Consider the following 72,089-nt stretch of genomic DNA (forward strand, 5'->3'; position numbering starts at 1 on the left):
AATGCTACAAGTCAAATATCTAAGCTCTAGGGCTTCTGCTTTTTGAGAAGAAGATTTTTTAAGATTTTCCTATGTAAAATCAAGTGACCCCTGGGGCGGGGTCAATTTTGACCCCGGGGTCATGATTTGAACAAACTTGGTAGAGGTCAACTAGGCAATGCTTCACACCAAATATCTAAGCTCTAGGGCTTCTGGTTTTTGAGAAGAAGATTTTTAAAGTTTTTCCTTTCGGTTGCCATGGCAACCAGAGTTCTCTATGGAATTCAGTTCTTTGAACAATTTTGAAAGGGGGCCACCCAAGGATCATTCCTGTGAAGTTTGGTGTAATTCTGCCCAGTGGTTTTCAAGAAGAAGATTTTTTTAGAAATTGTTGACGCACGACGGACAACGCACGACGGACATCTAGCGGTCACAATAGCTCACCTTGTCACTTTGTGACAGGTGAGCTAAAAATGCTTTGATTAGAATTTTGTAAGAATCTTAAAATAGATATGCTAATTAATACATGAAAGGTTATGTGAAGTATATTTTATAATTTATGACATAGAGTAAAGATACGATCTTAACACCTGGGATGACCCATCAAAGTAAAACTAATCACTTATTTCCAATGGGGTCCCATAATGGGGTGGGCCTTGTCATATCTTCATAATCTGAAATAAAGTTTTAATAAGGTATACCTTTTTTGCAAAGAGAAGGCCATTATTTACAGGACAAATGCCAAGTCTGGTTCAAATCCGGCTGGTTTGGGTCCGAGTTGGTCTCGGGTAATATTATAAAAATATAAACTTTTCTGACCAGTCATAGTTGTCGTAGGGATTAAAGAACTATCTCCGCTGAGTCAAATGACACCGTTGGAGCAATCTTCACTGCTCCCTGGGCCATGCCTGGTTCATCTGGAACAGCACAATACCGCATATGACAAGTTTTATCACCATTAGAGACCTATGCTGAGCTCTGATGGCACTAAAAGGACTCCTAAGTAGTCCAGATAAGCTAAGACTTCTACCTACACATCCATATTATAGTATAACTTATGCAGCTGTACACTATATTTATATAATGTGTCACATTTTGCAAAACATAAGCATAAAATTTAATGCATGTATGCAAAAACAGAAATATACATAATCATAGGCCTACATTTTTTTCACAAATACTTAGGTCGTCATAGAAAAGCTTCATGATGAAAAGTTTGACAGGGTCACTTGCATGCATTATATTGTAGGCAGTGCAGTGAAGGTAGGCTAAGCCTCCATTATTTAAAAAATATCAGAACTTTTAATATTTGTTATTCATGTATTAGTATCAGGCAGTTTGCTGACAATATTGGAAATAAACTATTTCATAAAATATTTGCGACATTGTCGTTATCAGCCCGCCTCATTAGATGGACCACACATTTGGCCACCACCAGATATCTTTAATTTGGTTAATATAGAATAAAGCCGGAACCATGCATACATGAAAAAACACTAACAAGGCTATAAAAATGGTTGATACCCGCAGTCAGTCTGTTACTTACCGATTACAACTAGATACTGGGACATGGGATGTCACCTCAGTTACCAGTACTGAACTAGCTGTCACACTTCCTGACAAAGAAACAATTCAATTCATTTCCGCCTTCTCGAATAAACTCGCAACAAAATACACTCTGAAGGTTGATGGACAAGGCACTATACTGAAAACAGTCAAGGGAGAAAACATTTTTAGAAGTCCAAGTTGGATCAAAACTATTAGTGGTTTAGTATATGTATCTGATTTGGACAAGAAAACAGTAACACGGTTAAACAGGCAGGGTGAGGTGGTTGGTAGCTTTGGTGTTCTTGGTAGGCCTTATGGTATAGCTCTGTCAGAGATGGAATCATCTTTGTGTGGGGTGGGGGGCAGAGTAATGTTATAACAGAGATATTAGGTGATTGTTCTAAAGAAAAGGTTGTTTTGGAGTACCTGAAGAGTCCAGTTGCTGTCTGTTGGTGTGCTGAAACAAGGAAACTATACTACACCTGTAATACTGTATATGCAAATTATGGCAACTACATTCATGTCTTTAAACTGTCATAATTATCACAGAATCATTTGTTTGGCGATGAACCACTTCACATTTGAATTTCTTACAAATATGGCACACACTATAATAAAACCGATATTGATCTCAAGTACAAAAAAACTGACATGGTGTTCATGTAGAGAAATGTGAGCCTGGATCATTTTTATCTGATCACTGTGTAGTTAAGCTTCTCTTACATGTTAAAAAAGAGACTATTACTAGTAGGAGTGTGTCACTTAGAAACTTTAAAAATTTGAACAAATCAGAATTTTAGTGACCTAAGTGCAATAAACGTTGATTCACAAAATATAGACAAGTTTGTGAAAGAGTTTGAATCGGAAATAGAGGATGTCCTGAATACGCACGCTCCCCTAAAAGAATAAACTATAATTCAGAGAGCACCCAAACCGTGGTTCAATAAAAAATTGCAACATCTAATGCAACAAGTTATCAAGTCCGAGCGTACATGGTTGCCCTATGGTAAAACAGACCATTTCGAGGGCTTGGCACAAAACTATTGTATCTTGTTCTTTATTTATATACACTTACAATAGTTTTGCACCAAGCCCTCGATTTTGAGTCGTATAAACAAGAAATGAATACAATTTTGAAATCAAACGTCAAAAGAGAAACATACTCAGTGAAAAGATAGAGAACGACTAAGGTGATTCCAAAATTCTGTATAGACTGGTATCTGGACTAACTGGTACCAAATCTGAAAACCCACTGCTTTAAGGAGAAGCTAATAATTCATTGGCCGAAAAAATTGCTGACATTTTTTTGATGGCAATAATCTTAAAAATACGTCAATCCCTAAGTGAATACCAAAACTTTTAACCTCAAGTAAAGGATATACAAAATTTAAACAAATTTACTGAATTTACTCAAGATGAAGTGTAAAATCTCATCAATGAATTGAATACTATGTCTTCAGAGTTAGATGTTTTGCCAACAAGTATTCTGAAATCACATGTAGATGAACTTCTCTCTAGTATCACTAAATTGGTGAATCTCTCATTACAAGAAAGTGTTTTCCCTGTGAAATACAAACAAGCAGTTGTTAGATTGCTGCTAAAAAAGCAGGTTTTGAACTAGAGCTTTCCAATTATCATCCTGTGAGTAATTTATCATTTCTATCAAAACTTATTGAGAAAGCTGTTCTTTACAGATTAAACAACCATGTAAATCAAAACAGTCTTTTGCCTAAGAATCAGTCTGCATATAGGAAATACCACTCTTGTGAATCTGCGCTACTTCGGTTGGTCAATGATCTTCTTAGTGGTATGGAGAAAAAGGAAGTCACGGCCCTTATTGCGATTGACTTACCAGTAAGTGCGGCATTTGACACTGTTATCTGTTTCCGTAGAATCACACGGGATGGGAGACCTTGAAAGGTGCGCAGTTATAATCAATGACTGGATGAATAGAAACAAACTGAAAATGAACACTTCCAAAACTGAATTTATTATGTTTGGTAGCAGACCTCAATTGAACAAATGTTTTAGAAATTCCATTAACATTGCTGGTGATGATGTCAAACGTGAAAGCACAATAAGATATCTCGGTGCATTTCTTGACGAAACCTTGAACTTTAAAGATCATGTAAATCGCAAGTGTCGTACAGCAATCTTGAATTACCTACGAATTAAGAACATCCGAAAATACTTAACAAAAGCAGCCATTGAAATTTTAGTTTTGTCTCTAGTTATTACACATCTGGATTATTGCAATGTCATACTGTATGGTGTAGCTAACTGAGATGCGTAAGATGCAACATATTTAAAACATGTGCGCAAAACTTGTCCTTAACAGGAGGAAATTTGACAGTTCTAAACAAGCATTGTTTCTCTTACATTGGTTGCAGGTGAAAGCAAGAACTGAGTTCAAGATACTTTCTTTCATAAAGAGCTGTCACACTGGCAGAGCACCTCTGTGTTTAACAGAATTGTTTACAGAGTATATTCCTAGTAAACAAGGTTTGAGATCGTCTGAAAATTCTGAATGTCGTTATGTTGTTCCATACAACAAGTGAAAATCATTCAATGGTAGAAGTTTCTGTTCTATTGGTCCAAAACTTTGGAATGAACTGCCTTAGAACTACGCAAAAAAAATCTTAAAACACTGTATTTCAGATTTCGTGACATTGTTTTAAATGTTTTGATAACTGTTTACTATGCGAAAACAGCATGTGATAGTTCTTAAATTTTTGCAAAAGGTTTTACATTTCAACATTTATATTTCCAAGGTTTGTTTAACTAAACACACTTGTTCGTTGGCTCTATGGGTAGAGTAGTGTGTAGTATTTTAGTATTTCTTAAATAGTATAATAGTATATGATGGCACCATTAACCGGGGGGTGGGGGTGTGGGGGGATATTGAACCTCTATATGCAGCTCGTCTGGGCATACCATGTGATGCACTGGTATACGCAATAGGGGTAAAATGACCTCAAGGGGAGGGATGCGGTCATGACTGTTTGTTACAATAAGGCTGTTATTATTATTATTGTCATTATTAATATTGTTATAATTATTATTATGTACAGCGCCATTGAATATATCATTGTATAAAAATAGGCATTTAATCAAACTATTCAGTTTCAGTTTATTAGAGAGTCAATCAATGATCTATAATCTGTACTTATGGTAACCGGATCTGTGAAGTCATTTTATGATATTGATTGAAAGCATTTGATTATACAGATGCCAAGAAACTAGCTTACAGCTCAAAAATGTTTTCCAATTTGTGATTTTCAAAACTTGACACTTATTTTTGTGTAACTGAGATGTACTTGGGAACATTAAGTTTCCAAGATTTAGGCTTTCAAGGTTGCTCTGTTGTTATTTGAAGAAAATTTTTTTTTTTGGTTGGGTTTAACATCGCACCGACACATTTTAGGTCATACGGCGACTTTCCAGCTTTGATGGTGGAGGAAGACCCCAGGAGCCCCTCCGTGCATTATTTCATCACGAGCGGGCACCTGGGTAGAACCACCAACCTTCCGTAAGCCAGCTGGATGGCTTCCTCACATGAAGAATTCAATGCCCCGAGTGAGGCTCGAACCCACATCGATGAGGGGCAAGTGATTTGAAGTCAGCGACCTTAACCACTCGGCCACGGAGGCCCCTTGAAAGAAATATAGACTGTTTGGAAGACAGTAGCAAATCTTTTTAACTTCATGTTACATATATAGAATAGACAAGAAATTACCACTGTATCAATTATATTATACTGTTATAATCATTCATAGTAAAACTATCATAAAGTAAATTAAAGGCTCATACTGCCTTTGTTTAAAATGTGGCTGCCACATTTTCCAATATGAACATAAAATACATCAATTTTTTGTGAAATCCTGTTTCTGATAAATTTCATTTGTCAAAGGTTTGAATATTGCTGAATATACTACAATGTTTCATAGAATCTATTGTTTTTATTTCCTCCCTTTATGGCTCTTAACTATAACAGTTTATGTGCAATATTAAAAGTAGTGCTTTTTAACCATGTAATTATTGTTATTTATTCTATACCTATTTTATCTATCCAATCGCGAACGTTCATTTGCAACACGTGACCATACAATATATTACGGTATTTGGATGCACGTGCGTGCAAAAATCCTGTATTTTCTGTATTTGGACGCACGCACGTACAAAAAATCCTGTATTTTCTGTATTTGGACGGTTCAACAGTCCCATGTTAAACATATGATAAAGCCCGAAACGTGTGAAAATGTTCCAAATGTAAATCGGATGAAGTAGGCGCTATATGTACAGAGTTTGATTATGCGTCTTGAAATCTGGATTTAATTTGAGTTTTTTTTGTTTACAACACACAAAAACAATTCAAGGGATAACAATGCTATCTGATTTAGATATAAAAACATTCGTTAATAATCAAAAACTTAAAAATACAGTAAAAAGGATCATCAGATATTGGAATATTTGAAAAGTCGCTTAAAGAAGCCATTCCGGACGAAACCTAGAAATTGGTATCAGCCCTGACTGTCTGAATAGCTACCTCAGCAGTTTTTATTTAACGGTTAAGAAACAAAATGGAGAAGATTATGACAGGCAACGGACGGGCGGTCAGCATCCAAAACATGTCTGCTCTATAATTCAGTTTTCGTCAGATCTTCACCAAACTTGCTGACAATGTTTGTGGGCATTACATCTCGGCCAATTTCGATAACCAGCCGAATTGTACCAGGCACTCTTTGATTATAGTCATTGAATTACTCGAAAAACGGGGAATTTAGCCTTGTCCGCTCTTTTAAGTCGAACAGTTTTCATCCGATCTTCACCAAACTTGCTGACAATGTTTGTGGGCATAATATCTCAGCCAAGTATTATTACCACCCAAATCGCCAAATGGCTGTAGTAGGTAGGTTGCACCATATACTTTTTTTAATGATGATACACAGAAAAAACAACATTCAATGAATTACGTATATTACGTATGAAGTGAAATAAATATAGAATAAAAAGGTTATTTAAGGCCTAACATAGTTCTGTATAATATATATTTGCACTCATACCAAGCTGGGAAAAACTAGAAAAGGCAGGAATACAATATTCAGTGAAACGTTTTTAATTTAAACTATTATTATGGTAAGATAAAATAGATATAGAATAAAAAGGTTATTTAACATTGTACTGTACAATACAAGATATATTTGGACGAGTACCCAGCTAAGAAAACCATATTGGACGAGCCGCTAGGTGAGTTCAATATGGTTTTCTCATCTGGGTACTAATAGTACAATGCCACTGAATATATCATTGTATAAAAATAGGCATTTAATCAAACTATTCAGTTTCAGTTTATTAGAAAGTCAATCAATGATCTATAATCTGTACACCTAAAATTTGAAAGTAACATCTATGTTGTATCACAGAAAAGTGGTCTTGGTTTTTCCCTGCGGTCAATTATAAAAAAAAAAAAGACAATATAAGTTATTTATAGTAACAACTAAGGAAAGTTAATCTTTAAAAAAAAAAATAAAAAAATTGCAAGTACACACAAAAATCCTTACCAGGTAGAGATAGGGCAAAATACACCTCAAAATTGGATGCTACATGCATGTTGTACAACCATTAGTAATGAAAAAGTTACAATAAAAGCTATATATGGTAACAACAAAGGGAAGTAATTCTAAAGAAGAGACCTGCACATGACACTCCGTCTGATGATGGTGTACAGTTGTGCAAAGTTACATCAAAATCGATCCACGCATAAAGAAGAAATGCTCCGGACAAAGTCATTCTTGTATCTGACCTTTGGCCTCTAAGTGTGACCTTAACCTTAGTCCTAGGGAGGACCTAGTTCTTGCGCATGACACTCGGTCTCATGATGGTGAACATTTGTGCCAAGTTATATCAAAATCCCTCCATGCATGAAGAAGAAATGCTCGGACAAAGTCATTCTTGAAATTGACGTTTGACCTCTAAGTGTGACCTTGACCTTAGACCTAGGGATCTGGTTCTTGCGCATGAAACTCTGTCTAATGATGGTGAACAATTGTGCCAAGTTTCATCAAAATCCATCTGTGCATGAAGAAGATATGCTCCGGACAAAGTTTTCATTCTTGTATCCTTTGACCTCTTAAGTGTGACCTTGACCTCAGACCTAGGAACCTGGTTCTTTTGCATGACATTCCGTCTCATGATGGTGAACAATTGTGCAAAGTAACATCAAAATCCCTCCATGCATGAAGAAGATATGCTCGGACAAAGGCATTCTTGAATTTGACCTTTGACCTCTAAGTGTGACCTTGACCTTAGACCTAGGGATCTGGTTCTTGCGCATGAAACTCTGTCTAATGATGGTGAACAATTGTGCCAAGTTTCATCAAAATCCATCTGTGCATGAAGAAGATATGCTCCGGACAAAGTTTTCATTCTTGTATCCTTTGACCTCTTAAGTGTGACCTTGACCTCAGACCTAGGAACCTGGTTCTTTTGCATGACATTCTGTCTCATGATGGTGAACAATTGTGCAAAGTAACATCAAAATCCCTCCATGCATGAAGAAGATATGCTCGGACAAAGGCATTCTTGAATTTGACCTTTGACCTCTAAGTGTGACCTTGACCTTTGACCTAGGGACCTGGTTCTTGCGCATGACACTCCATCTCGTGATGCTAAACAATTGTGAACAGTTTCATCAAAATCCCTCCATGCATGAAGAAGATATGCTCCGGACAAAGTCTGTGGACGCCCACCAGGGGCATTCCCATAATACGTCGCGTTTTTCGAATGGGCGTATAAAAACTAACCATGTCACCAGCAGCCATGCTTTTTTACATATTAAAATAATCCGAACAATCTTTGTAGCCAAGGAACATTTCCTCACCTCACCTGACCAAATAAGGGTATAATTTGTAAAAGTAAATTTATATATCTCTGTGATGTTGTCAAGATGCATAAACCTCTACTGGAGTGAATGTATTTTGATCAAAAGTTGCAGAGAAACCTTCTTGCATAAAAAACTTTTCTGATGCAGACTCATAAAAATGTTGTTGTTTTTTTCTGTCCTGTATCACACTGACAAAATTTATGTCAAATAGTTACTATTTCCAGCATTTGATGAACTGTTTCAGGCATGGTCACGCATCCCAAGTATAACCAACAACCTTCCATAAGCCAGCTAGATGGCTTCCTTACATGAAAACTTTTACACCCAAAGCACAACTTTTTACTCGCATCACTGAGGGGCAAGTGATTCAAGGCAAGTGATATGAAACACTTGGCCTCAGAGGCCACACAGAAAGGGTTACAACAACAGGTATTCTATTTGAATATCATTTTATTTTATAATACATCATGAATGTAATCATAGCAGAACATTTTCAAAATAAAGGTATCGTGACATTTATATCACTGAAAATGTATCGTTTTGATTTTCAGCTAATGTCAAAACAAGAGGACCATGATGGTCCTGAATCACTCACCGGTCCCCACATGACCCAGTTTTGAACTGTGTATGACGTTGTTTTTTCTATTATTTGACATAGTGTCCTAGTTTTTGAGCTCATGTGACCCTGTTTTGAACCTGACCTAGATATCATCAAGATAAAAATTCTGAACAATTTTCATGAAGATCCATTGAAAAATACGGCCTCTAGAGAGGTCACAAGGTTTTTTATTATTTGACCTACTGACCTAGTTATTGACGGCACGTGACCGAGTTTCAAACCTGACCTAAATATCAACAAGGTGAACATTCTGACCAATTTTCATGAAGATCCATTCAAAAGTATGGCCTCTAGAGAGGTCACAAGGTTTTTCTATTTTTAGACATACTGACCTAGTTTTTGACCACAGTTGACCCAGTTCGAACTTGACCTAGATATCACCAAGATGAACATTCAGATCCCATGAAAAATTCGGCCTCTAGAGAGGTCACAAGGTTTTTTTATTATTTGACCTACTGACCTAGTTATTAAGGGCATGTGACCCAGTTTCAAACTTGACCTAGATATCATAAAGGTGAACATGCTGACCAATTTTCATGAAGATCCATTCAAAAGTATGGCCTCTAGAGAGGTCACAAGGTTTTTCTATTTTTAGACATACTGACCTAGATTTTGATCGCAGTTGACCCAGTTTCGAACTTGACCTAGATATCATCAAGATAAACAATCAGATCAACTTTCATACAGATCCCATGAAAAATATGGCCTCTAGAGAGGTCACAAGGTTTTTTTATTATTTGACCTACTGACCTAGTTATTGAAGGAACGTGACCCACTTTTGAACTTGATCTAGATATCATCAAGGTGAACATTCTGACCAATTTTCATGAAGATCCATTCACAAGTATGGCCTCTAGAGAGGTCACAAGGTTTTTCTACTTTTAGACTTACTGACCTAGTTTTTGACTGCACATGACCCAGTTTGAAACTTGACCTAGATATCATCAAGATGAACATTCAGACCAACTTTCATACAGATCCCATGAAAAATATGGCCTCTAGAGAGGTCACAAGGGTTTTCTATTATTTGACCTACTGACCTAGTTTTTGAGGGCATGTGACCCAGTTTCAAACTTGATCTAGATATCATCAAGATAAACACTCTGATCAATTTTCATGAAGATCTTGTGAAAAATATGGCCTCTAGAGAGGTCACAAGGTTTTTCTATTTTTAGGCCTACTGACCTAGTTTTTGACCGCACGTGACCCAGTTTCGAACTTGACCTAGGTATCATCAAGGTGAACATTCTGACTAATTTTCATAAAGACCCCATGAAAAATGTGACCTCTAGAATGGTCACAAGCAAAAGTTTACAGACAGACTAACGGACGGACGACGGACGCTGCGCGATCACAAAAGCTCACCTTGTCACTTTGTGACAGGTGAGCTAAAAACAAAAAAATTGCAACCTAACCTAAATCTCTTTGGAAACCTTATGTTCCAAGTTTGGTCAACTTCATTGCTAACTTAAGTTATTGTCAGTGAAAACTTATTTTTTAAAGCACAGACATTAACCTGAGCAATTAAAATGCAAATGAATCTTGATTTCCATGTAAGGTATCTATATACCAAGTTTGCCCACAACATCTCCTTCCTAAGTGAGGTTATTTAACAGAAATCATATTTTTAGTAAAAGCAGCCTTGATCTTGAGCAGACAAGACTTGCAAAGTTAAGCCCAAAATAGTAAATAACAAGGCAGTCTGAAAGACAGTTAAATCCCCCGCCACTGCTATAGATAGTGAAAGGGTAAACCTTTGATTTTAGCTGTGACCTTGACCTTGAACTGACATGGCTGACTCATGAATTCTGCACAACATCTTGATGAGGTGATCATTTGACCAAAGTTTCATGAAAATCCTTCAAGGGGTTTAGGAGATACAGAGCTGAAACCTTTGACCTTCAGTTGTGACCTTGACCTTGAGTTGACATGACTGACTCATGAGTTCTTGATGAGGTGATCATTTGACCCAAGTTTGATGAAAATCCTTCAAGGGGTTAAGGAGATACAGAGTGGACACCAAATGGAAGGCTCAAACCTTCGACCCTTAGTTGTGACCTTGACCTTGAGCTGGCATGGTTGACTCATACTTTCTGCACATCGTTCTGATGAGGTAATCATTTGACCCAAGTTTTATAAAATTCCTTCAAGGGGTTTAGGAGATATAGAGCGGACACGAAATGGAAGGCTCAAACCTTTGACCTTCAGTTGTGACCTCGACCTTGAGCTGACATGGCTGACTCATAAGTTCTGCAAATCGTCTTGATGAGGTGATCATTTGACCCAAGTTTTATAAAATTCCTTCAAGGGGTTTAAGAGATATAGAGCGGACACATCATGGAAGGCTCAAACCTTTGACCTTGAGTTGTGACCTTGACCTTGAGCCGGCATGGCTGACTCATGGGTTCTGCACATCGTCTTGATGAGGTGATCATTTGACCCAAGTTTTATAAAATTCCTTCAAGGGGTTTAGGAGATATAGAGCGGACACAAAATGGCAGGCTCAAACCTTTGACCTTGAGTTGTGACCTTGACCTTGAACCGACAAGGCTGACTCATGGGTTCTGCACATCGTCTTGATGAGGTGATCATTTGACCCAAGTTTCATGAAAATCCTTCAAGGGGTTTAGGAGATATGGACCGGACACGATTTTGTTACGGACGGAAGGACGGACGCAGACCATTCCTATAATCCCTCCGCCACGGCGGGGGATTAATAAACACTAAATAGGGTCATAACTCCTGTATTCCTCTGGCAATTTTGCTGAGGGCCACATTTCACTATAAAGTGAATATTTCTGCAGTTATATTTAAATAGTCTATACGGCGTTTTAGAGATATGGCTCAATAGGGCAAAAAGGAACGTGAAAAAAGTGACAGACATAGCCAAAATGTATCACTTTGCCTTAGTAAGTGTAAAAAGCAGGATTTAATTAACCGGAAGATCAATGAACCCCAGACCTAATCACACTGGATTCTGAATGGAATCCTTTTACCTTTTTAACTTGAGAGGTATTAACTGTGAAAAACCATATATTCTTTTGTTTCTACTGACAAAGTCAGGTCTTCCAATTTTGTTAATGTAACAAGTGAATGAAGTATTGCCATGCAATACAAAGTCCCCTACTGGAAGGCACCTAATTTTCTCTTCTGCAGTATAACATAATGAACTGATATCTGTCAATGATGTAAAATAAAATATAACAAAGCACTTGGATTAAAATTTGCATATATAAAAACGTACAGTTGTTTTCATTTGGATTTTTTTTTTTGGCCGATTATACAAAAAAGTTATCATAAAAGATATTTATAGTAACAACAAAGTGAAATAAACCCTAAAAAAAAAAAAAAAAATCTATAAAATATAAGTCCACAAGAAACTCTTTACCAGTAGAGATAGATCAAAAATACACCTAAAATTTGGATGTACCGTGCATGTTGTACTACAGAAAAGTGGTCTCAATTTTTCCCTATGGCCAGTAATAAAAAAGTTACAATATAATCTATTTATAGTAACAACAAAGGGACATAATTCTAAAAAAAGTGTGCCTCATAGTGGTGAACATTTCTGCCAAGTTACATCAAAATCCCTCCATGCATGAAGAAGAAATGCTCGGACGAAGTCATTCTTGAATTTGACCTTTAACCTCCAAGTATGACCTTGACCTTAGACCTAGAGCCGGGGCTTTGTGCACAACATCTTGTCTCATCCAGGGAAATGTTTGTGCCAACTGATATTCAAATCCTGTTTTGCATGACAAAGTTATACACCGGACAGGAAAAAAAATCCTATTGACCTTTGATCTCAAAGTGTGACCTTGACCTTTAAGCTAGGGTTCTAGGTGTTGCGCATGACACGTCGTCTCATCATGGGGAACATTTATGCCAAGTAATATTGTAATCCCTTGATGGATGACAAAGTTCTGGACCGGACAGGAAAAAAACCCTACTGACCTTTGGCCTCCAATTGTGACCTTGACCTTTGAGCTAGGGGTCCGGATTTTGCACATGACATGTTGCCTCATCATTAGGCACATTTGTGCTAAGTAATATCAAAATCCCTTCATGGATGGCAGAGTTATGGACCGGACAGGAAAAAAGCCCTATTGACATTTGTCCCCCAATGGTGACCTTGACCTTTGAGCAAGGGCTCCGGCATTTGCGCAGGACATGTTGTCTCATCATGGGGAACATCTGTGCTAAGTAATATTGAAATCCCTTAATGAATGACAGAGTTATGGACCAGACAGGAAACAGACCCTGTTCAATGCCATGTTAACATTTGACTGCTAAGTGTGACCTTGACCTTTGAGCTAGGGGTCTGAAAGTTGTGCACGACACATCGTCTTATTATGAGGTACAATTGTGCCAATTGATATTAAAATCCCTTCATAGATGGGAGAATTATGGACCAGACAGGAAAAAAGCCCTGTTGACCTTTGACCTCAAATTGTGACCTTGACCTTTGAGCTAGGGGTGCAGGTTTTGCGCACGACACATCGTCTCATCATGGGGAACATTTGTGACAAGTAACATTAAAATCCCTTCATGGATGAAAGAGTTATGGACCGGACACGAAACAGACCCTGTTCATGCCATGTTAACATTTGACTGCTAAGTGTGACCTTGACCTTTGAGCTAGGGGTCTCAAAGTTGTGCATGACACATCATCTTATTATGAGGTACAATTGTGCCAAGTGATATTAAAATCCCTTCATGGATGGGAGAGTTATGGACCGGACAGGAAAAAAGCCCTGTTGACCTTTGACCTCCAATTGTGACCTTGACCTTTAAGCTAGGGGTCTGGGTTTTGCGCATGACACTTCGTCTCATCATGGGGAACATTTGTGCCAAGTAATATTAAAATCCCTTCATGGATAAAAGAGTTATGGACCGGACATGAAATTGCGGACGGACGGAATGACAGAATGACGGAATGACGGAAAAGCTCATTCCTATAGTCCCCGAAACTGGTTTTCAACCAGTAGGGGACTAATAAAGCACTAATAATGACACAATGAACTTCTGAGTAAACAAACCAAACAATATCTAGGTTGATACAGACACAAGGTGTCCATCTAGGCATTATTTCACGCAATGGCAGTCACCTGGGTGGAACCACTGGCCTTTCCTAAGCCAGCTGATTGCTTCCTCACATGAAAGAATTCTATATCCAAATCGAGGTTTAGAACCCACTGCAGTAAAGGGCAAGTGTTTCAAAGTCAGCAACCTTAACCACTCACCCTTGAAGACCCCTTATTGGTACTGGTTAAAGGTGCAAATTTTTACTTAACATGACCCAATACCATTTTGTTTCAATTAAAAGTCTTTATTGAATGCTTCACACTTCTCTCAACTCTTTTCTTTAACAAGATCCAATAAGGCTCAAATAAAATTGAATCCATGCATAAGGATTTCATGACAGGTTTGAAGTAAACTATTTCGAAAAAAGCAACCAGTTACTTAAATACTCTATGTACCTGAAGAATTTATAAGACTGCTAACTGTTACATAATGTCATGTGACTCTCAATGGTGTATTTCAACTGGATACCCATTTTTATTTAATGTATCTGGAACTCTTCCAGGCTGTACTGAGAGTATTCATTCTCTTCCCACTACTAACAATTATAAATGCAAGGAAATCTTTGTTTCCATTAATGACAGTTCCACATCACCAGAACAGAAACTATCCTCATGTAGCATCCATTGAAGAGTCAGAACTTCCTTCAGAATCTGTCAAAATTTCACCTTTATTTTCTTTAACGATATTTTCTAGTTCATCTTCTGATTCTTCTAGTTCGTTTTCAGATTCTGCCTCCATTATATTATCCTCAGAGTCTGGTTCTTCTTGGTCATCACTGGCTGGTTCCTTCTTTTGGCTATTCTGTTCACTGGTACAGTCTTTATCCATATGTTTTCTCTTTGCTTTAGACAATGCAATAATATATTGCAGGCTGTATTTGTTGTGGTCACATCTGAAAATATTAAGTTGAACTTTACTAATATATTTTTACATAATTATATGTGCAAGGGATGCACCTGGAAGAATATTTTTATTTAAGCCTTCCTGTAACTTTGGAATACTGAGAGAATTAAGAGTGGTGTTGTGCACAAGTAACTGCTTCAAACTGTGCAACTGTTTTTGTCACTTACAGTTCCATGGGTGTGTCCCACTATGTTCCTTCATTGTTTTGTTTTGTCCTCATTTAACTGTTTTACTTTCTCTATATATTTTGTGTACAATATCAATCAAGTACATATCCATATGTACATCACTGTAGGGAGTTCATATTTTAGGGGCTGCTTCCTTTGACTGTATGTACTCCTACTGGTCTTTGTCCTTGTTTTGATACAACTATTTTAAAAACATACGTTACATGTAACCTTTATCTGCAAATATTTTCAAATACCTACAAATTGTGTGAATTAATTATACTCACATTTTGCCCAACTCTTCAGATTTGCGTGTAACATTTTTCTGCATAGATCTCAATGTAGCCATTATCTGCTGTGACCTCTGTTTTAACCTTGGTCCATGCTGCATGAGAAGTTTACTTGCCCAGGTCAGGTAGAACTCTATATGAGCTGTAGATTCTATCATACCCGCCACAAATGACATCAGTTTATCCACATATATGTCAGGCAAATTGTCTACAATCACCTCCACTGAAATTGTACAAAAAAAAAATCAAAATGGGAATGGTGATCTAGCAGATAAGGTCTTGGCCTTAACTAACAGACTGTGGGTTTGATCTCCACATAGGGCATGACTGCAACCACTACTGGTTTCTCCAGGATGTGCACTCATGGAGATTCAAATAAGTTTCATAACAATTGTGCTAAAGTTACTTAGTATAACCTAAATGTGAATTAATATGGCAAAATGGCAGACATTTTCCAGGTATAAAGTGTTGCCTGCAGAAAATTAAAGTTGGCAGTGTGGCACTGATGTAAGCTTTTAAAGGCTTTCATGCAAGATCATTTCTATCCCATATGATATATTTGTGCTTTTTCATACATTTAAATATCACAAGTACAAATTATGAAAAGCTGGGTTGGGTTTTCAGTTATACTTATACAATTTGGGAAATACTGGGAAATGAAAGCTATCACATTTGTGGAAGACCCCAGGTGCCCGTCGGGGCATAATTTCAAGCATGGGTAAGCATCTGGGTAGAACCAATAAGCCAAATGGATGACTTCCTCACATGAAATTTCTACTTCTCATGCAGGGATTCAAACCCAAAGCAGAGAGAGGTAAGATATTCGAAGTTGGCAAACCTACCATACCAGACCACAGTCATCACTACTTACGCAATAATGCAATTAATTAGCTGAATTATAAATAAATATCAGATTCTTTTACACTTATCTAAAAGAATACTTTTAAGCAACTGATTAACATTATAGACAGATGTAGGGAATACAGTGCTTTTCATAATAAATAATAAGGTACTTTTAATAACATACTGGTAAAAGCTGTCTTACCATCAGAGACTGGTATATGTTCTAAAACTTCCTGTATCAGACTGTGCTCATTCAAGCGGAAACTCAGCATCATTGCAGTAGAGTACTCTCCCTTTGTCAGTGTCTTCTTCACATTGGAGGGAGTTATATCAATGTCAAGGTCAAATGGATCAAATACAAGATTACTGTCCAGTGAGTATATCAGAAGTCCTTCTGTTGTTGTGGCAGCCCAGGCTCTTCCTAAAATAGCAAAATTATATGTCTCATCAAGTGGGTTACTGCAAATTTAGTAACTGTTTTGAAACAAGCACCTTAAATGCTGGGATCATAAGAAAGACTGTTCCATGGTATGAAGATAAAGTATTTAAACTTCCCTGAGGACAGTCAAGTAATTTAATCTGAAGGATTTAACAGCCATATCCAAGGTCTGATATACTTTTTGAGAAATTTGCTTTAAAAACATTCACTTTTATTTTGTGAGTACTGCATTTGCAAATTTCTCTGTTTGTGAATACTAATGAATACAAAACCAGATATAGCTTTTAGTAAAAGCACATGTCTCCCCATATTGCTTTCTTTAAATGGAAAGATGACATAATATGCAATATTCAGCCATAGCATAGATATGATCCCTATTGACCACTGGCAATCAACAAATAAAATTTGGCAATCAGTAAGTAAACATAAACCATCTACAGCCTTAAAGTCAATGTGACTTCCACCTTTGACCTAGTAACCCCTAAAGCAATACTAGTCAACTACTGACCAAAGTAACCATTCTATAAAGTTTGATAGCAGTAGGCCCAATAGTTATTCAGTTATGGAGCAAAACCCATTTCTAGTCTCAAGATCACTAAGAACTTGACCTCTGACCCCCAAAACTACTTAAAATCTTCGTCTGACCATAGATAATCCTTCTACAAAGATTAACAATTTAATAAAATCCTGGTAGGGTTGCCTGGAATAAGCTTTGTTTTCTTCAGGCCAAAGCAAATGTGGTGCTTAAGAAACCCATATTCTGTAAGTATATGGGTCTCTAGTTACCAACTAGTTACCAACATGCTTTCAAATGCTTTCCGAAGATATTTAAGTGACCACTACTCCATTTAACCCTTTACTCCATAGATACGCTTTTTACCACCTCTATCCATTCCCTGATAGATACCATTTTTACCACCTCTATCCATTCCCTGATAGATACTCTTTTTGACGCCTTCAAGTTTAAAAGCAAATTATGAATAAAGTACAACATCAAGGAATCCCACAAAAGCATTTTTGTAAAGTTTAAACCATGTACAAATGATATCTGTCAAAAAAATATATGGTTTATATTTGATTTTTAATGGTAATTTAAACCTGAAATGAGGTAGTGTATTTATGGAAAATTACTGTGAGGAAAGTTTCATCTTGAGCTAAAATTAGCCTGATCAAGGCTAATTATACCCTCAAGTTTATCTTTACAAATTCTGAATTTGTGTAGTACTTATTTGTACGAATTGTGAATTTGTGCAAGCTAAAAATAGTACTGTAATTTTTTTTTAGGTTTCTGCATTTCCCAGGTGATTTAGAAAGCGGAACTTTTTTTTTTTCAATGGATTTATATAAAAAATATACACTTGATGATGGATTAAAAAAGTAACTGTTGCAAATACATATTGGTCTGATTTACCCTGAAGACAAATTAACAGCTAATTACCTGCTGCACTAAGGAATTTTATGACATATGTCTGTATATTACCTATCAGTGTGGGGTATGGTTGATTGGGGTGATCTTTGGATAATTGGCGTGTGCTATGGATAATTGTAGGCAACTTTGATGTTAATCCAATTAAGAAATTTTACTGATAAGTGTTTTTATAAGCTGATAAAATTGCTTTTGATCAATTTTTCTTATAAAAACATTATGTAACTAATATACCAGGGGAAAAATGCAGAAATAAATAAGTACCATCAACAGAAAAGTAGCTAAAATTATTATAGAAAAGTAAACTAATGGGTTTAAAGCTTTGTATGTCAAGAAATATTTATCACACTTTTATGTAAAATGTACCATTAGAAAGAAAATTTAATTGTGAAAAAACTTTATGTTGGTTACTAAGTGTTTAAAACAATATTAAATATAGTAATATTGAATTGAATAACACAGGTATAAATTCTGCATTTTTTCCCCAATATCCTGTATGGAGATAGTGTACTGATTATCAGTAAAGCTGTATGGATATGATAAGCCTAATTAGGCTAAATGTATATGGAGTAAAGGGTTAAAATAAACAACTGGCAAAATGCTTATAATATGAAAATGTAGCCTTGATACTACAAACTTCTTTAAAGTTTAGTTGAAATCCTACTGGTTGTTTCAGACAAGCATCTGTGACAGACCGACAAAGAAATCACAAAATCAATGTACCGTAGATACCCATGTATAATGCGCACCCGTGTATAATGCGTACCCCCGATCTTAGTCCAAAATCCTGGGGAAAAAAAAAAATTAAAAAAATTTTGCTCAATTTTGAGGTGGATGGAAAACGAAAGTAGAGTTTACATCGTCACCGGTAATAAATTTTATCTCCGCGGCGGAGAGCTACATCGGTCTCACGGTACTATCGATTTTGTTTTCTCGAAAATAAAACCAGTAAGTTATTGTTATATTTGTTGTTTTACCTTTTTTAATTCACTATTTTGAATAAATAAATAACAGCTGATTCAATATTTCGGAATGGTATCTTTCAAAATGACATGAGCTTCTCAATTCAAACTGATAACAAAAGGTGTGATAGTCTTTTTGTCACGATCATAAAGCCAGTAATTACCGGCAATTTACGTGTCACCTCGTGTCAGTTATGTTGTTCACAGTTTGATCTCGGTTAAAGATAATTCTCGATCTTTAATTAGTATCATAATTTTTGTGATTTATAAACATTTCTTTCGTCAAAATACTTTTAAATTTATATGAAATTAATTCTGTTTGAAAGAAAAATAAACAATTCGATCTTTTACGGAATGTAACGGCAATCTTAGATTTTTGCGGAGACAGTAAGCGCGGGGAGTAGTTTCCCTTTACCAAAATGGCGAACATCGGTAACAAACTTGTTTTGAAGTTGGAAAATTGTCTATACCTGTGTATTATGCGCACCCACGATTCGGGGGTGGTCCCGGGGGTCAAAAAACTGCGCATTATACATGGGTATCTACGGTATCTCCCCATATATGGAGACTTAATTATCCATTCTATAGCAGTTAATTTAATGGTTAATACATTCCAAGAACACACTAATTTATCAGAGCTTATACAGAACATCCCAGGAAAAATTCAAGTACATACTTTTCAAGAACTTTTCAAGCACATTTTATTTTTTGTCTTGAACCCAGGTCTTCAAATCTTATGCAAAACAACTTGTATCAACTTTTTGAACAAGAGCTCATAGAACACGAAATGCCCCTCTTGATGCATTCAGTAATTGCACAAGGAACAGAAATTATTTGGTCACTGTACACAAAAGTTCTACTGTTCTAGGTCAATGTGACCTTGACCTTTGACGTATTGACCTCAAAATCAATAGGGGTCATCTGCTGTTCATGATCAACCTCCCTATTAAGTTTCGTGATCTTAGGCCCAAGCGTTCTCAAGTTATCGTCTGGAAACGGTTTAACTGTTCCATGTCAATGTGACCTTCGACTCTGGCCTACTGACCTCAAAATCAATTGGGGTCATCTGCAGGTCATGACCAACCTCCCTATTAACTTTCATGATCCTAGGACTAAGTGTTCTTGAGTTATCATCCAGAAACAGTTTAAATATTCTGGATCACTGTGACCTTGACCTTTGACCTACTGACCTTAAAATCTATAGGGGTCATCTGCTGGTCATGATCAACCTCCTTATCAAGTTTTGTGATCATTGTCCCAAGCGTTCTCAAGTTACCATCCCGAAAATGTTTAACTGTTCCGGGTCACTTTGACCTCGACCTTTGACCTACTGACCTCAAAATCAATAGGGGTCATCTGCTGGTCATAATTAACTTCCCTATCAACTTTCATAATCCTAGGCCTAAGCGTTCTTGAGTTACCTTCCGGAAACAGTCTGTTCCAATTCACTGTGACCTTGACCTTTGACCTACTAAGTCAAAATCAATAGGGGTCATCTGTCAGTCATCACCAAGCTCCCTATCAACTTTCATGATCCTAGGACCAACCATTTTTGAGTTATCATCCGGAAACCGTTTAACTGTTCCAGGTCACTGTGACATTGACCTTTAACCTACTGACCTCAAAATATATAAGGGTCATCTGCTGGTCATGACCAACCTCCCTGTCAACTTTCATGATCCTAGGCCAAAGGTTTCTTGAGTTACCATCCGGAAATCGTTTAACTGTTCTGGGTCACTGTGACCTTGCTCTTTGACCTACTGATCTCAAATCAATAAGGGTCATTTGCTTCTTCTGACCAACCTCCATATCAAATTTCATGATCCTAGGCCCAAGCGTTCTTGAGTTATCATCCAGAAACAGACTGGTCTACATACCGACAGATATCTGCAAAACAATATACCCCTTCTTCTTCAAAAGCACCGCCTTGCGGGTGCTGACGCTCATCTGATTTTTTTGTATAATAGAAAAATTGTCGTATCCATGATTTTCTACGTCCAAAAAGGGTCATAATTCTTGCAAAAGCAGGATGGAGTTATGTTTCTTAATGTACAGAGTCAGCTTATGATGGTGAACAACAGTTGCAAGTTTCAAAGCAATAGCTTTGATAGTTTAGGAGAAAAGTTGATCTAAACATAAAACTTAACCAGGAAATCTGATATTTTCAAAGTCCAAAAGGGGCCATAATTCTTGCAAAAAGCAGGATGGAGTTCTGTTTCTTGCTGTACAGGGTCAGCTATTGATGGTGAACAAGAGTTGCAAGTTTCAAAGCAATACCTTTGATAGTTTAGGAGAAAAGTTGATCTAAACATAATACTTAACCAAGAAATCTGATATTTTCTAAGTCCAAAAGGGGCCATAATTCTTGCAAAAAGCAGGATGGAGTTCTGTATCTTGCTGTACTGGGTCAGCTATTGATGGAGAACAAGTGTTGCAAGTTTCAAAGCAATACCTTTGATAGTTTAGGAGAAAAGTTGACCTAAACATAAAACTTAACCAAGAAATCTGATCTTTTCTAAGTCCAAAAGGGGCCATAATTCTTGCAAAAAGCAGGATGGAGTTCTGTTTCTTGCTGTACTAGGTCAGCTATTGATGGTGAACAAGTGTTGCAAGTTGACCTAAAGATAAAACTTAACCAGACAATGCTGATGCCGACGCCGATCAAGTGATTTGTTTGTTTGTTTGTTTGTTTTGGGTTTAACGCCGTTTTTCAACAGTATTTCAGTCATATAACGGCGGGCAGTTAACCTAACCAGTGTTCCTGGATTCTGTACCAGTACAAACCTGTTCTCCGCAAGTAACTGCCAACTTCCTAACATGAATCAGAGGTGGAGGACTAATGATTTCAGACACAATGTCGTTTATCAAATTGTCACGGAGAACATACGCCCCGCCCGAGGATCGAACTCACGACCCCGCGATCCGTAGACCGACGCTCTACCTACTGAGCTAAGCGGGCGGGCTCCAATCAAGTGAAGACAATAACTCATTTTTTTTTTTCAAAAAAATCAGATGAGCTAAAAATGGTGTTTTAGTAGAAATTGCATTCTGGGAATCTGTGCTAAAATTTGTTATAGACCAATACTTACAACTGCATACCAGGAGAGATTACTTGACAAAATATCTTCTGTATGATCATATCATATTCATTTTTTTTTCTATTTCTTTTTAAATTTTATTCCCTGTACAAAGCAACTTGCTTAGAAAATACTGTCTAGGTGAAACTTAGTGCTTTTTCTCCAAAATTCAAGTTCTTCATCTGTTTTTAATTGGGCTTTAGCCATTTTCACGGACTAGCAACAAATTCAAAGCCTTTCACTGTCTGTGAAAACCATGTCTATGCTCTTAAAACATCGCTATTAAACAAGTAATTAGCAAGGAGAATTCTGTCTACATGGAACTTGGTAGCTGAAATTATTCAAACCATGTGCTGTTTCCTTCAAATATTTTACCTGTTGGTGAAAACTTCACAGAAGAGACTCTGACTTCTGGTTTCCAGTGTCTTGATGACATATCACCTTTTTTTACACCTGTATAGGACAAAAATATTGACAAAGTGAGTTTGCAAATACATGACATTTTCTTACTTTTACAAAAGTACATTTGTATACATTGAAACAACAACACCCTTTTAAAAAAGTGCATTTGTATACATTGAAACAACAACACCCTTAGCATGGAAAACTTAAAACAACAATTACATAACAATTACATAAATTATTGTTGCACAATCTTAAACAGATTTTTCAATTGGTTTCAAGATCTTTTTCTTTGTCTGGGCAATGAAGCCATTTCCTTCCCAGAAGTAAAATTCATTTTAACAGAGAAATGAATGATTCCTCTGTTAATTGAAAATTGACACTAAATTTACCCCAGTGGCAACATGTGGCAGCAACTAAATCTAGTATGTGTGTATGACTGTGAATGTACTATCCTCACAAGAAATATTTTTAAGATATTCAATGGTTACAAATTATGTCTAATATTGCAAATAATCTGCACAACTGAAATTATTAAGAACTGTGGCATTTGTTAAAGAGCTCAAAACTTATTTCAAATAACTTGTGTAGAAAAATTTACCAGGTAGACTAATGTCTCTGTCCTCATCTGTATCAACAAGAGATAAGCTGCCAAACTCTGTCATCTTCCTTTTGTCTAAAAACTCCTGTAATGTAGAAACTAAACTTGTTAACACAGCTGCAAATATGCTGCCACTCCCTAACTATGATAGCCTTTCAGAAGGTACTGGGTGTGTGCAAATATGCTGCCACTCCCTACCTATGATAGCCTTTCAGAAGGAACTGGGTGTGTGCAAATATGCTGCCACTCCCTAACTATGATAGCCTTTCAGAAGGAACTGGGTGTGTGCAAATATGCTGCCACTCCATAACTATGATAGCCTTTCAGAAGGAACTGGGTGTGTGCAAATATGCTGCCACTCCCTAACTATGATAGCCTTTCAGAAGGAACTGGGTGTGTAATTTCCAGTTTAAAGAACACTGTAACCTTGACCTTTGAAATTATGACTCCAGAAACAAATGAGGTCATCTACTGACCACAGGCAATCACACTATGAAGTCTCTGGTCTTATTTAGTCCAACCAACATTTCTTAATATCAACATCAGCATAACAACATACCCTCTTCTTTGAGAGAAAATGATGGCGGTGCGTAAAAATAGGCCTACACATATACAACAGTATCTGCTACAATCTGACCATTTTACCTCTACAGTTACCAGTGCTTTTTTAATTCTTGTTTATGATGTACTGGTATACCAAATTTCATTTAAATTTGATCAAAAGTGCAGAAGGCATTACCAGTATGTACAAAATGATTTATGGACATTTCAAATACTAAATGCCTCATGGATCCCACTGAGGGCACAAAATGAGGAGCTGTTTTAGCAAGTTATGGCTATGATACAAATTGCATGAACAAGTAACTACTTCTTTATTTCTAGAGGTTACCCAAAATTGCCTTTTAAGCATAACTCCAGGAATAGGAGGGCAAAACTGACATTCAGAAAGCCTCATATATATTACAAAGCACAGGCTAGACATTGTGAATGGTGAACGATAAGCAACCTAAACAAATTAACCAAACATGTTCACTTAACCAGAAGAAATCAATATATATTCTAACACGACCTGCAAATAACCTACATACATGTAGAGCAAAATCTATCTCGGGTTATTCTGCAATATACCACTCGCGTGCAATGACGTCATCCGATTCAAGTGCGTATCACAGTTGTAAAAAGTAGTTACCATATTTTCTAACACTGTCGTTACTTGCATGTCGTGTTAGAATCGAAATAATAAGTTCCCAAGTGTGATTTATCGTAGAATAACCAAGTTTTTCGTTCTTATGCAAAATAATATATCACGAAGGCCTATATTCTTACGCATAAGAACTCAAAACTTGGGTTATTCTACGATAAACCAGGCTTGGGAACTTATTATTTCTTAAACAGATATACTGCCTACCTACAGTAATATTTCTAGAACATTAGTCATATTGATTTCTTTATATAGCAAATTTCTATGTGCAAATATTGGTTAAGTAAGAATAACACACCTCCATTCCATCAAAGGACATATTGCACGAGATTTCAAACTTCTTAATAAGCATCTGGTCAGCCACAGAGTATATACACACATTCTTAGATCTTCCTCCAGCCAAAATGCACTTCCCATCTGCAGAGTAACACACTGTGTTGAAGGCTCTGAAATAAAATATAAACAAATACCTAGGTCTCATCACAGTGCTTCTATCATCAAACTGTATATTACAATGACCTTGGCTAATAGTTGTGGTTCCTTTTGCTGCTACTTAAGTTTGCACAAGGTCCATTTGAGATATTGTTGGAATAATCTGAGAATATTATGTTACTGGATATTCATTTACAAAGAAAGAATACAAATGACAACACCTTGCAAGTTTTTCCAAAAACATTCCATGTGTTCAAGAGAACTAGTCTAGCTAAGTTTCTACATAAAGCTGGAGGGGTGTTTTTTTTTGTTGTTGTTTTTTTTAATTGTTAACTACAGACATAGACAAGGCCATAAGGGTAAGGACTATTCAGAAAAAAAGCATTTTAATATCATGCAGAAATATTATTCAACATAACTGTATACTGTATATTAGCACCAGTAATGAAGTTACCATTACAGCAGTAGTTTTTGTTAAAAATATAATACAATATACAGTTAAATCTGTTCAAAAAACCCTTCCTAGGAAGAGTCTATTCACAGGTGGTCTGTATTAACTGGTTTAAATATATAACAAATGGTTTAAAATCTGAAATGAGATGAGTGGTATTTATAGCCAGGTGGTCTCTGTAAGCACACTTTACTGTTAAGGTAGCTGCACGTCTGATTAACCTGAAGTGATGGATATTGACTGAAGGATCAATATTTTCAAAAGTGGTCTAACGAAAAGTCAAACATTTGACCCTCTCTTTTCTACTGACTAAATTTCCTCAACATAAAATGTTTTGAAAAACAAAATTGGTTTAATAAAATTCTACTTTGTAAAACATAATATACTTGTTTCAAAGGTGAAGAACTACCTTAAGTTAAAGCTATAAAACTCTTACTTTCCAAATGCTGATTTCTTTGCAGTTATCTTTTCTTGTTCTTTCCTTGAGTATCCGATATCATGTCTCCCCTCTATGGACCCCACCTGCTTGGCCTGATGAGGCTCCCAGAAGGAGATCTGAGCATTCAATGTGGACACGGCTAATTCTCCACCATCAGGACGGAATGATACAGCTAGCACTGAAACACAATTCTTACTTTCTGGGAAAGACACAAGGTAACAACAGGTAAAGTTTTAACATCTGATAATTATACTCAGAATACAACTGAACAAAACTATGCACTGCCAGGCTATATACTAATTCCCTTCTCGAATGGCAGTAGTCAAAATAAAATAGACGAATAGCTGAACAGACACTTTTTAATATTTATCATAATTATGTTATCAATGTGTTTCAACCTTTTTTTAGCATACATTTTGATTTTCATATTCAACTGTATATACTTCTTGTACTATGAGTATAAAAGAAAGCATTAACAAGAGGGCTCACCTGACCTATTGACCTAAAGATCATCAATATCAACATTCTGACCAAGTTCATTAAGATATGGCATAAATGAGGCCTCTAAAGTGTTAACTAGCTTTTCCTTTGATTTGACCCGGTGACCTAGTTTTTGACCTGACATGACCCAGATTCGAACTTGACCTAAAGATCCTCAAGTTTAACATTCTGACTAAGTTTCATGAAGATACAGTCATAAATCTGGCCTCTAGAGTGTTAATAAGCTTTTCCTTTGATTTGACCTAGTGACCTAGTTTTTGACCCCACCTGACTCAGATTTGAACTTGACCTATAGATCATCAAGATTAACATTCTGACCAAGTTTCATTCAGATACGGTCATAAATGTGGCCTCTAAAGTGTTAACTAGCTTTTCCTATGATTTGACCCGGTGACCTAGTTTTTGACCCAACATGACCCAGATTCATACTTGACCTAAAGATCCTCAAGTTTAACATTCTGGCTCAGTTTCATTAAGATACAGTCATAAATGTAGCGTCTAGAGTGTTAATAAGCTTTTCCTTTGATTTGACCTAGTGACCTAGTTTTTGACCCCACCTGACCCAGATTTGAACCTGACCTCAAGATCATCAAGATTTACATTTAGACCAAGTTTCATTAAGATATGGTCATAAATGTGGCCTCTACAGTGTAAACTAGCTTTTCCTTTGATTTGACCCGGTGACCTAGTTTTTGATCCTACATGATCCAGATTCAAACTGGACCTTAAGATCATCAAGATTAACATTCTGATCAAGTTTCATGAAGATACAGTCATAAATGTGGCCTCTACAGTGTTAACAAGCTTTTCCTTTGATTTGACCTGGTGACCTAGTTTTTGATCCCAGATGACCAAATATTGAACTCGTCCAAGACTTTATTGAGGATAACACTCTGACCAAGTTTCATTAAGATCGGGCCAAAATTGTGACCTCTAGACTGTTAACAAGCTATTCCTTTGATTTGACCTGGTGACCTAGTTTTTGACCCCAGATGACCCAATATCGAAATCGTCCAAGATTTTATTGAGGGTAACATTCTGACTAAGTTTCATTAAGATTGGGCCAAAAATGTGACCTCTAAACTGTTAATAAGCTTTTCCTTTGATTTGACCTGGTGACCTAGTTTTTGACCCTAGATGACCCAATATCAAACTCGTCCAAGATTTTATTGAGGGTAACATTCTGACCAAGATTCATTAAGATTGGGCCAAAATTGTGACCTCTAGAGTGTTAAGCTTTTCCTTTGATTTGACCTGGTGACCTAGTTTTTGACCCCAGATGACCCAATATCATATTCATCCAAGATTTTAGTGAGGGTAACATTCTGACCAAGTTTCATTAAGATTGGGCCAGAAATGTGACCTCTAGAGTGTTAACAGTCAAACTGTTGACGACGGACGGACGACGGACACAGGGCGATCATAAAAGCTCACCTTTTGGCACTTCGTGCGCAGGTGAGCTAAAAACTAGTAATTTATCTAACTGCTTCACCCTCTCTTAAATAAAGTTTTTCCTATATATTTATTGTTAGACATAACTGTGATAAAAAGACATATTATATAGTCTTGAATAATAGGAGTCCTACATACCATCAGAGGACACCCCTAAAGTCTCCTTAGCTCCTTTATTCTCAAATACATCCCAAAGCTTCACTGTTTTATCCCAGGAGCCGGATGCCAGCAATGTCTCTGTTGGGCTAAAACTGAGACTGCTTACAGGCCCTTCATGTCCTGCTAATACCTGAAGTAACAAAGGTGTTTTATTAAACTCTGACATGCAGATATGACTAAGCTATACTTTCATCAAGAACATTTACACAAACAAGCAAAATGAACTCTTAAAACATTATGCCAAACTGTTTTTGTGTTTGTGACAAAACTCCAGTTAAGCTTTGGTAAACTGTGATGTCCCTTAAAACTCAAATATGATATTAAGTAGTTGTTGCGTTTAACATCGCACCCACACAATTTTTGGTCATATGGCATCTTTCCTACATTAGATGTTACAGGGAGCCCCTGAGGACCATCCAGGGATTGCAGGTTTGGGTGGGCACCTGGTTAGAACAACTGCCCTTCCATAAGCCAGCTGGATGGCTTCCTCAAATGAAAGAATCTAACACCCAAAGCAAGGGTCTGAACCCACAGCTGTCAGGGTAAACTCAGCCATGCAGTCACCTGACAAAAAATTGTGACTGTAGAAAGTTATGCTATAAATAAAGAAAAATTCATTGTGCAGGTATACCTCTAGAAGTCTGCCAGTCTGCATAGACCATACAAATACTTCAAAAGTATCCTGGGCTCCAGCACACACTATATCTCCACTGGGATCTATGGTGATGCATGAAAACTGGGCTGGTCGAGGCGAGGTGAATGTACGGAAATTTCGATATCTGTAATATGTCAACAATATTTTGATGTAACCTGTAAATTAAACGTAATAAAATAGCTCTACCCCTGCATGGGTTAATATAAGTACATTGTATAACATTCGTAAAAAATAAACATTTTCAATAAGGTCTCTTCCAAGTCAGATTTTACATTACTGTATAAGAATACAGATAACCTCAGGCCATAAGGACACAAGTGGATTAATTGGAAAATTAATAACAATTAAATAGTTGCAATTTTATTGGGTTTTAAGCCTCACCAACACAGTGTAGGTCATATAACAGGCTGCCATTTGGATAGAGCCACTGACCTTCCATCAAGCTAGCAAAAATGTTTCTACACATGTCTGAGACTGCTACATCCAATGCAGAATTCAAACCAATTGCCAAGTTCTAAGTCAATTAGCAAAAATTTGTATTATACCTGTTGAGATCAAAGGCCCGGACTGTTCCATCAAGTGATGAGGATAAAACAACTTGTCCATTCTGGTTGAAAACAACACCAGTTATACCACCAAGATGCTCTGTAAAGGTGACAAAACAGAATCCACTGCTTGTGTTCCATACCTTTACCTGTAAGAAATAACAAATGTTTGTAAAACATAAACATTCCTGTGTATTTACAATAAATCTATCAGAAAATCCCTTGGAAGCACAGTATGAAACCAAGCAAAACTAGAGCTGCTTTTGAGAAAAGCCCATGTCATCATAATTTTTCATCCTGACATTTAGAAGAAATATCTTTGTGTAGAATTTTTCTTCCAGAATACAGGTCTCCTTACTGAATACAGAATATTTTATGCTCTCACCTTGCCATCATCCCCTCCAGTAGCCAAATTCTGCCCATCTGGTGAATAGACAACACAATTCATGTTGTTATAATGTCCCTGCTGTTTCAAAACATATGTTTCACTTTGCCATTCCCAGACTAGAAGCTGACCCAATCCAGAACACCCAAATGCTATCCAGTCTCCTGTCTTGTTAAACTCTACTGTAGCTATGGACTTGTCTGAAATACTAAACAATAGTTATAACTTAGAACATTCACAGATGTTTCTATAACTATATCAAACTCGAGACAATACTATATCTGAAGATTAAAATCAGACTTATTATTCAATGAATTTTTCTATTTACAGCGAAACCTGCATTAAGAAGCCAGCCAAAGAAACAACACAATCTGGTGGCTTAGACAGGTGGCTGTTTAACACAACTTGAAATTGTAACAAAAAGTCAATTTGGAAAGTGAGCTGATTGCCTGTTTAAAGGCAAGTGGCTCCTAGGAAGGTTCAACTTGGATACAAAATCCCCACCACTCCACTTCATTTGAACAAGATGGAAAAAATCCCCCCATTAGATTTTTTTCAATTATATCCAAATGTTTACTTCATTTGCATCTATGTAAAAAGTGTGATTTGAAAAAAGAAAAATCAGCTTTCAATTTCAGAGTTGTTATTCAACAAAATCAAAGGAGGGGATTTGTCCTATATTCAGTCCAACTATATATACATATTTATGCACACACAGTGGTGCATTGTAAAGCATTGTGGATACAGATCCTGGAAAATGCAGAATTTGACTGAAGTCTCCATAATTCCTTACTAAGACAAAAATACAAATGATGTTACCAAGTGTACTTAAAACAAATAGCAAGAACTTTCTCTTCAATTGATGTAAAATAAATATGTCTGAACTAAAAATATCTGTCTAAAACATTATCTAAATTAGACAGTTACTTGAGAGAATGAATGAGGTTGAAATCTGGCATTTCATGAAGGAAGAAGACCCCGTCATCAAAGCCAGTGACCAATATATGTGTAGCTTTATGGTAAGCTGAACTTGTTACTGTCCCTCTAGATGCCTTATCACCTCTCGCTACCTTATAGGAATGCCTGAAAATACAGAAAATGTTAATTTCAAAACTAGTTCTGACAGGCTTTACCTAATAAATAGAAATTTAAAGGGCCATACCTCTTGTATACCTTATAAATAGAAATTTAAAGGGCCATAATTCTTGTATACAATAATTTTACAGTAAAACCAAATAACAATATTTCAGACAGATAAATTGATCAATTTGTATCTTTTACAAAGGTGGATAAGAGAAATTTTACTTTATATGTAACAGAAATTCACTATCATCTAACCTGTTGTCTGCTTGGCTGTATACATATTCATTTGTAAGCATGGACAGACAGGCTGGCTGATCAGCACACTGACACAAATAAATCTTAGTTTGGCTCTCATAAAAGAAGTGAAGAAATACTGGTAAAGGCATTTTGATATTTACTCTACTGTTGGTAACAAAATTTACCTGGCTATTCTCTTGTATATGACTTTATCCACCATCTTATTTTCTTCATCCTTTCTCATCTTCACTTCTTTACCTGCAAAAAAACATTTCTATTAAATATTTAAACATTGTAGTACATGTTGTTAATGACAATTTGATTGATGCTATTTATTTTGGCTCGATCCTTCTGAAAAGATTTACATACAAAAACTTAACCAAAAACTGCTAAGTCGAAAAAGGGGCATAATTTTGTGAAAATGCAAAGTAGAGTTATGGAACCTGTGCATTGCATGTCAGATCATGACAGTGAACAAGTGTGTGAAGTTTCAATCCATTCCCATTAGTGGGTACTGAGATACTAGCTTACATAACCAAAAAACCTTAACCAAAAATTTCTGAGTCGAAAAAGGGGCATAATTTTGTAAAAAAGCAAAATAGAGTTATGGAACTTGTGCAATGTATGTCAGTTTATCACAGTGAATAAGTGTGTAAAGTTTTAGTCCATTCCTATAAGTGGTTACTGAGATACCAGCTTACATACAAAAACTTAACCAAATCGGGATGCAGACGCATGAGTGAGTCCAATAGCTCTACCTTTTCTTTGAATAGTTAAGCTAAAAATGATTAAATATGGGCTAAAGACAACTGTCAAGGTAGAAAATATACCACAGCAAAATAATTGCAAAAACTTGCATCATAATTAGTCACCTTTATTTTTTGGTTCTCCATCTTGTTCCCCATCTTCATCTTCCTCCTCAGAACTGACTTCAATTTTAGGTAAATTCCCCTCTGGTGCTTTGTAGGGTTTAAGTCCATCTAGTTCAGTATCACATTCCCATATGTTCAGTCTACCATTAGCACTTATTGTGTATAACTGCATTCAAGTTAAGGAAACATTACCAAGGCATTTCAAATTTTATCATGTGTTTTGGTAAAATTTCATTTTTACAGCTTATCAATTAAAGGCTGAAAGAGTTGAGTCCACAATTTCAGGCATGATAAATGGATCCTACAGATTTAAATGACAAAATTTTAACAAATTTTCAAGGACTATCATCTACATCTTTGAAGATGTTCACCAAAAATTTGCCTGTTTTAAGTTGTTTTCTTTTCCAACATGTCACTATGATGTTTGATGCTATGACATAATAGCTTTGACGTACAAACAGTGCATGTGTTGCATAATAATACATAGTTAAAGTCTTCTTTGTTTAATAAGAAATAAATCAGGTTGTTTTAGAATGTAAAGTAAGGATACATCTAGTGAATTCTGTTCAAAGTATGCTCCAACAATTTCATCATTGTGACCTCCTATAGAATACACAATCAAATTGGAGAAATGCTGTGCTCCATATACCCTTGTGTTCATGTCTTTGGACCCAACACAAAATGCTCTGAAATATAAACAGAAAATATAGGCTGGAGAAATGCCATTCTCTACACATCCTTGATTAATTTCTCTAGGATAAAATGGTCTAAAATATATATCAATAGGTGTAGATGACTTGTTAATTTGGATTTTACTGCAAACCAACATAGTAAAGGTTACATGGTACCAAACAGCGCTATAAATTTTAGTTTTATTTTATGCTAACTAATGAAATACTGTATTCTATCAGTTAAATATATTCATATTTCATCACTCACACTGTGAAAATATGAAATCTATATTTTCACACTGTGAGAGATATAGCTCCGCCCCCTCATTATATTGTGTATGAATTTTAAATTATTTGCTTAAAAGAGGATGAAAATTGTAGCCGCACTTTGTTCTTTATAGTATATTTCTCAATTCAAATTATTTTACTTAAAGAGAATTTCATACCGTTATGCAGCAAAAAATAAAACAAAATGGAACTTTATGTTGCATGCGTCTTTATAACGTCACAGCACGTCTGACGTCATGTCTGTTTACGCGCGTCTGTTTCCCGCGCTGAGATTAAAATAGTTGCAAAATGCACATCTCAACGTAATTGAGCATAAAATAAAAAGAAAATTTGTTTGTTTTTCGTGAATATAGAATATATCTCACCTCGAAGTGAGAAAATTTTCACATTTTCACTCGTGCTACGCGCTCGTGAAAATATTTGAAATTTTCTCACTTCTCAGTGAGATATATTCCATATTCACTCAAAACAAACAAATCGTCACCTCAGTGCAAGAAGTGGATAACTGCATTGACTTAAAGAAGGACTTATTCACTTTTTGCGCTAAGGTGACAAAATATCCTCTATTTACATCTCATTTACATTGAAATAAAAGTATGAGGTGTGGAATCAAAACGTCTATACCTCCTGAATGCAGATATACAGCAAAACTAAGTGTTCTTACAATCATTCAAGGGTAATACAGTTGGTCCAATTCTTTTCATACACAAGCTGTCCTAGAACTACATGGGACATTAATAGGCTTAAAAATGCTTATAACCTTTTGTTTTTTTTGTTGTGAGGCTTCACAGAAAGCTCCGATACAATGTATATAAACATGAATTCAAAGTTGATCATCGGAGGACAGAGGAGGCAACCACAAGATATTATTGCTACTGTAAGATGAAAATAAATGTACCTGTAAAATCAGAAAAGATCTTTTTAATTTTTCCTAATGTTAACTGTAAAACACTGACCTCTGTGACAGCCTAAATTTTACCTTAATTATCCTTGATCATGTTCAACACAAAATTACCAATTACTCTTTAATTACATACCAATTACTAACTTGCATCTCAATTATGATAACAGTTTATCTCAGTAACTAGCTGAATTTAAACATAAACTGTTAAATACTTTTACTCATAAAATGCTATCATTAACAATGGCTAGACATAGGATGCTAACTTTCCTATCCATCCTGCTAATTCTGCAAAATTTAGGCCTGGGACAGTATGAAGAGCCAGAGTGTGTTTCAAGTTTTCACTCTAACTATCACATGTTACAGAAGATAGTACAGCTGGAACAGAAACTGATCAACCTTGAAGCAGAAAACACCAAACAACAACATCTAATAGACAGGATGACAACAGAAGGTACCACGTTTTATCATTAACCTTTACCCTGCTAAATTTCTAAAATGAACTGGTTGATCATTCAATTTGGGCAGTAACACTTATTATTTAAAGGGGTGTTCATTGAAAATTTACTGATAAAAATAGCAATCAAAGCAGACCATGATCAGTCCCCATGGACATGCAGGCTGATCTTGGTCTGCACTGGCTGCAAAGGCAAAATCACTTGCCGCCAGCAGGCTAAAGGTTAAAATATATACCGGTATGCATGCAATGAGTTTTCCTGTTGATTTACTGATTCAGCAGATATCCAAAAATTAAATCAAATAAATAACTTTGGCACATTAATAAACTAATCTAGTTTTTCCAAATGTAAGTTATATTCTTGCTCAAATTTGTATTTTCCAGTAATTTACATATATTACATAGGAGCTGGCTCAGTGTATGTGAGATGGGGAAGGAATAGTTGTCCTCAAGATGCAACCCTCGTTTATAAAGGTAAATTCTTTAAACAATTTCATGTAATTATTTTAATGAAGTGCGTGTCAAAGTATTTATCACCAGACTTTTGCATCAACTATTAATGAAGGAAGGATTAATATTATGACCCATCTGTATCAATTTGAACTACTTTTCAGTAAGTACGCTAACAGCAGACCCATGTTGTCATAACAATAACAACGTACATTAATTTTCATGCCAAAATACAAAATGACAGATCTAACACTTGTAAAATGTCACTTTTGTGGCTAACTTTTAATATAAAACAGTGTTTGAAGATAAAGATTAACAATGATCTTAATCTTTTATTAATTTTTTCTTAATTGTCTACCGGTGAAACATATTTGAATATTCAAGATTATGAACAAATACTAGAATATTCACCAACATCCCTAATTTTAAGTGTTTGCTTCAAATTTAATACATTTGCTTCAACTAATAAGTGACAGATTCGTCCAGAGAACAACTACAGAACTGAGCTTTTAGAATAGTATTCATTAACTTGCCAATACTGGGGAACTTTTGTTGAGCAGGTCCAGGAGATTTATTTTCGTAATTTTCTAAAAATCAAATGTATCCTGTATTTGTTCAGGCTATACTGGAGGTAAATACTACAATGAAGCAGGCAGTGGGAGTGACACGCTGTGTCTACCATCTGATCCAACATGGTCTAATTACACTGATGGAAATGCTAGCTGTTGCCGAGGACATGTCTACGGATCTGAGATACATGTGGAGGAACCAAGCAAGATATTCCCATATAAGGTTCGTACACAAGATATGCCTTGTGCTGTGTGTAAGACTTTGAAATCCACAACACTCATGGTTCCGGCCAGGTCAAACTGCTATCCCGACTGGAAACTGGAATATACCGGATATATCATGGCTAATCACTATGTTCATGCAGGACCACACAACCATATCTGTGTGGACAGTCAACCCGAGTTTGTTCCTAATGGTGGTGAATATAAATTACATCATTTATTATATCTCATGGAAGCCCAGTGTGGTTCACTACCGTGCCCGCCTTACGTTCAAGGTCGTGAACTAGCCTGTGTTGTCTGTTCTTTATAATCAAACAATACATGCAGACAAAAAAACAACATTTAAAAGCTGCTTTTTTGAGTGCAGTTTTCTAGCTTATTACCTGTGGCAAAGTTTTGGTTAATCAACAAACTCTTAATATAAAGCACGATCTTAGTTTAGCTGTACAAACACTAACTTGAAATACATGTTCAAATAAAATTTCTGATTATTTATTTATTTACATTATTATTTTACTTATAAAAGTAAGAATATGGTAATGCAGAGAATCTGAAATCACATACAGGTTGTACCAAGCATGCCGCTTGGATGAGATTAACAATTGATGCTCATTTTATGAAAATCCTTCCAGTAGTTAAGAAGATAGGGAGCAAACACAAATTTAACTATTTGATCTGTGACCTCTAAGTGTGACTTTGACTATGAACTTAGAGGCCTGGGTCATATGCTTTGCACAACATCTTGATGAGGTTTCAAACTGATGCTTGCTTAATGAAATGCAATTAAGAAGATATGGAGCTGACAGGATGGACAAATGGACCAAGTGACAGACTTGCATGACTCATATATAGCCCCCTATGCAAATATATGGGCGTATATTATGTACCTATGGAAATCTAACTACAAAAGAAAATACTTCCCCAATCTTTAAATCTGCTATGCAGAAAAATCACACATTTGACTAAACCCAACATAACTAATATAATCAGGGAGAAAAAGCATAGAATAGGTGCAACTAGGGTTGTAACATTATACTAAAATATGACACACAAGGTAATGAAAATATTTACTTTGAATCATCTGTCCAATCAAGACATGTTGTTTCATCATAAGGCCCAAAGAAGGTTTTGTACAGGACAAATGGGTTATATTCCCTCGTTTTTCCTGGTGCATGAAACACAAGCACCTTGTTCTCTCGAGTGACAGCAAATTTACTGCAAAGAAAGACAAGAAGAATCTTAATAGAGAAATCATACTTTTGTAACGAAATTGTTTATCAACATAAACAAAATCCAAATATGTATTATCTTATTTTCTAAATCTGAAGGATATCTGCCCTATTCAAGAAATCTTCAAAACTTTATGATGCACACTCCCACAAAATTTATAACACATCAGAAAAAAGACGCTTAGAAAACTATTTGTGTACTGTAACTACAAACTGAACAGTAAATTACCTGAAAAAAAAAATGTGCGACCTAAAGCATAAATTTAGGACTAAACAGTTTGTCACTAGTTTATCATAGGAAAAAGTGCTCTAAAATCACAGATAAGGCGTTTTCAAAAGTTATCAAAAAGCTCTTAAATAGGAATATTTCATCAGGGTCCTCCCCAAGATCTTTTAAAGGCACTGGAGCAAAGTAGTTGCTATTGGTGGTTGAAAAGGGGTTATCCCACCTATAGTTTTCAAAAACAAAGAAGAATGATATTCTAAAACGATTAAATCTGAAATGTCCTTGGCTAGATTAAAATGATAAGATAAAAATATTCAGATAACGCTTTCTGTTAAAGCTGTGGAATACATAAAAACATATATACATTACACAAAACCTAGCTTAAAAATTTCAGCTTCAGATAAATGAGCTGAAACAAACCCTGTATAAAAACCTAACCAGAAATCTGTAACACTATAATTTCATCAAATGAAATGCCACGGACTCACCATTCACTCTAAAATGTTTTCAAACCATTTTTCTTTTGATCTGGCACAAAATAAACCATATAAAACAATCTGAAGGTGAGTTACAACTACAAGTTTCAAATAGGTACCTCTGTCTGCGATGTTTTGGCCACCACTGCATTTATGAGATGATCAAGGTGTTCTTCATTTTGAAAACAAAGATGCGGAATAGATTCGTTATTCATTGACTTTCTCTTGTAAACTTAAAACTTCAGAGGTTTGTTTTTCATAAATTTTGTCGAAAATGCTTTCATAATTTAAAAATATTCAGAATGTTGATCTTCAAAAATAACAATATGCTAAGAACTTTGTGTGACGTCATCAGTTTCTCACAAGAGTCTGCAGATGCTACAATTCAACACTGGTTAGGTAACCAAATGTTTTTTTATGCCATATTAATATTCAAAACAGGGTCGCAAAAATATTTGACAAAACCAGCACTTAACAGCGTGACCTGCAATTTCTATACTGTTACTTTTTTTGTGCACACAAAGTGGTAAGCTAATAGATTAGAATTTTTTCTAATGTCTTTTCTAGCTTTTGCAAGTGAAAGAAACTTTATGTTTATACAGTTTAGTTGTCTGCAAGGGCAAAAATTGCACACAAAAAATTTTGTTTGTGTGTGTGTGTGATCATTGTTAAAATTCATTCATGTGAAGTTTAATTTATAGCTAATGAAATTTATCAAAAAATATTTAAACTGGTTGAACCCTAAATAAATGACCCCTTGTATAAAATAAAATGCCCCTAGCAGGGGATATTCATTTGGGAGTATGCGGTATCTTGTATCATTAGACAGTGCTCCAGCTAGCTATTTTTAGCAGGGCGCATCACCCGTTCCGAAATTCGTTCCGCCCTGTTGCCCCACCAGGCACCCTGCCCGTTTTACAACCATTCATTTCCTTTTTAGCTAACCTTCCCTATTCTTGCCTCGGTGGTTTTAATAAACTGCTTTATCGCACATTTTTATCGTGTGATACATGCCGGGGGGCACTGACATAATTGGCAAACAATTACCTGCTGTAATCGGCCCGATTTAGTCTGCTACACCAGCAATAAAATCACTGAAGCTTAGTGTTAAAACAATATCTAACCAGTCTGAAAATCATGTTCATTTTCGCGCCGCTTGTCAAACTGTACTTTCGTTTTCGGTCACGGACGTAAATGTCCGTATATACACAATTAAAACTAAAGTCCAGACAACAGACATTTAAATTTAATTGATAAAAATCGACCACAATCAAATTTAAAAAGAAATTTTTTTTACCTTGATCATTTTAAAAGTTTTTGAAATCAAAAGTAGATTGTCGTCTGCTGTATAAAATTGCCGATTTTCGTGAACATTCCTTTGAAATTAGTTTAATAAGATGTAAGGACACTATAAACTTTAAAGTCAGATACTGTAAAATGCTGTTAAACTGACTTTGCATCATAATAATTTTTCAAAAATACTGTTTTAAAATGAGTTTTAGAAAAGTATAACCATACCCAGATATAAAATTTTGGATACCCAGAATACGTTCTATTATAAGTGCAAACTTGCATTTAGTCTGTTGTAAGTTAAAAACTTTGCCTTATTTCATTTATTTAAGTGAAAACTTTATCTTCTTTATGTTACACATATAGATTTATAAATATCAAGAACATGGAGAAGATGTGTTCTGAAATTTTAACAAGTAAAATGGGCCTAAACAAAAGTTATTAAAATGTTATAGCTATAGAAATGATTTCAAGCTTTTATTTCTTTATTATAAAATAAACAATTACAAAGAACAGGCCCGGATTCAGTGCCGGGCCAAGGGGGACTGTGCCCCCCAATTGGCTGAGAAGTGACCTATACTCATCAAAGATGCACCCTACTATTTTGACAAAAGAATATTTTTTTCTCAAAATTTAGACCCAGAAACGCACCAGAGGCCACCATTTCATACCTGTATTTCAAAATTTTCCAGGGGAGAGCCCCCCTGACCACCCAATCAAAAGGAGAGTAACATAACCCTGCAATACCTCAAATTTTTGACCCAAAATTTTGCCCCCCCCCCCCCCTTCCCCCCTCAAAAAAAAAAAAAGCGCCCTTTTCATTGCCCTTTTTTAATCCTAGCTGGAGCACTGATTAAAGTATTGAAAACATGTATACCTTCCGTCAGGACTGAACTTGATAGCATGTACATCTCTGTGAAAGTGGTATCTATGTAGGACAGTCTTACTGATCAAACTGCATAACAGTGCCTCACCATCTGCACAAAAAATTAAATATCATTATAAAAATACTGTCTGTACAGTGTGTATACAAAATAGCAGTCTATGAAAATTACAAATGTACATTTTATAAAACAAGAGGGCGATAATGACCCCAGATCACTCATCTGAGTTTCACAGCTAAAATAGGTAACAATTTCGGAACAGTCATCAAATAAATATTTTTGCTAAACTACTTTGAAAAGTTGGCTTTAGAGAAATTCAACCATAAAGCCATATGAAGAAAACTAGTCCCACCCACATGGACAAATCAAGACGGATGTAGAACCTTAAATAAAGGGTCAACCAAGTAACATTTCTGAACTACAGTGAAATATTGCTCACTGAAGCATTGAAGGCCTGAGCATTCAGATTTGTGTTGTCCTCAGTCGTTTTCCTTATATCTATAACTCGGCATTTTGCTCATCCCCTTGTGACTTGGAGCGAATGGCATTTTACTGTATTTCAAAATCCTAGAATGCTACATCGATCATTACAATGTCATGTGTATCTTTTTTATTTTAACAAGACTTTTGGTGTCGAAGATTATTTTTGCAGAAGATTTTGTGAGCAATAACTTTTTCTGGTACAAGAATATAAACATAATACAGAAAGGTTTACCTTCATTTACTACTATAAAAGTGAAACCATCTGGAGATAGTGCTATACATGTTATGTTCATACGAGCCTCAATAGGTAGTGTCTCAGACTTGTTACTGGAGAAGAATAATACAAGAATATGACAAGAGGACCATGATGGTCCTGAATCGCTCACCTGTCCCAACATGACCCAGTTTTGAACTGAGTATGACGTCATTTTTTTCTATTATTTGACATAGTGACCCAGTTTTTGACCTCATGTGACCCAGTTTTGAACCTGACCTAGATATCATCAAGATGAACATTCTGACCAACTTTCATACAGATCCCATGAAAAATATGGCCTCTAGAGAGGTCACAAGGTTTTTCTATTATTTGACCTACTGACCTAGTTTCTGACGGCACGTAACCCAGTTTCGAACTTGACCTAGATATCATCAAGGTGAACATTCAGACCAATTTTCATGAAGATCTTGTGAAAAATATGGCATCTAGAGAGGTCACAAGGTTTTTCTATTTTTAGACCTACTGACCTAGTTTTTAACCACAGTTGACCCAGTTTCGAACTTGACCTAGATATCATCAAGATGAACATTCAGACTAACCTTCATACAGATCCCATGAAAAATATGGCCTCTAGAGAGGTCACAAGGTTTTTTTATTATTTGACCTACTGACCTAGTTTCTGAAGGCACGTGACCCAGTTTCGAACTTGACCTAGATATCATCAAGGTGAACATTCAGACTAATTTTCATGAAGATCCATTTAAAAGTATGGCCTCTAGAGAGGTCACAAGGTTTTTCTATTTTTAGACCTAATGACCTAGTTTTTAACCGCAGCTGACCCAGTTTCGAACTTGACCTAGATATCATCAAGATGAACATTCAGACCAACTTTCATACAGATCCAATGAAAAATATGGCCTCTAGAGAGGTCACAAGGTTTTTCTATTATTTGACCTACTGACCTAGTTTTTGATGGCACGTGACCCAGTTTCGAACTTGACCTAGACATCATCAAGGTGAACATTCTGACCAATTTCATGAAGATCTTTTGAAAAATATGGCCTCTAGAGAGGTCACAAGGTTTTTCTATTTTTAGACCTACTGACCTAGTTTTTGACCGCAGTTGACCCAGTTTCGAACTTGACCTAGATATCATCAAGATGAACATTCTGACCAACTTTCATAAAGATCCCATGAAAAATGTGACCTCTAGAGTGGTCACAAGCAAAAGTTTACGCACGGACGCACGGACGACGGACGCTGCGCAATCACAAAAGCTCACACTGTCACTTTGTGACATGTGAGCTAATAAAATATGAAAGACGTAAAAGCGCAATATTTTTAAGCCTGGTTAAAACAGAATATATTTTACAAGTTTTATTGAAACTGTCTTGAATTTTTCTAAAATGCACGATTATTAATATAATAGGCTTGTCACTAAAAAAAAAGTTGAAATAATCAAATGGGAGAGAGAAACAGTCACAAAAAGAGCAACAAGTGAAGTGGTAAGCCTTGCAAATGCAAAACTGTAACATCCCAATTACAATAACAATAGTAAAACCAATAAAGGTTACTAAATTATTTTAATCTACCTACTATCATTTCGATTTTTTCGCTAGACAAATATTGGCAATAACAGAAGAAACAGCTTCATTCCAAATTTTCCAAAATAGAGCAAACATCTATCATAAACATCGCATGAAATCCTGGCGACATACAAATTCATTGTTTGAAAAGTATAATTTTGCCAATACAAACTAATTACTTTTTTAGATCAAACACGGTCACTCTGTTTCCAACTGGACTTAGGACACTGCTGCCATCTGGAGTAAACAGTACATTGCCTTTCCTATATACACTTCCTAACAAGTTGGAAAACTGAAAATGAAAATAAATTCTGTTATGTCACAATATTAATCAATGTAACAACGTGTCCTGGTAGCTCAAAGAATTACGCCCCTCCTCTAGTCTCCCAATAAATACCCCCTAGGGGTGTTGCATTTTGTGAAAGGGGGACATTTATTAAGAGGCCTATTTTTCTGTTTTTGGTGCTTCTTGTTTAATCCATCAGTGAATATCATCTATAGTCAAAAGTTCAAGTCAAAAGTTTATTAAATTTAGCAAAGGCCTACGGCATATTTATGGTAAGAGTGTTATCAAATAGAATAAATGTATCTTCTATGGAATGAATTTCAACAATCATGAAAGAATGTTAGCAATACCAGGACAGTAAATCTAAAGTTGTTGAAGGTTTAATGCAAAACTTTTGTAACTTGTTGTTGTTAATGCAAAACTTTTGTAATTTGTTGTTGTTGTTTTTTTTTAATGGAAGAGTCTAGCCGTCCGGTAACTGGACACCTAGCCTGCGTTCTTGCCGCAAATCCTTAGGGAATTTTCTAGCCGTCCGGTAATTGATTTCTTAATGAATCAGTAATAATTTATATAGTTTTAAATGTTATTTACTTAAGATATCAATACCATCTGATTTTTCAGTCGATAAAACAAATGAGATCGTGTTTGTATACAAATCCGTTGATATTCTATTTTTAGAAATGACAAAACATTGATTGCCAAACGTATACCGGTATGTTATTTTGTAAAAAGTGATGTTTTTATAACAGCCTAAACTTTAATTCTTTAAACACAAATTTATATATATTTTTTTGATCAATGGAAAGCTTATAAAACAAGCAATTCATTAATTAAATTTGACTATTATTTCATTATAAATTTTCATTTTATAAATAATGCTAGTCTTGATTGCCTTTTTTTCGTTTGTCACACATTTTTGGACCCCAATTTCCAATTAAATGTATTTTTAATTTTTGCTGAGAAGTACCCTACTATTTTTGCAAAGGAATAATAATAATATTTTCTCAAAATTTGGACCAAGAAATACACCAGTGGCCACCATTCCATACCTATATTTTATAATTTTCCAGCAGGAAAGCCCCCTGACCCCCCACTTTGATAAAGAGGGTACTAACCCTCCTTTAACTCAAAATTTCGGACCTAAAATGCATCAGAGGCCACCATTTCATTCCTGTATTTCAAAATTTCCCAGGGGGAAAGCCCACTGACCCCCACTACCCCTCATAAAAAGGGTACTAACATCTACATTACATCAAAATTTTGGACCTAAAAATGCACCAGAGGCCACCATTTCATGCCTGTATTTCAAAATTTTCCCAGGGGAGAGCCCCCCCCCCCATAAGAGTTTTACAATCAAATAATGAAAACAAGAGGGTCATCATGACCCTGGATCGCTCACCTGAGTAATATGAGCTACATGTTTCAAATGTCAAACTGATGATTTTTAGAATTTTTTTTGAAGATTTTCCGATGTACAATCAAGTAACCCCTGGGGCGGGGCCAATTTTACCTCAGGGGTCATGATTTGAACAAAGTTTGTAGAAGTCTACTAGGCAATGATACATATCAAATATCTAAGATCTAGGCCTTCTGGGTTATTTTTAGCAAATTTATGAAGATTTCCCTATGTACAATAAAGTAACCCCTAGGGCTGGGTCAATTTGACCCTGGGGGGTCAAGATTTAAACAAATTTTGTAGAGGTCCACTAGGCAATGATACATGTCAAATATCTAAGCTCTAGGCCTTCTGGTTTATTTTTAGAAAATTTTGAAGATTTTTCTATATACAATCAAGTAACCCCATGGGGTGGGGTCAATTTGATCCCAGGGGTCATGATTTGAACAAATTTTGTAGAAGTCCACTAGGAAATGCTACATGTCAAATATCTAAGATCTAGGCCTTCTGGTTTATTTTTAGAAATTTTTTGAAGATTTTCCTATGTAAAATCAAGTGACCCCCTGGGGCGGGGTCAATTTTGACCCTGGGGGTCATGATTTGAATAAATTTTGTAGAGGTCCACTAGGCAATGCTACATGTCAAATATCTAAGCTCTAGGCCTTCTGGTTTATTTTTAGAATTTTTTTTAAGATTTTCCTATATAAATCTATGTAAAATCAATTGATCCCTGGGGCGGGGTCAATTTTGACCCCTGGGTCATGATTTGAACAACTTTAGTAGAGGTCCACTAGTCAATGCTACATGTCAAATATCTAAGCTCTAGGGCTTCTGGTTTTTGAGAAGATTTTTTAAGATTTTCCTATGTAAAATCAAGTGACCCCTGGGGCGGGGTCAATTTTGATCCCGGGGTCATGATTTGAATAATCTGGTAAAGGTCCACTACGCAATGCTTCACACCAAATATCTAAGCTTTAGGGCTTCTGGTTTTTGAGAAGAAGATTTTTAAAGTTTTTCCTTTCGGTTGCCATGGCAACCAGAGTTCTGCATGGAATTCAATTCTTTGAACAATTTTAAAAGGGGGCCACCCAAGGATTATTCCTGTGAAGTTTGGTGTAATTCTGCCCAGTGGTTTTCAAGAAGAAGATTTTTTTAGAAATTGTTGACGGACGACGCACAACTGAAGACGCACTACGGACGACGGACATCAAGCAGTCACAATAGCTCACCTTGTCACTTCATGACAGGTGAGCTAAAAAAACTATAAAAATGACCAATTCTTGCAATATGCACAGTGTGTTGGATAATACACCCCCCTGGATGCCCCCTCCCCCTATGTGTCGTTGACTTTGATATTTTGTGGCGGAAAAAAAATTAGGGCCAGTGGAAACCCTGAATTATGAACACTTTACTACTGTTTTTCTAAAAGTTTTGAACATCAAACTGCTGCTATTGAAATTAAATGTCATTTAAAACAATTATTCATTAAAGAAAGTATTTGAATACTAAAACATGAAAATTGTAAGTATTTCAAAACTGTTTTAATTTTGAAAATCCAGTGTAAAAGTTGTTAAAATTTAAAAATTCCGATCCCATAAAAGCCACCAGATGAACAGATTTTAATGAGTGGCGTCACGGCAATCTTGTCATTACTGATTTAGGCAAACTTTCGTTTTATCAACTGAATAAGGAAAAAAAAAAAAAGTTGTGTTTCTGGTGGCATGGCCAAAGAAAGTAGGTTCTATAGGTCGGTAGACGACCGCCGAACAGAAGGTATTTTGCAACCTTTTATTAAATAATCTCTTAAAGGGAGGTAATTCATCTGAAGTACAGAATTTAAACAAGAGGGCCATGAAGGCCCTGTATCGCTCACCTGACCTATTGACCTAAAGTTCATCAAGTTTTAACATTCTGACCAAGTTTCATTAAGATATGGTCCTAAATGTGGCCTCTAAAGTACTAACTAGCTTTTCCTTTGATCTGACCCGGTGACCTAGTTTTTGACCCAACATGACCCAGATTCACACTTGACCTAAAGATCATCAAGATTAACATTCTGACTAAGTTTCATGAAGATATTATCATAAATGTGGCCTCTAGAGTGTTAACAAGCTTTTCCTTGGAACTGACCTAGTGACCTAGTTTTTGACCCCACCGGACCCAGATTTAAACTTGACCTATAGATCATCAAGATTAATATTCTGACTAAGTTTCATTAAGATATGGTCATACATGTGGCCTCTGGAGTGTTCACTAGCTTTTCCTTTGATTTGACCTGGTGACCTAGTTTTTGATTATACATGATCCAGATTCAAATCAGATCCTGAGATCATCAAGATTAATATTCTGACCAAGTTTCATGAAGATATAGTCATAAATGTGGCCTTTACAGTGTTAACAAACTTTCCCTTTGATTTGACCTGGTGATCTAGTTTTTGACCCCAGATAACCCAATATCGAACTCCTCCAAGATTTTATTGAGGGTAACATTCTGACCAAGTTTCAGTAAGATTGGGCCAAAATTGTGACCTCTAGAGTGTTAACAAGCATTTCCTTTGTTTTAACCTGGTGATCTAGTTTTTTACCTCAGATGACCCAATATCAAACTCGTCCAAGATTTATTGAGGGTAACATTCTGACCAAGTTTCATTCAGATTGGGCCAAAAGTGTGACCTCTTGAGTGTTAACAAGCTTTTCCTCTGATTTGACCTGGTGACCTAGTTACTGACCCCAGATGACCCAATATCGAACTTGTCCAAAATTTTATTGAGGGCAACATTCTGACCAAGTTTCATTCAGATTGGGCTAAAATTGTGACCTTTAGAGTGTTAACAAGCTTTTCCTCTGATTTGACCCGGTGATCTAGTTTTTGACCCCAGATGACCCAATATCAAACTCCTCCAAGATTTTACTGAGGGTAAAACTCTGACCAAGTTTCATTATGATTGGGCCAAAATTGTGACCTCTAGAGTATTAACAGTCAAATTGTTGACCACGGACGCACGATGGACGACGGACATAGGTCGATCAAAAAAGCTCACCTTGAGCACTTTGTGCTCAGGTGAGCTAAAAATCCATGTGAGATATCTGAAGATGAGATTCAACTGTTATCTAATTTACATATGTCTTTACGAGCGATATCACACAAACAATTTCAATGTCTCACTTTTTGTTACAAAAAAATATATAAACAATAACGTGGATCTATAACTTAATCATGTCTGAAAATAACTGTCTTTTCGATAGAGCATGACAGGTGAACGGTTATTGCCAAGAATTTTGAAATCATCGTCGTAGATTTATTTTAGGAAATGCCTATGAAAAACTGCCGATAACAAGCATATATCATCAGTAAAACCTAGCTTTTATCATAAATATAGAGGTTAGAAATTGTTATTTAAAAAAAGCTTTCTTTATTTTTTTTCGTTTGTCACATATTTTCGCAACCCAAATTTTCAAAAAATTTCTTTCATTTTAATATTGAAATATTTACCTATGTAAATATATCTGAAGATAATTATTTTATAAAACAGTGGGAAACACTCGTAACATTTAAACTGTATATAATTATAATGGGGGCTCCGATAATGGTATTACATCGCGTACTGAAATGTAAAAATTGACTGTCCAACTAGCAGAACTGCATACATGTCAAATTTCCCGGATTGTCCGGGAGTCTCACGGATTTTTTGTCCATTTCCCGGACATACGGAAATCAATCATTTCTCCCGGAAATCCAAAATTCCAAGCTAATGCTTTCCTGTATCAAACTAAATCCCTAATTACACACTGTGCCTGAGTAATTTATCACACTGGTACATGTGGTATATTGATAAAAGTTTAACAAGGTCACGCAACTGATGACATTCTGCAAACAGGTGTGTACTGTGCTATTTTTAGATTGTATTAATTGGCGAGTGGTGATACTGACATAATACGATGATAAGACAGGAACTTGTTTATCGAAGATTCAGTGTGAAAAGATATATTAGGGATGCATTTGAACAGATAAAGAGCCAACCTTTATTGCAGTGATGGCAATCATTACCACTGCTGGCATAACTGAGCAAACAACTAGAGATAGTTTTTAACATTCTTTTAACACTGCTATTATTTTGTATTTCCTTTTGATGAGTAAAAAGCAGTTTTCAGTGCAGATTAAAAACGGTGAAATGGCTTTATTTCCAATCTATGTTAGCTTCTGCTCATTTGCAAAAACAATCTAAGAATGTAAAAAAAAAAAAAACCTGCAGATTATTCACATTAAAGAAACTCGCCAGTATAGAATTTAAAATTTCATCCAAATTCCTATACCTTAGCTCAAAGAATACTGTGTTAACTAAATAAAGTTATTATAAACCTATATGGTTTTTTTTGTTTTGTTTACATTGCAGAATTTCTAAAATTTTCATTTTGGACAGTACCGGTAACTGTTAAAATGGGGGTTTACAAAATCGATACTGACTGATAAATGGCAAACAGTGCAGATCATGATCAGACTGCATGGACAATTTACACTGGTCGGAAAGGCAGAATCAATCGTATTCAACATGATAAAGGTTAAAATGCTTTATAAAGCAAGTTAAGCACCTAAAAACATTGCCGAAATCAGACCTAAACTGTTACATAGTATTATATTCGACCAAAAATTTCCTAAGAAACGTACGTCGAAAAAATCTCCTGGATTTTCATCAAATATCCTGGATTTTCAACTGAAATATCCTGGAAAATTGTCCACGGAACTTGACATGTATGGAACTGACACGTGTCAAACTGTATAAAATGACATTTGTCGAACGGAATACACCACAGAAAATGGCTTATTATTATAGCAGTTGGATAAACATCCTTAATATTGTGTAAAAGGTGTAACATGTTGGTAAAATTAAATTTTAAGCCAAGTAAATGACATACTACAAGTCTTCTAGAGAACCTGTACCATCTGGCAGGTAATGTTGTCTGCCTTAAATTATTTTTGCATTGTTTACTTTGAGTGTTTTTAAGCTGAAAAGCATGGTACTTACATAGATAACTGATCAAAATACAGCTTTCGTGTTTGCAACCATTTTGTGCAAATTATATTTAAAAATTAATGCAATCATAAACCATCAATCCTCTGTGTATTTGACAACTCTGAAGTAGTGACACGTGTCAGAAAATTAAAAGAAGCAAACGCACTTAAGCATGACGTAATTATCGAGTAAATTGTAGTGACGCAGATGGTATAATAGCACAGCGGTTTGTTTGATATTAAAGTCAAAACAACGCGCTATCGTGGTCATGCATTAATCAATCTAAGCTGAAAAAACTTTAAGGTCGGCAGTTAAAATTTATGGTCGTTCGAGCCACCAGAAACACAGCTGGTTTTTTTTAGGCCTAATGCAGTGATTTATTCGAGACGATTAAAAGTAAATCTTTAGTATGTATTCACACGAAATTTTGTTTGCAGATAAGTATCGATATCTTTAGTAAATAACAGGTATTGTAACAGGCTGAAAATACTTCAGGCCTGACCGGGAATCGAACCCGGGACCTCTCACACCTAAGGTGGACACCACGTCGCTATAAAAGCTAGCTCAGTAGCAAGGAATTATAAGTGCACCCTTATACCCTACCTACTACATACATCCCCTCTATTTTAGAATTCGTCCTCGAATTCCAGGAGTTTGAACCTCTGTGGGACATTACAAGGTGTCCATTCATATCTACTCGTGAGTTATTTACGTTGGGCGCCAAATGTAACAGGCTGAAAATACTTCAGGCCTGACCAGGAATCGAACCCGAGACCTCTCACACCTAAGGTGGACACTCTACTACGTTGCTATAAAAGCTAGCTCAATAGCAAGGAAGTATAAGTGCACCCTTATACCCTACCCTACTACAGTATCATTACTTATTCACAAGAAAATCTATTACTGGACGGATTTTCTAGCCATCCGGTAACGACTAGAATGCAGGCTAGGCGTCCAGTTACTGGACGGCTAGACACTTCCTTTTTATAAATCAGAGAAGTACATCAGTACTGCATTCAACATTTTGTGACAGGTATCTGCTTAAATACTGGTGTGAGGAGGTGTTTATTCGATTTTTTTGACAATTGTTCCATCATATTTTATCACAGAAGGTGCATGCAAAAAATTATCAAATAATCGGTACTATATCCTCGTTCACCCGTGGTTCGCGACCATAAGACTTTGTCGTAACGAAAATGAATACAAAATAATCTAGCAACATAAATTTGTACTTTCTAATAAAATTCAATCCATTTTTCATCGATATGTTTTAAAAAATTACTCAACAAACAGATTTCAACATCCCCAAGTAGGTCAAATGTTTCCATGTATCACTGGGGGCAGCCATTTTTCTTACTACCATTCAATTCGCGGATAGGGTTATCCCATAATTCCTTGCAAACAATTTACAGTTAGGCTACACCTAAAGTCTATAAATGGGTTCTGATACACAATAAGTCACATACACCCAATATCAACATGAAAAAGTTTCTGTCATGGTTTCAAAAATGTTTCAACAAGACAGTCTCCTCAAGCTGGCTAAACAAAAGAGAAGAGACCTTCACAAAAAATTCTGGGTCAAGTTTATCTAGCACTTTCGTCTTTAAAGTATTTTTATGACAGAAGATGCATTTTTGATGCTCTTAGAACAGATTCCCCCTTCCTCTCAAACACAATAGTTAGCTTATGTCTTTAAGGTTTGTGAATACAGTCCATATTTTTAACCCAATTGACCATTGGATGTCTTTAAAACATAAAAAAATAATCACTTAAAATATCGGGACTGAAAACTTAACAATAAAAATATGCTTGGCCTAGTTCAAAATAGGTGGCGCCACTGTTCAAATATAGCGGTTGACTGGGCATGCGGACAAAGGAGAATTAGTGAGAGATTCTTGTTTTTTATTGCCTAAACATGGATTTTAGCAATGAGGAATTTTGGGAATAAGAAAATAAGGTAAATTTCTAGAAAAAATACTTTCAAAGGCTCTTTCATGTTTAAATGGCAAGATTTTCGTAAAAATTAAGGTCGTCACGGTAGAGTAGCCTCTTGTCAAAACATTCCTACGGTTGTGTATGCGTGACCTATGTTTACATTGGAGATCAAGTGAAAACAAAGATGGCCGCGAATCAATGATAGTCGCGAAATGAGGGGAGTTGACGATATAGGGTTCTGATTTATAAGCAGAGAAAAAATCCAGGAAAGCTTTACTAAATTTTACATAATTTATACTGTTAACAAAAATATGTGGCATGACTTTCCAGGCATGATCATCACACGAAAATGAAAATAGTCACGAACATCTCTTCTCCTTTGTTTAGCCAGCTTGAGGAGACTGTCTTGTTCCTCCACACAACAGCACTCTCCACTCGTGGTCACACCTTGCGATATGCACTGCCTTTCTGTAGGACTGACACTTACAGACACTCCTTCTTTCCAACCGGCATCCGATTGTGGAACCAGCTGCCAGAGCACGTCGTCGCAGCCCAGACCTTGGACACTTTCAAGGCAGGGCTTGCCAGTTGTCGCCGCTAGCTCTATGTACAGGGATTTTAACTGCTTTTACCTTTTTTATCCTGCACTGTTGCTCATCTCACAATGGCCTTGTACATAGTCTTTTCATACGCGACGATGCTCCAGAGTGAGCCCTGCGTATTACCAGGAAGAAGAAGAAGAAGAATAACAAAAATAAATGGCACGACAGTTGTGCAGATAAAGAAAAATATTGGCATGACCATCATGTGAACAGCCACCGGCCATTTTTTATTACGGGCTAAAAATATTGGCCAAATTTGTAGAAGGGGAAGTTGGGGTGGGGGGGGGGCAACATTATCATTGATATATATATATATAAGTGTATACGGCTCATGGGCCCATGTATCCTGGATATGCTTATTCCACCTGTGGTGTCAGTGTGTTCCTCGCGAAAACTGGTTACGATGGAAAATATATCAAATTATTTCTGCTAATTTAATGATTACAATAAACTATTTATTACCTTGTATGCAAATTTCATTATCGCGGATTCGTTGACACACTTGAAAAATAAAACTAACGATCAGACAGTGAAATACATCCGCGAAACCACAGAAACATGCTGGTTTGTTTTTACCGGAAGTGTTCGCCTGCCTTTACAATCATCACAAGCCTAAATTAGATAGGATTTTATAAAGGTTAACATTATTTCAGGTTAAAGGTCAGTAATTCAAATCCTTCTTTGTTTCATATAAAAAACCACAACTTCATGTCGTCTTTACGTATCTTTAGAGAACATCACTTTTTCCTACACCAATTTTTCATGAAAGTTCTATCACAAACTAACGAAAAAATGAAAAGAAAATAGGGGGTTGAATAGTTCCTAGTGAAATGCCAGTCAGTTGTGGTCTGCTACCCTAAAAATGGCGCATATTTGCTCTCCTCCGCGCAATAAACACCTACTTCCGGTTTCGATCTGCAAAACTTGCCATGTGGGTTGTATGAACATGAAAACCGTCCCATTTCATGCAGAATGTATTCTAGTAGCGAAAAAGTGTGGTAAAAGCACTTGTTCTACACGAATTTGCGCAGAAAATGGGAAAATTAGGATCTATTTATTATGAACTTCTTTCGACTACACCACGGAAGCACATTTTCGACCGAATTACTGACCTTATTCCTATAAGAAATGTTTCTTATCAAATTTCACACCATTTTCATCTCTATTTCCAAGAAAGATGTAATACCAAACCTATTGCCAAGTTTCATTGTGAAATTTCGAGATTTAGGGGTTAATTTAAACGTTTAATAGATGCCACCCCCTACCCATTTACAGGGCTAAATTTTGGCCTTATGGACCTTTTATTGTATATTTTGGTAAAAGTTTCACTCTTTTGCATCATTTTTCACTGGGATTCTGAAATATCATTCATTCCGTCATGAATAAGACCCAGAAGGATGCATTTTGTGCATTTTCTGACATTCTGGAGACAAAGTCTTGGCTTTTTAATCCCAGAAATCGCTGCTGAAATAGGCGCATATACATAAAATAAGGTCAAAATTCAAAAATTTTCGAATTTCATTATTATTTTGCACTGGAAACACTATTTTATATCATATACAACCGATTTATGGCTATAAAGACTAATTGCGATGTGTCTCGAGAATAGTCTTATTTCAGCTCTTATAGGTTAAAGGTCAGTAATTCAAATCCTTCTTTGTTTCATATAAAAAACCACAACTTCATGTCGTCTTTACGTATCTTTAGAGAACATCACTTTTTCCTACACCAATTTTTCATGAAAGTTCTATCACAAACTAACGAAAAAATGAAAAGAAAATAGGGGGTTGAATAACTCCTAGTGAAATGCCAGTCAGTTGTGGTCTGCTACCCTAAAAATGGCGCATATTTGCTCTCCTCCGCGCAATAAACACCTACTTCCGGTTTCGATCTGCAAAACTTGCCATGTGGGTTGTATGAACATGAAAACCGTCCCATTTCATGCAGAATGTATTCTAGTAGCGAAAAAGTGTGGTAAAAGCACTCGTTCTACACGAATTTGCGCAGAAAATGGGAAAATTAGGATCTATTTATTATGAACTTCTTTCGACTACACCACGGAAGCACATTTTCGACCGAATTACTGACCTTATTCCTTCATTTGTAACAAGACCAACCTACCAACTTCATCGCAATTTCAAAGGACGGACAGACGGACGAAAAGTGGTCACAACTCCTGATTTAAATTAGCCCAGGTTCATTATTGCATTAAATTCTACCTTATTTGGCCACTTAAAGGAAACCAGTTCAGTTCAGAGTACACAAATACTTTATTATCCTAATAATGTTTTACTCCATTTTACTATTGATAAATATCTAAAATACACTCAAAATTTATATTATAAATTTGGTGAGAGGAAAGAATGATAACGGGAGAAATGACCAGTCTGGCGACAACAGGTAAACGTTACCTCGAGCATCTGTAGATCTGGCAAAAGTACATGGGAAAAGCAAAATGTTCCCACCAAAAAAAAAAATCTAAAAAAAAATTCATGCTTTGCATGAAATACAACATACTGATAAAATTATCTGAAAAAGGGATGATACAAAAATATCTCTATACTGTATAAAATGGGTATCAAGTCAAAACGTCATAAATTGACATAAGTTTCAAAAATGCCAAAGAATAGAATAACTGTACGAGAGCTTATCGAACTGCCCTTCTTGTATTTACAGATTGATTGATTTATTTCAGTATATAAAACACATGGTATGGTACAACACAAATTAAAACAAATTTCAAATATCACATATCGAATGACTAGGAATTAAAACATATTGAAAGACAATTAAGAATCATTACTATCATAAAACACAATAACTGCAGAAAAAAATGTACCAGGACATGTATTCATATACCCAGGATGACACAAAAAGGGGAATGTGAAACCCCATATTTCCATTGTGGTCCTGGATGAATGGTGACATGTCCTAGCAAGGCACAACAACTTTGTAATAAATGGTGGTAACTTGAGCAAGTTTTCAGCAGTTTAAAAAATTATCACAGTAAAAGAATAACAGTAGGCCTATAATTAGAAAAGACAAAATGTAACTACAAGCTATGTAGAAGATGATTTTTTACTGAAACCTTGAACTGCTGCATATTTGCAGAATTTTAACATTATGTGGCAAATTATTCCACAAAGAACAACCATTATAGCTGAATGATTTTTTACCAAATCCTTTGACTTTAGGAATGTTGAAGCATGACCCTTTACTAAACCTGGTATTGTGACGATGTATAGAACTGGCTTGAGTAAAATACTCGTTCATGTAAGAAGGGCAGAACCTGAATGTATTTTAAAAATGTGATTTAGAGTTATTTGTTCCACTCCTCTTGTGACAGGTAACCAGCCCAACTGTAAGAAGTGTTCTGTATCAATATGACTTCTTTGATCAAGTCTAAGGACAAACCTAATGATCTTGTTTTGAGTAACCTGGAGCCTATTCTTCAGACTCTGAGAAATGCCATAGTACCATACAGAGCAGGCATATAGTCAAAGTGACATTGGATCAAGGACATGACTAACATTTCCTTAGTGTACAATGATAAAAACTTTTGCTTTTTGTACAGAAACCTAAGTCTTGCATTTGCTTTTATAATGATTGATGTAACCATGGTCTCATAACTCAAACATTGATCCAATATAGCACCCAAATATTTAACAGAGATGGTGTGCTTAATCACCGTACCATTACATACTATATAAAGATTAGCACTCTTTTTTTTACCTAGGCTTTGAGCCAAATAAAATTGATTCTGTTTTCCCTAGGTGCAATGACAATTTGTTGTCAACTAATTCAAACAAGATGAAGAAAAGAAGAAAAACAGGTAGAAAAGTGCCAGATGACTGAACATGAATTTAAACTGTTTTGTTAAGCTCAAAATAACCTAATATGATTATTCAATAAATGGTATCAGGTAGACTAGTTAGTAATTGTTTCTGAAAATAAGCATATCTGTTACACGTTTTACCGTATAACTTGATTTTTTATAATAATTATGTGAATAAATTCTGTTTTTAAAGACGGTAAAACATTTTTTGTTCCCGGAATCTAAGTAAGACAGTACAACAGATCTAGTTACAGCTTCCAGTAAATTTCTACAAATCAAACAGAAGGAAAATATTTCCAAGTGTGAATTGCATTGTCATTCATTCCATTTTTACCCAAAATAGACCTTTTTATGATGCTATCACCAAGTGCGAGATTTGCAGTTGGAACACTTTTTCGCATATTCTCATCATGTGTAAACATTTAAAAGTTATATGCAAAGACAAAATAAAATGTAACATTATAAAGGAAATACAAACTGGAAGAACACCACAAAAAGGACCTTGGAAGACAAAGTTTTATGTGGCGAAACTCATATCGGCTTCGACAACACAACAATTTTAGCCGGAGCACTTGCACTTTAGCAATCCCTATAATAATGTCTTAAATATTAAAAGTTATAAGGGGTAACTTTATTTTGAGATGAATATGTTTGGGGGATGCTGCCCCCACACCCCAACTTAATGCGCATGCGCACTGTAAACTTCTTGGACCGCTAAAGTGCATTCTACCCCTTTAGCCTCATAAAAATGTCCACCATATTCAAACTGTTTATTTCACAGAACTGACACCAATTCCTGAGATATTTTTAAAAAGCCTTTGATTGGGCACCCATGTCATCCCAGGGACGACAACACTATATTTATAGATTCTTAGATTTGTATCGAGAAATATGAATGAGTTATGTGGCGGAAATATTGCGCGACTTTAGGATGCCAAAATTATCCTGCAAAAGAACGAGTGCATATTTCTCGATGCAAATCTAATAATCTATTTATTACATAGCATCTACACTTAAAACTACATGTATTACATAAATGATACAGTTCTATTATTAAGCCTGAGTGAACATGAAAATATCAGCGTTAAAGTACATTAAACGCGACGACATACACGAAACTGACGTCAGAAATGACGTCACACACCCGATATGAAATTTGAACGTCAATATGGAAAAAATACTGACGTTTCAGTTCAATTAAAAGTTGGCAGAGTTTTAAAACTGGTATGTAATAAAGGCCCATATCCATAAGTACTATGTACTTTGCAAAACCCTTAAATTCATCTACTAGTATTATCTTCATCAATTACCAATCATTTAATGCTATTCCATCTTCCATGTGCATGATATCCGTGAATATTTCACGTGGCCCAACAAATGGTGTTGAATATAGAAATTTTGAACAAATAAATTTCATTTTCAAACATGAGTCATAAAGTTTACACCATTATTTTGCCAAAGCTAGAAGAAGATTACAGTATTTGAGCATATTTTGCAAAGAGCACCTTTTTGTATTCATGTTTCAGTTACTTATATGAAAATCGTCCTATAATCATTGTCTAATGTATTATGTACCCCAACCGTTCAAACGCGTTTTTGGATGAGCTACTCTTCTCTCGAAATATAATCCTAACGGGCCAAGCTGCAGAAGTTCATAACAGACCAACAATCTTACATATCACTCTCAAAATGCAGTTCTGAACAAATGTATAAGGTACCTTTGATGCAATTCATTTATTGATGTGTATTTTTGCGACTTTACTTTAAAAATGGTTTGAGGTAATTGCATGATTCGATTTTGCTGTACTTATGACACGTTATTATCAATAGATGCATGCAAATTCAGAATTTTTTATTAAATTATTTGAAAGATATTTGCAGTTTGAAAGTGACGCGTTAGATGTTCCGATAAGACAAAGAAGTATAAAATACATTTATTTTTATAGCTCTTTGGATAAGAGTACTCATTATTATTATTATCATTATACCTTCTGTTCCAATAACAGACCTGCCAAATGATCTTAAAACATTAGAAAAGTCGAAGTTGAACGGGTATCGTGGATTGATTCTCAATGTGTCAAGTTGATATCGCCGGCAAAAAACAACATATCCAGTCTAAGTCCATGCATGATACGTTGCTTAAATAAGATTTTTCAAACTTTTGGTTTCCTTCGCAGGAGCATAACAGATATCTCAAAACCCGTAAAGTCCACTGTTTACCAGACCCTGGTCCAACCACAGCTGTAATCTAAAATATGCGCCCAATGATGGATAGCACTTATGCTATTTCTGATCGGGACTACAAACCATATATCACTGGAATGCTCTTCAGCTTAAATTCGCATAGACTATATTTCACTCGATGTATTTTTTGTAAAGTTTCTATTGGATTTAAAACGTAAGGATAGATTTCTCTGTACACAGAGCACAGCAAACATAGCCAGAGCCATAGATTACAAATCAGGCCCGTCACCGTGAATTTGTCAAGCAATTTTAGCGTTTGTTTAGGATTTCATAGCAGGCAGTTTTATGAGGGAACAATGACAGCCTATTGTATTATACACTTGTAAATCCTTACAGTTAAGAAAACAATCTGTCTGTTAAACCAGTCAATATAACTTTTTAAGCAAAGAATTTAAAGGCTCATAATGCCTTTGTTTAAAATGTGGCTGCCACATTTTTCGTTATGAACATTAAATACATCAAATGTTTGTTAAATCCTTTTTCTGATAATTACTTTCTTTAACATTTGTCAAAGGTTTGAATATTTCTGAATATACTAGAACGTTTTATTAAACCTGTTGGGTTTTTTATTACCTTTATGGCTCTAAATATAACAGTTCAATTGCAATATCAAAAGCAATGCTTTTCTAACCATACAAGTATGCATGACATCTATTTGAAAAGCAGCTTCATATTTTTTAAGGTAAAAATTTGAGTATTGTGGACCTTTAAAAAATCGAATAATTCGATTCTGCAACTTCCCATGGCACACGTGTATTTGGCGCCTAACCAAGTTGGAAACTGTTTTTCCCAAACCCTTCTACTCTACTCTAATTATCTACAACCCCTTTAACGTACTGAATTTTGAATTTTTATAGCTGGGTGCTAGGACATTTTAGCCGGGCATTGTGTTTGGCTGGAAGGCCCTGGTAATAACCCTGCATTGATCCGAATGTCTCTTACCTTTCTGATTACTTAAAATTATTTCGAGTCTCTCTCTCTCTCTCTCTCCACCAAAAAAAGGCTGATGTTGTTTTAATTAATTCAATAATTCAAAAAATTCATTTTGTCAGTACAAGAGCAACGAAAGACAAAAGCAAAATATACTGATGACATGAAAAATAATGCCAATATCTTTTTATTCAAATTTGCCAGTTTGGTCGAGCCGTTCACACATCGCTGAACCCTTTGTTCATCATTTTTGTATTCATGCGTGTATTTCAGCTTTGTGTTAATGCCAAAACCGACAATAGTAATATTCAAGAAACGGCGACATTTATCTTATTTCTGAATAAATATGTAGGTATGAGCATTCACTTTCTTGGTCAGATTATTCCAATCTGATGGTCATGGTTTTGATTCAAAATTTTATTAAAACTTGTTTTCGATATTTTTGATGCAAAGACCAAAATCATGAAAACAACCCTTGCAAAAATATGTTTATTTGGATTTATATTTTTTTTCTGTTGTTAATGCCCTTCCTTCCAACGTACACATGTTAATGAGGCTTTTTTCAAGGTGTACACCTTTCGATATGGTTGAGACATGCATGAACACTAAAATTAAAAACGAATAGCCAAAATCTTACAACCCCTACAACATCCAGAAATTTCCTTTTTCTTTTTTCTCTCGTGATAAATTAGAATCATTGGTAAATGTCAAGAAAATACCTGGAGGTGTTACTTATTTCACAGAATTTCTATTACGGGCTGGAAATAATGAAATAAGTTTTCAAACAATATTGACACCAGTGTATATAATTTTTTTTGTATATATGGTTTGAATGACATTCTAATATATTGTTCAGTTTAAAAAGGGAGAACACAGTTACAACTTACCATGACTGTTCCTTTAACATTGATGGTGTCAGTTTGTATGTAGTGCTGGCAATGTCCGTTGTCACCGTGACCGAATATGCGACGGTGTCCTTACATAAAATAAAAAGAGTGGATAACCACAGATCTCCCAACACGACATAAACGAAAATGTTGCAGGCTCGGTTTGATAAAGCTTTTTCATAGACGGCAGAGGAAATTCAATCTACAATCCACGCCCTCTATACCCAGGTTGCGCAGAACTCAACATTTACACATGTTTCAAGTACCAGAATATAATTTAGAGACATCCGCAGACGTATTTATATGGCGGTGCAGATGAAACCTTCAACGATACACAGAGTGCACTTCAATGAAAAGCGGCGTATGGTCCCCAGTTAAACTATTGGCTTTGCCGTAAACGAGAAAACAATTTAGAGAACTAACCACTTGATAACTGGGCTGTGCGGTCATCTCTTCCAACACTAGTCGTGCTCATGTGCTCTGTAAGCTTATTCAGATGTGATTCAATGATTAAATTGCACGAAATATTCAGGGTTATAAATTTGCAATTGGTACTTGTAACATGTTAGACCAATTTGTACATATTACTCTGTCATTTTTAACATCTCTTTCAAGATGGTTGACTGACTTCACAGCATAAACACTTTGTGGTACATCATAGCTAAAGATAATGTCTATCAAAAACTCTAGTGACAATTGATAAAAAAAGGATGAATATCCAACAGGTAAAGCGATGTTCCAAAACACACAGCCTCCGCAAAGCGCAACCCACAGCACGCGGACGCGTACATGACCAGCACACACAGACAAACATACACAGAAACAAAGACAAAAACACATGAGGACAAAACGAAAAAATAAAGAAAAACAGTAGGGTACCGCCTTGTATGATCAGTGGCAAATACCATTCGGCGCTTTAACTGGTTTATAGTGCGCACTAAATCTAACTCATCTCTCTCCCTATACCGCCACCATGTTCCATAGTCACAAGACAATTCCCACCAGATGAATCCCTAACACGTGTAATGGCAACAGAAGGCATGACATATAGAATTCAAAAGTGCTCTTGTTAATTTATATAAAAACCTTAAGAACCAAAAAACGCCAGTACTCAGTGCCTTTACAAAAAACAATTCATCAAGAGAAACACTCCTATGGGACCAACGAAACCGGCCAGAAGACATATCAAAACAGTTCATTTCTGGTGTGTTTTAAAAATAATTATTAGATTGAGTCCTCCACCCGTTCCGTCAGACACAGTAAAATAGGAAAGCGTAGCGTCCAATTGTTAAATGACTGAATACTAAACATGCGATGTTCCTCAAACAGTTTGGTCATAACATTCTTTAATAGAATGTTTTATAAGTCAGCTGCAAAACATTTGAATTAACTCTTCTTCTGACATTTATAGTTCTCAGATTTTGTTTTACTAAGACGGACTCAGTCTTAAAATTATTTCAGGAAAAATAGCACGATATTTTTGCAAAATGGAATAAAAATTCTGACATAAAGTCAATTGTTTACAAAAAAAACTGCACTATTTGAAAGAAAAATGCTGGTGATAGGAAGTGGACAATAAACGCCCTCTACTATAGAAAAAAAACCGCCCTAGATTTGTATCATCTCCTAATACAGGTCGTTACCAGGTCTTTTCACGTTCCTTATTTCCGTAATTTGGATATTCTGAATAAAGTTTTGTATGAACGAGATGACAGATATTAAACGAGACATTATTGATACATTAGTGTGGACGCAAGTGGGTGGGTCAACGTAAAATATTGTTTAAGTGATATAAATGTCAGATACTGTATTCACTTACGCACGGTGCAATGATTCTAAAATTTTCAAGAGTTAAAGAGGTTTGATTTTGATATGTGCTAAATTTACATACTGTTTGCGCTGCATTTCCGCCCTTTATTTCTCTTTAAATATAATAACATACCACTGATATTATACATAATTCTAGACTAAAGAACATCGGCGGTGACAATAGGACTTTTTTACTTTCACATATTTTTATAGCATCTAAATTTATCATCAAAAACTATTATTGTGCAGTTACTTTCATTCTGGACACCAACAGAATTTAGATTTTGGTGTGTTATAAAACTCTAGGGATCACATTTCCATGCATAAAAAAATGTTGAATTTTCAAAAAGAATAGTTTTCGAAACTGATTTTGCCAGATTGTTACATTGGAAAAAGCACATTTTTGGCCAAAAAAGGAACCTTCTTAGACATATTATAAAAATGAAATGTCCTGCTACCTTAGAATGATATAAAGTTTATATAGGGATCTTGTAAAATGAGACCGCAATTCACTGAAACCCTTGTTAAGGATTAGGCGGAGCAAACAGTAAATATATATATCGCTATGACAATCATTTGAGCTAAACTTCTTATTCTAAATAATTTGCAGGGCCCACTCTGGAGAATCGTCGCAAATAAATGTATTTACAAAGACGGTGCGAATTCAAAACATTGCAGTGATAAGGGCCTCACCTTTTGCATCTAGTGTAGGCTCGCCTGTTACAAGTAATATGTGGAGTGAACGAAACATTGCAGTGATAAAAGAGATAAGGACCCGATATGCATTTAGTGCAGGCTCGCCTGTCCTGACCCGAAGAGGTCCAGTGTCTGAGTCTGGGCAGTGGCTACATGCTCCTGGGGCTGATTCCAAAGTCGGATGCCATCTGGGATGAAGAGTAGTGAGAAACATCGGTTATACAGGACAGAACTATGTAGAGTAGAGTAAGGCATTTGTGAAGAGAAGACTGAAGGGCGCAGATAAGTTCCACCTGGCATTTCTACGAGGTTGTTGATGGTGCCATACATCACGATATATTCTGGCTTTGAACAATATGTTGAATTGTCGTTGAGCAGATCAACATCTACATTAGTACATCATACTGTCAGACTTGACAGTTCTATGACAGTGCGCAAGAATAAGAAATATACAGACAGAAACTGATAGTAAAAGTAAGAAGTAAGTAAACTCGTCCAAGTGTGTACGGTGGTAAGTAAAAGATAGAAAAAATGGTGTAAAAGTGTTACCCAGCTACTTTTCACACCATCAGGACATGGCCAATTCGGCTTTCGTGATGGTACCAGGTGGCAGAACCCCGTCGACATAGCTCAATTTAAATCCCCCGTTTCGAGCTATTAAGTAGCTGGAACGGAGTTCCCTTAAGGATGTACGAGCGATTTTTTTCTAACGTTAATTAAGAATTTTTTCTTATCCTGTGATCTTGAAGAACATTAATTAGTTTCTAAGACAAACAAGAGCAGAAAAAACATAGGTCACCGAATTCGTTTTAATTTTATAGGGCATTTTCTTCACCCACTGCTTAAGCATTTCTGAAATTTTGTAAAATTAGAAAAATGGTGGTACTATATAAAACATATAATATCCTACTTAATCTTATAGGGATTTCAGATCTTACAGGTTAATATGAATATATGGTGATGTCAGTATTATATAAGCATAAATGTCACTAACAAATCTCTTTAATTTTTACATGTTGACATAATTACCCCACCCACATTATTTTCAATGGATAAAACGTATTTAGATCTACAAAAAAATTCTGACGTTAAGATTTTTTGCAGCATTAAAGACACACAAAACTGCTTCAAAATGGAAAGAAAAAAAGTTGGGGTCACCGTGCATCTAAGAGATTTATAAAGAAAAAAACTGCTAAAAAGTGGTGAATTTTGATATTTTTTGTTCTTTTTGTTTTAATTTATATTTTCTAGATAATATAAAGTGCTATCTTGAAAACTTTTATTTTATTTATAGCTTAACATTATATGTATCAGTCAGAAAAATATCAAAACCAAACCTGATCTACTTTAATAGATATTTGAAATTACCTACACCTACCCCATTGTAAATCTTATGTTAATTTTAGGCAAATGCCAGCCAAAAATAAGGGTGAAAAAAAAATTCACAAAAAGCATAATAAATTTGGTTAAATGGTACATTTTTAGCCATATTTTAGTTATTTAGCATTAATTTTTGGCAAAACTTTTGTTAGAAAGCAATATTCGAAAGAAACATTTTTCAAAATGGCGGATATCCTGAAAAAAACGCTCGTACATCCTTAAGGTCAGGTTGGACAGCCCACTTTTAACGATGCCAAAGAGTAGGCCTCAGCAACAGTTGCTGGCAGAGTTCCATAGCAGGATACTCCTAGGAAAGAAGCTGAACGTGTAGCAATCAGTTGATGCTCGATATGGTATAGGTATCTGTCACTTTGTAAGAATCTGGGTATGACCTTCGCCGGCGTCAGGTAGTCCTCAAGGTCTATGGTTACAAGATGGTATACTATCTTGTAGAGCATACGGACTTAGTGTTTATGGCAACGTGAATCCAGAGTCTTCCAGCTAAATTCTTCCAACATATCGGATAAACTGCTGGTGTTATGATTCCAGTTTGTTGCAAGGCGAACTGGTCTCCATTGTACTATATCATTTCAATTTTCTTGGTCAGTAATTTTCAGTACTCCGGCATTGGTTATAGAAACATACGTATACAATTTATTCTTATGTATGAGCGTATATACTATACTTAAAAATAAAACATTAGCTACAATTAAAGCCGGTCATGCGTGAAAGAAAACGGAATACCTTTATAAGGCTTTTGAGGTGCAGCCAAATTAGCCCGGAAATTATGCTGTAGCACATGTGAACTCTACTGTGAGTGGTCAGATGAAATCAGATTGAAATCAGATAAGCCAATGAGATATGTTGTTACAGATCATTACTACAGACACATTCGGATTTTTCGGTTGTTAAGGTGTAAAGCCTTTTGTGGTCACATGATTGTATACGTCACTTGTGTCTTTGCATGATCTGAAAGGAATAGTAATTTGTAGGGGGAGTTTACCGGCGTAATTACTTGTGATTTCCGTGTTATTTTCTTTTTTATCACACAAACTTTGATAAAATGCCTGAGGTAGATCTTGACAGACCACCATACACCCCATTTTTCGGGGCTATGGGAGCTACAGCCGCTATGGCGTTCAGTGGTAAGTGGATGAAGGGTCTTGTGACAACCGGAAATTGATTATTTTCATTGAACATTCATTATCATACCAATTGATTTTGGCACTAGATTTTGGTGTCAATTAACAAGATTTTGTCTGGAAATCCTTTTATTTGGTGAGGCAGAACATCAGGCACTTTGATCTTGTCATTTTTGTTGCAGATCATAGAGAAATGTATTCCATTAAAAATTAATCACATGACAGATGTTCTTTCTTATGAGGATGGCCAGTTCCTGTAAAGATCTAATTGTGTTTAAATTTTATATATATGAAATAAAGCAGCCTAATAAGACACATGTGTGTGCACACATTTTCAGAGACTTTTGTCCTGATAATTCTATGTAATTCATTCTCTTGTATTCCCAGGATAAGGTGCAGTTCATGTGTAGGCTTAAACTTTAGTTAAAGCAAAGATCACAATGGAATTTCTAGATTTGATGTTGAGATAAAGTAACTCGGCCTCCTAGTCTTTCCTTATCCTTTCCTAATAGGGGGTCTTGCTGAAGTGGATCCTAGCCTCTGCCTCTAAAAACACGTTTTTCTGGCAGATGAGAATTTTTTTTTTAAAAAAACTGAATAATGAACACAATGGTTATATCAAAGCAGGTTATGAAAGCCGTGTTATTTATCATGTTAGGATATCTGATTTTTATTTATAATTAAACAGTTAAAATATAAGTTTGTTCTACCACTTAAAGGGAATGGTGTTGGTAACTTGGTTTAAGAGAGGTAAATTTAAAACTGGGAATGTGAAACTGTAAAGTTCCGGAATTTGGAATGTGATGTTTCCTGCTGGATCTTTGTTCATATTTATTTAATCAGAGTATATCGCCACAAAATACCACTTGTTTTTCACAGAAGCAGACTGGGATGTGATTCAGATGAGAGCTCTTTAAGATATCTTTGAAAAAAAATCATGTGTTAGTTTTGTCAGAAAGCATACTGTAACAAATATTTTTTTAAACTGTAATTGGGTATAACCTTCATTGAAATTTTGATTTAATCATTGAATGTACACATAAATATTGTAGTCCTGAGAAATACATGAAAAAATATTCTGTCAATATTCTACTTTGCGCACAGCTGGAATTACAATACCGTTAAATGAAATTCAGAGCTTGCACAATATTGAGTAAATAGATGGTATAAATTGTATTTAGGCAGAAGATTTTACATTTAAACCATGATTGAGCAAAGATGTCTAGGAATTCTTTAAAGTTTGCTTGCAGCAGAATTCTAGGAATAGTGATTAACTACATTAGTTTATTTCAGATAATATAAAAACAAATAGTGATGATGTCTGAATAGAATTCAAATGAAATAAATAAGTCGAGTTATCCCAGATTGCATGAATTGATCCTAGTAATTGCTCTGCATAATGATTTTATGGTGGGAAATCCATTGGCAAAAATGTTGTACTAAAATGAATGTATTTTGACATTGAAACAATTGTATCTGCATTTTTAAAGAAAATTTCATCATCTGCTTTCATGCACTGACAGGCAGATTTTTAACCACCACTTAAAATTAACAAATTGAACTTATTTTTTTACTTCAGTTTGCTATCAAGGTTCTTTGGGTTATGTATTTCAATATCAAACTCTTTTTCTAACAATTATGAATTTAAAAAAAAATTGTTACTGTACTAAAAGACTTTTTTTATTTCTTAGACAGTTTTTTCTTCACTGAATATATTAAACACTATTTTGTACTTTTCTTGTAATGTGACAATACAAAGTTGATAATATTCATATTTAAAATCTCACTTAAATTTGACTACTGACTCTCCACAATTTTGTTAAGGTTATCTCCCCTTAACAGTAAATTACACTTACCAATCTCTCATATTATCTAGTGTAAACAAGTCTGCTTGTGGTTAAGACTAATAAAAGTTTGTGTACTGGTTTGATAATATTTAGGGAAAAAAGCTTGATATTGAATGTTTACTTGACTGAAGTCAATGTGTGTTTTAACCTATAAGATCCCATGATATGTGCAAGGAGAAAAACTTATTTGGATGTTATACTAAGTCTATACTATAGTTTAGGATACAAATAAGTGGGGAGAGATTTAAAATATGTTTTGTAAATGAGAAGAGGATAGTGAGAAATTAAAAGTAAGTCATCATCATTTTCGAAATTCAGAAGACCTTAAGTTAGAGGTTAAAATAAATTATAGAGAATATTGAAAAAATACAAAGTTATAATATCAATACTAACATTTAAAAACATCAACTTAAAATGTATATGGTACATTGTATATTCTTCAAATCTGAGCATTTTTTTTTTCAATTCTTAAGTTAAACTGTGTTAAGTGCTCCGTGAAAATTTAAACTATAGAATGAAAAAGTTTGACTCCTGTTAAGTATATGGCATTATTTAATCGGACATTGCTGGGTAAAGTTTAAGACATCTTTAACAGATGTTGATCAAAAGATACAGACGAGGACACTATGAACTTCTCTGTAATGATTGTGCCACTGACATTTTTTGCTCATCACATATATGTTGCTCCATTCCCCTGCCCTTCTAACGGAAAAAGAAGAATATCTCAGTCAGTGTCTTCATCACGTCTTCCCCCTGTGCCTTGAAATCTTCAGTACACACCTCAGTCTTGAATTTTCAGCAAGTAACATACATGTATGTACTCCCCCAACTTCCTTCAAGTCACACACCACAAACCAAAGTGGTAGTAAAGTTTACTTACTGCCAATTTCAGAATAGCTCGCCGTTTCAGTGTTTGCATCATACACTTGTAGTCACTGACTGATATCGATTTTCTTATCGTGAGTGGCTAATTTTGTAACCGTCATTTACATTAACTCCGCCCAAGTCGCGAGTCAAGTTATGTGGGTTTTCCCCATTAATTTGTCTTAACAACACATAAATTGTCGTAGTGGTCATACAATGTATTTATGGTTTTAAAACTTGATGATATTACAGTTTAAGACGTATCTCAGAATCAGTTTCAAATCAAACATTTTTTTACAATCTGTGACTGATTACAATTACGTAAAACTGTCTCGATTAGTGTCGCATTATCTAAAAGTACTTAATTTTTCTGTCACCGATGATAAAATCATTAATCCACTATAGCCTCACTACAAAATGCAAATTAACTCAGCGCATAAAGTTTATACATGTAAAATTACACATGTGTTTTTACCACTTGGTCAGAGATCTAAGTTTACAATAGTAAATCATAGCCCGGCTGGCATCACTTTTCATGTCAAAAAAGTAAAATATTTAATTTAAACATAAACTCCCTGTTTAAATACGTTACTCAAGCTATAAAGGTAATAAACAGTTCTGTGAGTTTGAGATTCTTCCAAATATTGGCTTGAATTAACTGAAATATAGCCGTGGTACATGGGAAGAACCTCTGCAAGAAACGTCCAAATTTCTCAGATAAAGAGATATGATCGGTAGCAAGGCTCGAACCCATGCCCTCCCCACCCACCCAATTGACCAAATCAGAGGTTACAGTGATTTCAAGTTAGCTCCTAACCACTTGACTACGGGGATAGTCACATGATGGATGGATACTACAATTCCTAGTTTAGAAATCACACGGGCACATTATTGCAATAAAGCAGAAGTCAGCATTGACTTAGGGCGACGAGTTAGACTAACAGCTTATTTTTACATCTATTTTTTCCGTTTGACTAAAATGTTCATGACATCACATACTACATGGTTTCTGTATGCAGTAATAATTTGACGGATTTCTATGAAAAAATGTATAATTTTTGATATGGAAGACTTTTCCAACGAAATTTCAATCGATGACAATCCTTTGTTTTAATATTTTACACATCACGCATATATATACAGAACTTACGTGTCTCAAAAGTGGACTCGTTTGAGAGAAAATATCGGTAAAAGTATTTTATCTTTAATTTCATTTAAAACTGTGATAGTAGAATTTGAATTGTAAAAGGCGATCTTGCATAGACTTTATTCACCGTTAGATTGCCTGTCACAAATACTAGAATTTAACGACCGTACCATTTGACAATATGCAGTTAATCAGAGTCACATGTGCTTTTGAAAGTTTAAAATCATAAATATAGTTTTCCTATCATATCTTGTCCAACTTCGACAATTCTGGGCGTCGAACTTTGAAAAGTCGAAATACATGTAGCATTTAGACACCAGACCCAGATAGACGCATAATTATACTAGTAGTGACCTCATCACGTTGTATTTTACCGACAATCGGATTACATCTCATCATATGTAGCTTTTTACCATGTAGGAAAGGAAATACGTATTAGTTAAAAACATAATTGAGCCGCACCATGAGAAAACCAAAATAGTGCGTTTGCGACCAGCATGAATCCAGATCAACCTGCGCATCGGTGCACTCTGCTCATTATTCTTACTGTTCGCTAATAGTTACTCTAATTGCAATTGGCGTTGAAAGCGAACAGCATAGATCCTGACCAGACTACAGACGCACTATGTTGGTTTTCTCATGTCGCGGCTCATATTTTTTTGTATAAGTAAATGTTTCCGTTGTCATTTAAACAATGAGATTTAATAATGATAGGTTCTTCATGACATTTAATTTGACGGATTGTATATATTTCAATATAAATTAACGGATATCTAAGCTTGTGAAATGTAAATATTTATTACTACGTCGTGTGTTTCTGGGAGTGACTGATGAGCCCCGTTAGGCTAGGTTTCGTAATTGTATATTCAAACAGTCTTTTGATTTGCTGGGCCTTTTTTGTGTTTTCATCGTTCTCAACAATATGTATTAAAAAAGAACATATTATATTTTTCCAAAATACCTTGCACAAATATGAACTTCCGCTTTAACATGACACTGTTATCTTACGTTCAAATTAATTAGATATTGAAAATTTATCATCTAAACTAACATTATGAGACCTTGAGAAACACTCAAGGGTCCCCAGGATCTCCCTCAACAGTCACTCACTCTTGAGAGTTGGCTCGGCTGTCACTCACCTTTATGAATACAAATGGAATCTTTCCTGAGTAAAGACGTGACCGTTAGGCAATTTATTTGAGTGTACTCAATGAGTGGTGTTGGAGTATTGTATGTATCCTTGATAAGCCCAGGGGTGTTGAAAGATATCCGTCATAAAATTACCTTGGGGCTATATTGCAACCTGTATTTGAAAGTAAACGGTGTCGATTGTAAAGAGGTCAACTGCTACATTATCAAAGTTCATTAATAGTCATTAAATTTACAATTGATTGAAGTGATCGTTTACAAGAACTAGGAAAACAAATGATGAATTGTTTATGTTGGACTATATAAGGAGAGTTGTCATTCTACAATTTCGATACTTGAACTGCGCTTATGTAATACATTTGGAATGAACATTGAAAATATTGACACATGATTAGATTGAAAGACACATAGATCTAGTTTTTAACAGACTGAAAACTTTTTACACAAAACTTTGTTTTTTAACGATATAGTGACACTGCTACAGGTATAATTGTAAAGAAATATTGTTAAAGTATAATACACAATACGAGACTGTACCTACTCAATACATCACAGTGTTTGTTGTTACTTCTCCGAATGATTTGGTTTGAAAGAATCGAACTAAGAAATAATAAGTTTTGTAGTATTTCGTTTAGAGTACATCAGTGTCAATCCTCAGACAGTTCAAATCTTTAATCTAAATAATTTTATGTGTATATGCTGCGGACGTGTCATGCACATGTATGTACGCATTATGCAGGATTATCTTGAAATAAATTCCCGCAATATTTTACTTTTGTACCTAACCCTTTACGTCGTTTTTTTTTTTTTTTTTTTGTACATTTTAAGCCACTGCGATCGATAGAAATACACTTTTGGGCGGAGCAAACTACACGCGTGATCCTCTCACTGATAACTAGAGTGACAGCTACGTCATTTACTACATGCGTTTGATGTAAACGCCCTTTCGGCGAGCTTTTCTGAAATTGGCAGTAAGTCTCACATTGTCAAGAAGAACATTCATAAGTATGACCATGCAGTGACAGTAAGTGTTCTCTGGTTACATATACATATTGACTTTCCTGTATAAGATCAGACATGTTCCTTTTCACCTCTCATGATACATTTGTTGTTAACTCATTGCAGTAAACTTGTAGTTTTCACTGAAAGAAACAAAGTATCATCAAACACAAAGTACAGAAATGTTGTTATACACATATAGACACATAATCATGTGACCTAAATTTACAGTATTTGTGAAACTAACTTTAAACACAATCATATGTCTTAATGTACAAACTGTATGTTTGTTTACTATGAGCACTCTGTGGTTTGTAAATGAAATATCTTCCCTTTTAATCATTAACCTTTACCATGTTTAATTTCTAACATGGACTGGTCTATCATTCAATTTGGGCAGTATCAATCATTATTCAAAGGGATGTTCACTGAAAATTAACTTACTGAACTGTGAACTGTGCAAACCATGATCAGCCTGCACTGGTCACAAAGGCAAAATCACTTGCTGCCAGCAGGCTTAAGTTTACCATTTAAAGCTCAATCATGAGGAGTCAGGGTTCGATTCCCGACAAGGTCATCTTTTTTTCTTGATGTGGCATTTTTAAATAGGTTAGAAACAAAAATGTTCATAATATGACCAGACTTTAATTTGAAAGAAAGGTCATTTTTAATCCAAAATCTGAAGGTCAGTGCCTTTAAGACATGTTTTAATAATGACTGAATTATTCTTAGATCGAGATTTTTATCAGATTGGATGGCATGTGACAATAAACAAGGCAAATGCCTTGGTTATTTCATAGATTTAACTTAATACTTGTAATCAGTAATTTGTGTGCGTTAGAATATTCCATGAGTGTCTTGTAGAAAATCTTTGTCTGAGACTCTTGGAACAGAAATAACTGAATGAAAATCAATATTATATAATCTACTACTACGACTCTTTGACCACAGGGAGTATTACCCTGTGATATTTTGATGATTCTACAATTTCCATTTCCCAGTTAAACACAAAAATAAAACATGGCCTTGCCAGATGCTTTTTTAAGTAGCTTTAATTTGAAAAAAAAAGGAAATTATAATAACAGTTTGATATTTGCTTTGGTAAAATCAATACTAACCCATTTTAAGCAGGTACTATGTAATCATTTAATTTGGTGGGCAGGAAATTTCACAGTTTTGGCTTGAACAGAATAATCTGATATTTCATGGGGACATGGATTTGTGGATTTCAAATTTGGATTGAAACAACTGCAGAATCTAGGAAATTAGTACCCGTCAAATAATAACGTTTTACAACATCTCTGTTGGTTATATTGTATGATATGTTTGTTTGGTAAGATAACTTGCAGATTTTTATGTTTTCTGGAGGTCTTTTAAGAAATCCACCATTGGCACCAAATGAAGGGACTTGATCATGACAATTATTGCGTACAACCCACTGTCATGTAATCAAAGACCTGAAAGTTAGTAAAATATTAATTGAATTGGGGTATTGTTGTGGTTTGTAAATAATCAGGCAAAGAAATTGGAATTTATTTGTTCTTTTTTATCATTCAGTTTAGTGAACTGATCATGTAACCACAAAATCCATGAAAATAAGTCCCTACTTACAGCTCTGATGAATGCTTGCTTTAGACCCGACTGTGAAACAAGAACACCAATCCCATATAAGGCTGTTAGCAGATTTTAACCATATGTGATAAAAAAAGCATCCATTGGGTATTCATCTACAGTCTCCCAACTTACCCATTTAGTGGTTTTAAAGGATTTGATTTGAATATGTGGTCTTATATATATGGTCAATAATACTAGAAACATGTGTGCCAAAATGCTTACTTATAGAATGAAAGAGAGTCTATTTTCTGCAAGGTCAGGTGAATCTGTTGAGTGTGTGTGGGTTGTAACATCCAATATCCAATAGTAAAATCAATAGAGCCTTCTCCAGTAATAGTGACTCTCAAATCATAGAGCTGTGTTAAGCAAGAATATTCCCATGATTTTCATTGTAGGAAAGTATTGATTCTACATTGACTGGCCGTTTTTCTTTCTAACCTTATGAAAAGATATATCTTTCTTCTATAAGTAGCTTTGGTATGATTTAACCTTTAATCTGCTGGCAGCAGGTGATTCTGCCTTTGCGGCTAATGCAGACCAAGATCAACATGCACATCCGTGTAGGCTGATCATGGTCTGCACTGTTAGCTAATAGCCTATTCAGTCAGTAGCTTACGGAAGTCGGTGGTTCTACCCAGGTGCCCACTCGTAATGAAATAATGCATGGAGGGGCACCTGGGGTCATCCTCCACCATTAAAGCTGGAAAGTTGCCTTATGACCTATCATGTG

The 72,089-nt window shown here is 35.5% G+C and overlaps 3 protein-coding genes across 3 annotated transcripts in view; 2 read left to right on the forward strand and 1 right to left on the reverse strand.

Annotated features, from left to right (window-relative positions):
* Positions 1 to 14,337: 14,337 nt before the first annotated feature.
* LOC123556542 (periodic tryptophan protein 2 homolog) lies at positions 14,338 to 51,409 on the reverse strand. The gene is made up of 20 exons (XM_053542775.1): positions 51,279 to 51,409; positions 41,765 to 41,877; positions 40,015 to 40,109; positions 39,293 to 39,392; positions 36,266 to 36,409; positions 32,187 to 32,322; positions 31,637 to 31,802; positions 30,950 to 31,022; positions 30,372 to 30,527; positions 29,445 to 29,652; positions 29,060 to 29,208; positions 28,491 to 28,638; positions 27,839 to 27,989; positions 25,745 to 25,925; positions 24,724 to 24,871; positions 23,225 to 23,309; positions 22,597 to 22,674; positions 16,520 to 16,738; positions 15,472 to 15,697; positions 14,338 to 15,006 (listed from the first exon to the last, which is right to left on the reverse strand). Exons 1-20 carry the CDS (start codon positions 51,294 to 51,296, stop codon positions 14,724 to 14,726), a joined length of 2,877 nt encoding a protein of 958 aa, XP_053398750.1. The 5' UTR covers positions 51,297 to 51,409; the 3' UTR covers positions 14,338 to 14,723.
* On the forward strand, positions 33,390 to 35,625 carry LOC123556543 (short-chain collagen C4-like). Its single transcript, XM_053542776.1, has 3 exons — positions 33,390 to 33,950; positions 34,359 to 34,427; positions 35,023 to 35,625. Exons 1-3 carry the CDS (start codon positions 33,725 to 33,727, stop codon positions 35,502 to 35,504), a joined length of 777 nt encoding a protein of 258 aa, XP_053398751.1. The 5' UTR covers positions 33,390 to 33,724; the 3' UTR covers positions 35,505 to 35,625.
* A 12,114-nt stretch (positions 51,410 to 63,523) lies between the features above and the next one.
* The window catches only part of LOC128556890 (V-type proton ATPase 16 kDa proteolipid subunit c-like), a 13,674-nt gene continuing 5,108 nt past the window's right edge, over positions 63,524 to 72,089 (forward strand). Inside the window, exon 1 of the mRNA XM_053542777.1 lies at positions 63,524 to 63,742. Within this exon, the coding sequence (XP_053398752.1) occupies positions 63,661 to 63,742 (82 nt within the window). The 5' untranslated portion in view covers positions 63,524 to 63,660. The remainder of the gene's footprint in view (positions 63,743 to 72,089) is intronic.

This window comes from Mercenaria mercenaria, chromosome 5, assembly GCF_021730395.1.
Source record: "Mercenaria mercenaria strain notata chromosome 5, MADL_Memer_1, whole genome shotgun sequence".
Classification (NCBI taxonomy): Eukaryota; Metazoa; Mollusca; class Bivalvia; order Venerida; family Veneridae; genus Mercenaria; species Mercenaria mercenaria.

Excerpts from the sequence above, each read along its gene's own strand:
- LOC123556542 (XM_053542775.1), bottom strand. Across the intron at positions 29,209-29,444 it reads CTGGAGGGGATGATGGCAAG|GTAAAGGTATGGAACACAAG; the intron begins GTGAGAGCATAA and ends TATTTCTTACAG. Across the intron at positions 22,675-23,224 it reads CAGAGACATTAGTCTACCTG|GTGTAAAAAAAGGTGATATG; the intron begins GTAAATTTTTCT and ends TGTCCTATACAG.
- LOC123556543 (XM_053542776.1), top strand. The coding sequence starts at position 33,725 with ATGCTATCATTAACAATGGCTAGACATAGGATGCTAACTTTCCTATCC. Across the intron at positions 33,951-34,358 it reads AGACAGGATGACAACAGAAG|GAGCTGGCTCAGTGTATGTG; the intron begins GTACCACGTTTT and ends TATATTACATAG. Across the intron at positions 34,428-35,022 it reads TGCAACCCTCGTTTATAAAG|GCTATACTGGAGGTAAATAC; the intron begins GTAAATTCTTTA and ends GTATTTGTTCAG.